General features: G+C 45.6%; 3 protein-coding genes across 5 annotated transcripts in view; all 3 read left to right on the top strand.

Moving 5' to 3' along the window:
* Positions 1–286: 286 nt before the first annotated feature.
* On the top strand, positions 287–24717 carry nectin3a (nectin cell adhesion molecule 3a). The gene is made up of 6 exons (XM_076976687.1): positions 287–450; positions 10678–11025; positions 17691–17990; positions 19636–19753; positions 19958–20109; positions 21894–24717. The coding sequence occupies exons 1-6, from the start codon at positions 360–362 to the stop codon at positions 22511–22513; spliced, it is 1629 nt and encodes a 542-aa protein (XP_076832802.1). The 5' UTR covers positions 287–359; the 3' UTR covers positions 22514–24717.
* An 18583-nt stretch (positions 24718–43300) lies between these two features.
* Positions 43301–51907, top strand: LOC143477964 (uncharacterized). 2 transcript variants are annotated; one of them, XM_076976864.1, is made up of 14 exons: positions 43301–43458; positions 45359–45679; positions 46037–46345; positions 47796–48104; positions 48291–48441; positions 48667–48836; positions 49020–49307; positions 49400–49696; positions 49888–50178; positions 50294–50456; positions 50687–50847; positions 50983–51058; positions 51402–51435; positions 51526–51907. In XM_076976864.1, the coding sequence occupies exons 1-14, from the start codon at positions 43392–43394 to the stop codon at positions 51673–51675; spliced, it is 2787 nt and encodes a 928-aa protein (XP_076832979.1). In that variant the 5' UTR covers positions 43301–43391; the 3' UTR covers positions 51676–51907. The 2 variants fall into 2 exon arrangements, with proteins under 2 accessions (XP_076832979.1, XP_076832978.1); XM_076976863.1 differs by having other exon boundaries at positions 46037–46411.
* A 385-nt stretch (positions 51908–52292) lies between these two features.
* Positions 52293–60948, top strand: part of dnhd1 (dynein heavy chain domain 1) — a 29621-nt gene continuing 20965 nt past the window's right edge. For both annotated transcript variants that reach the window (XM_076976048.1, XM_076976047.1), the window contains exons 1-20: positions 52293–52378; positions 52861–53334; positions 53421–53612; positions 53901–54104; positions 54248–54358; positions 54556–54712; positions 55169–55420; positions 56032–56172; positions 56345–56420; positions 56587–56819; positions 57078–57321; positions 57412–57569; positions 57657–57782; positions 57911–58187; positions 58274–58401; positions 58487–58685; positions 59511–59602; positions 59844–60051; positions 60663–60788; positions 60913–60948. The exon at positions 60913–60948 is cut by the window's right edge and continues 62 nt beyond it. In XM_076976048.1, the coding sequence (XP_076832163.1) occupies positions 52976–53334; positions 53421–53612; positions 53901–54104; positions 54248–54358; positions 54556–54712; positions 55169–55420; positions 56032–56172; positions 56345–56420; positions 56587–56819; positions 57078–57321; positions 57412–57569; positions 57657–57782; positions 57911–58187; positions 58274–58401; positions 58487–58685; positions 59511–59602; positions 59844–60051; positions 60663–60788; positions 60913–60948 (3319 nt within the window). In that variant the 5' untranslated portion in view covers positions 52293–52378; positions 52861–52975. The remainder of the gene's footprint in view (positions 52379–52860; positions 53335–53420; positions 53613–53900; positions 54105–54247; positions 54359–54555; positions 54713–55168; positions 55421–56031; positions 56173–56344; positions 56421–56586; positions 56820–57077; positions 57322–57411; positions 57570–57656; positions 57783–57910; positions 58188–58273; positions 58402–58486; positions 58686–59510; positions 59603–59843; positions 60052–60662; positions 60789–60912) is intronic.

The following is a 60948-nucleotide window of genomic DNA, read 5'->3' as shown; positions in this document are numbered from 1 at the left end:
TCTGAACATCTATTCTAAAGGCGCTTGTACTTTATAGCTTAGGTCCTGCAAATTTAATAAGGAAAAAGAATCAGGCTGCTTGATATCAGCCTCTTTTGCCTCCAGGATAAATGCGTCAACTAATCCGTAATAAAAAATACTCTTCTTATTTTTATGTGCTGTTTGAAGTTCCACTTTGACAAGAAATACAAATTGCACCCCTAACTTCAGCGCCCTGTCTGTGGTCCGGAGGAGAGGTACTGGTTGAGCGCAGCGCGCGAGCGCGGCACGCCCACGCGGAGAAGAAGCCTCGCGCGCTGAGAGCTCGCGCGCTGCGGCACCACACTCTGTAGATTTAATCTTAACGTCGGCGTTGGGAAATGGCGAGGGGACGAGCGTCCGTCCTGAGGGATACCTCGATATCCCCAGCACTGTCCGTGTACCCCGCTCTGCTTCTGGTCGTCTTCACCGGTAGGCTGTTCTGAGTTATTCAGTTCGATTTCTAACTTGCCTGAAGTTAGCTTTCAAGTTGGGTAACAGTAAGTTTCGGTGGTCACATAACGGACTCTGTAGCTGTGGTCCGTTAGCCGCGCTAGCAGGCTAACTGTAATTAGCTTGAAGGGCCGTGAATGATGCTCTATTAGGTCGAGCTACTTTATCACGTTTTAGCAAAATAATATCCACTATACTATACTATACTGGTAAAATCACTTTATAAAGAGCCGTCCTACCTTGCTAAATCATTAGCTTGTGTGACGATAACTTAGATAATCTATTGACAAACCTTTTAAATCTAACAGTAGCTAAATAACGATATATAACGGTATAGGTAATATCCTAGTTGAAATCGTGCATGTAGTAGCTGACAGGATAGTCCGTCTTAGTAGGCAATTATAATGAGGTGTGTAATAAAACATGGTTTCATTTGTAAGATGCCCCAGTATGAAATAAGGCTGTAAATCTGAACTTTTAACGTTTCTGTGGTAATGCCCAGATAGGAATCCAGTGAAATGAAGAGCTTGCTAGCAGCTGTCTTTATCAGGATAGCTAAAAGCCAGTGTGAACACAACAGCATCTAATCACATTGTCTGTTTTTGTTCAGTCACTTTGGCCTGGATAGCTGAAAAATGAAAACAGTGATTTGCTAGGGATTGAGCTAACGTTAGCTAGGGTAGCAGAAGTGGGGTGTACGTAGAAATGGAGTGAGGTAGGTAAAAGCAGGAGAGAAAGGGTGATGTATGGACTGGGTGGTCCAGGGGAATGCAAATTTCAGTTCAGGGAAAAGACTGCAGCAGCAGAGTCTGGAGGTATTGACCTGTTATCGGGCACTTCGCCAACTACATTTTTCTTTTCTGTTGTCTTAACAATATCTAAAATTTACTGATACACTGAGGCATTAGAAAATGCACTACAACTTCCTGTGCTCAAATAGGGAGGATTGGTGGGACAGAGCCTTGTACTGTATGATCCAGCTGCTTGAGTTAATCATTGGTTTCGGTAACACATTAATGTTGGAGAAATGTTTGGTACATTTAAGAACCTAAAGTTTGTAGGCAGCCAGTGGGCCTCAGAGATGGAGGTTAAGATCAGAAAGTGCCCTGCTGTGATTTTTGCATCATCGCATTAGTTTCACAGTTTGTTTTGCCTGTACGTTCAAGTGGCAAAGTCAGTCATCTGCTTTCTGAACAGGAGTTTTACACATCTGGTAAATCTCCACAATCTGCCTGGATCTGGTGAAGCTCAAATCAAATCAGAGTTTATTTGTCATATGCACAATGGAGCTTGTAGTCATTCTGGTAACAACCAGCAGTGAAACGCTTTGATGGCCGCTCTTACAACTGAGTAAGTAAAATGTAAAATTAATGAGAATATAATAAGATTAATTACAAAAAGAAGTCTTAAAAGGTACCATAAGTGTAATATATCTCAGTATAAGATATGTAAAGAAATAAAATAAAACATAGTCAAGAAAATAGAGAATCTATAATAAGGAATAAAGTACAGGTGTGCAGTGTTGAATACGGTGACAGGTGTGCAAAACTGTCCAGTGCAAACGGAAAAATCAGCCCGGTGGGAGAGTCCAGTGCGATCTGCCTGGTTAACGTGGTGTGCTTAGCTTACCATAAAACATTTACTAGCCATTACATCCTGTATAAGTGTGTGTGTGTGTGTGTGTGTGGGTGCGTGCGCGCGTGTGTGTGCGCGTGTGTGTGTGTGTGTGGTCCAGTGTCAGTGTGTGCCTGGTGTTGAGTGTTGGAGGCAGAGAAACAAGGATAGCCTGTCTGTTATTGTCAAGTCTGTGAGCAACTCCGTTTTTCTCTAGCCACAGTAAATAAATGTTCCTTCTTCATACTGCTACGCTCATACTTCTGAAATCTGTGATGCCGTAGTGCAGTGTGTGTAGCTGCTCAGTTCTGTCTTCCTGTCCATGTCTTTACGTTGAGATGTGTTGACCTTCCACTGCTGAATGAGGAATCAGTACAGCACTTCAGTGCTCAAGCCTGTGTGAATAGATCCACACGCAACAGTTCTGTCAGTAAAGCAAGTGGGTATTGCATCTGTGTTTCCACCGACAGGGTTTATATGTGTGATAATTCATGTAGCCTTCATAAAATACCAAGAAAAAGGCAAGAGGCTGATCCTTGGCTCATAATAGTGCCAATTACATCCGATACAGGTTCACTCTGTCAGTGTGATACAGGTTCACTCTGTCAGTCGGTGTGATACAGGTTTACTGTGTTAGTCAGCATGATGTATGTTTACTCTGGCGGTCAGTGTGATGGGGTGAACCTTTCCCCTTAGCAGACATCTCTGCCTTGTCTGAACTAAAATGCAAGTAGATCATAAATAGATGTGCCTAATTTATAAATCAAAAAGGAGTCAATCCAGCCTCGCTCTCACAACATATGTGGCATCAGTTTGTTCATCTTTGTTCTTTATTTTAATATCACTTTGCCTGTGTAGCAGGCTGGGATCTGCCAATCCCCTTAAAAGGCTCTATTGTAGAAGGGACATCAGCAGATGACTTTTTGGGCTTCATTGTGGGCCGGGGCGGCCGCACTCGGGTACAAGGCCTGACCACAGACGCGATGTACCGTGTTTGTGTCTCCTGTCTTGCACATAGACTTCCCATTAGGGAGTGGGAAGTGGTGGTCTCTGGTGCTGTAAGGCATGTGACACATGAATCTGTCTGGGCTGAAGGGACCTGGTGATGCTCCAGCACCTCAGTGGTGGTTATGACTACATCATTTTTGTAATGAAACTGGTAGGTGCTGTTGAGATGTGTTTTGCTCTTTTGAGTGAAAGTTCTGTCTTTCAAATACATTTCTTTTATATGCAAAACAGTGACATTCACTAATCTGGGGTTTGGGCTGTTTGGATTTTCTGTCATGCACATTACAGAATTAAAGATACAGACAATCCAATATTTGAAATATCAATGATTAGGTTCAACAAACAAAATAAATCTATTATACAATCTGTAATGCTGTTGTTGGTATTTTGTTATAATTGTTAGAATGGTAAAATTTAATGATAGTACAATCAACTGGACTGTAGAGCTCTGAAATGTTATGGTTGTATGAGTAGAGACTACATTACCCAGAAGCATGCATTTAAAATCCAGGAGCTCACACCAAACCTTCACCAGTAGTCTCAGATATAAAACCAGAGGTCTACCATTATGGCACTGTGGGCTGCATTAAAGTTGGTTTCCTCTCAGGCGTCTGTGGCATGTTGAAACCATCCTCACACTGTCCGTCAGCCTGTGTGTAGGTAGAGCTTTAGAACAAATAGCTTGTTTGCTTGTTTGAGTTGTGATTCAGAGTTTCTGAGCAGGAAAACAGCTCATTCGCAGCTCCGTTTAGCTTAAGAAGTTAATTTCTACTCTAAGAAACTCATCATTTAGTCTCAGTACAGTACAGTAGAGGTTGGCTGGCTTCTCCAGTGAGTGAGGTTTGTTCGTCATATTTTGGCTTCTATTTTCAACATTTTCAAATCCTGTGTGAGAGCTGACCACAAAGGTATGGCACAAGTGTTGGGTATTTTAGGTACAGGCTTGTTGACAGGTCAGCTGTGATATAGCCAAATGTTTGATTATTTTACACATCTTGTTGAGAATTCCCCGCTGAACTGTGAACTCACTACTCATTACTACTCTTGGGTTATTCACTGTTTTAAGCCACAGCTCTGAGCCAAAACATGAATAACCAGAAGAGTTTTTGTGTGCAACAACTTTACTTCTGATGAAATTGCCTTCTATGTATACTTTGTGAAATTCATTGTGAAACCCACTTCTATCCGTCTACCCAAAATCACAGCCTTGTGTGCAAAACCTTCTCTCATTAATCCTGCATTAAATAGGCTAACTAGTCCCTCTCTCTCTCTCTCTCTCTCTCTCTCTCTCTCTCTCTCTCTCTCTCTCTCTCTCTCTCTCTCTCTCTCTCTCTCTCTCTCTCTCTCTCTCTCTCTCTCTTTCAGTTTTTCAGTTTGGAGATCTTACTTTAGTGTTCCCCACACTCAGGCCTTCGGCATAAATGTCTCTGCTCTGTGGAGTAAATAAACATGTCACCAGGGCTTGGTCCGACAGACGAGTCCTTCTTCTCCACTAACAGTGTTTGTCCAGTTTGTGACTTACGCCATCAGGCTTCCCCGTGTAAACAAACCCGTGGGCAACTAAGTCCTCAAGGTGGGTGGGATTGTGTGTGTGCACTGATGAGCACACCAGTCTGCCATCGTGAGGACCAGACTGACTGAGAGACGGGGGGTGTGGCGGGAAAGTGAACGCCCTTTGACCGAGAGAATGCCTCGGTGTCCCTTGTTGACCAAACCACTGCTTTCCTCACCACTGCAGTTCAGTGGCTCTGCAAAGCCTTGTTTTCTTTGGTTTGTCCCCCTCTCCTTTGTGCCTTTGTTGGAGCGTGCAGTGTTGTGAAAGCTTTGCACGGCCTGGAGTCACACCCTACTTCAGCCTTACATTAAAACATAAAATAACATTTAAAAGGTATTGATTCGTAGTCAGTAAAGGAGTCGGTGTGTGGATATTGCATAATGCTATCACACAGTGCTTTTGAAGTGGGTCTTGATAAACAAAACAGGAGAGCATTCATCAAATATCTGAAACAGTGCACATTTTCATTGATCGTGTATTTAAATATCTGTGATCATCTTGCTTTCAGATTGAAGTGTTTCTGTTGTACTGTATACAGGAGTCAAAGTGCCAGATCCATTTCCCTTGAACAGATACACTCTTCATTCTCAATCTCAACACACTGCATTGCAAGACTTCCAAGTTTGGTTGCATATCACCTTTAAAAAAATAACATGCACTCAACATTGCAATGGCCTGCATTGCTGTAAGATGCCTCATTCATTTGTAGGATAGCCTGTGCTTTTAAATCATTTTACTTTTAAGAAACCAAGTGATTTAAGGGCAAAGGAAAATAACTATAAATCTAAGTAATGTAGTGGTAGAAAGTTTTAAAATGCTGTTAACTGCAAAGTTTTGGAACAAGCACATTACAGCAGTCACACATTATGGTTTAATGGATCCCAGTGCAAACGCAGAAGTGATCACGGTCTTGCTGCCTTTCATGACAGGGCCACTAAGTTCGTTTTTGACTTCTGATAATAAGCTCCCGGATTAGACATCGCTCATTCACACAGCACAATGAATTCCAAACCCCTGGAGAGGCGATCGCCACATACCCACACTCGTGTGCCATTACCCTGTTCTTTTCCTCTGTATTGTTTAGCCGGTAAAGTGGGGTCCCAGCAATCATGTCTGGGTGGTGTTTGCCACACTTTTTAGGCCAAGTTGTTTTTCAGACAACAGAGTTGAGTAGTTCCACTGTGGTGAGAAGGTCTTCAAACCCTATGATAGGTGCAGCAGCACGTTTGATATCTTCCTTTAAATAATGACTGTTCTGATGGATGTAAAGGGGAAACCGTAGAGGGGGAGGAAACACCACCTTAGTGAAACCATGACACACATCCTGATTTAATGGGGGGAAACAACTGGCCTGTTGGAGAAGGTCAGTGTTGAGTTTGAATGGTTCACACAGTAGTCGGAAGGAACAGGCTGGTAGGCTTTAACTGTGTGGGTGTTCTACTGAACAGTTCAGCACCGCATACCCCTGATTCAAACACAAAGCATTATACCCTAAAGAACCAGTGATCTTTACTCAGCTTTGTAGAGTAGAGATCTGTATAACACCCCCCCCCCCCCCCCCCCCCCCCGTGTTTGTTTTTCAAAAGGAAAGAGCTAAGGCAACATTGTTTCCAGCACCTGTGATCTTATGGTTTTCAAGAAAAGTCCACTGCACGTGTGATCCACAGTATGCAGACGTATCAGTCATTATTTTAAAGTTGTGTTACCAAGCGTGCATTACCAAGCATGTGCTACCAATGTTCTCCTCTGATGTTATTCTTTAGTAATTGTTTACCATTACCGTTAGCTGTGAACCATCATCACATGACCATCACCAATAAGGCATCTTTGAGCCATATTTATTCTCTTATTGCTCACACCACACAGGGATGGCAGATATGATGTCCAAGCTGTCTGCCCTGGTGGTTGGCAGTGCAGTACTATAGACTGTATATACGGCCTATGTGCAGTACAGCCTCACTGTGGTGCAACAGGACACCCAGTACAAACCCTCAGTAGGCATGAGGGCTTTACTACTAACCACCACTGAAGGAATCATTGCCTAAAGATCAGCTGATTCATTTTTAATATATCCCATTATCACAAAACCGCTCCAGTGATGGTTCCCAATAGGATGGGTTTGAGGATTAAAATCATTTGGTTTGCATTAATCAATACTGTGCATGTATTTTGTTTGTTTGTTTGTTTGTTTGTGGTTTTATTTCTTATACTGTAGATGCCGTAAGTGCTTGAAGCAACATTCTTTAGAAACAATATTAGAGTTTTTAATTCCAGCTAAGGAAGGGGCCAGTATACTGGGAGAACATGTGTTTGTTAGTATTTGAAGTGAAAGTCCAGGTCTGTGAGAAGTTCTGCCTGCTCAAGCACCCAGAGCCTTGATCTGGGTCACTCCCTGCAGGTTGGCCTGCCCTTGAGTCTGTAGCGATGGCTGTATCTGTCAGCCATCTCTGTGCGTCCTGCTTGCAAGGTTTAAGTGGACACATTCTTATTCTAATGAGTGCTTAATCACTCACTCACTCAGCCCCTGTGAGACATGCTTGGCCAGGAAATAGGCCACTGTTCAGTCTTATCAAATTAACTTATATTAATGTCCTAGTGTTTCAGTCATCACTGTGACACGCCGTGGAGAATACCACAGTGAGGACTGCTTTATGAGACAGTGGGGCATGCGCTGTAGACGCTGGTGGTCATTGTGCACTCTGATGTTTCCAGTGTAAATACGCCAACCCTGCTGCCCACAGCCCTGTGTCCATTAGGGGCCCGAATGTCGGCGGGGCAGTGTCTTGACAGGTCCTGATAACTTTCCACTTTTCAGGACTCCTGCGGACACCCCTCCCCTACAGCTGCTCATCACGCGGGGCTTTTTTTAAGGCTCCGACGGGACAGTGCAGGACTCACAGATGCAGCTGAGATGTCTGGAGGTCAAGTGCAGAGCTCAGTTCACGCTGGGCCACTTGGCGAGTGCGGAGGCCGTTGGAATGCATAATGGAGAGCTCAGATTTACAGTGGGAGCCCGTGGACAGCTTGTTGCACTTAGCCATGTCAAAAGGGAGAAAAACAAATGCAGACCCTGGATTCAATGAACCAGCATATCTCCAGCATTCATTCATTCATTCATTCATTCATTCATTCATTCGTTCATTCATGCACTTTCCTCTGGGTTCTCCTTCCGCTCACGTCATCTTTTTAAATATGTTCAGGCCTAATCCTAACCCTTCCTATCCCTATCCCTAACTCTAACCCACATATGGTCCCTGCTCCTCCCTGCTCTTCTATACAGATTGACTGGACTTGCATCAATCAGATTATACAGTACATTTTCATTGCTTATTGGTCATTTTATACTTGTCACGACTCACCAGTTAATAGGCTTCCAGGTCTAACAGTGCGCTAATAATGTTTTGTTATGTGAAAGGAACATTTTAATAGGCTCGTGCACTCATTTACTAAACAGCACAACACTTTGCGTGTTTATTTTTCATGGCAATAGGAAATGTCTTTTGTTATATATATTTTTCTTGAGTCCAGGGGGATCTGTTGCTCTCCGCGGTTAAAGCAAATGATATGTGAATGCAGATTTGCTGCTCTGGCCTGCGTTCAGGTGTCTGAGGCAGAAGCCATCTGTCCACACTGCGCTCTCCCCCTGCCTGTCGCCTGATCCGGCAGAAGGAACAGCATCCAGTTGGAATTGCACAGTCCTGCGGGCTCCCTGCCGGGGCGGGGCGGGGCGGTCGTGTGCCGCGCGGCGTACGGAGGGCGGGGGCGTGGGGTATCTTTGGCCCGGCATGCCAAGAACTTGAACAGGCAGGCGTTAATGCTGCGGGCCCCGCACCCGGTGTCGTTCCGCCTGCCGCCGTTAATCTCTGTCCTCGCTGAAGAGGAGACGTCCGTGCAGCATGTGCTGGTGAAGTGTGTGTGCGCCCGCGTGTGTGTACAAGGTCAGTGGTGGTGTGCTGTGGGCTTCAGGAGGACAGGTGGCAGCTGCTGGTACCACTCAGAGGAGAAGGAGCAGAAGGAGCTGCCGCCCTGATTCAGTCATCCTGCCTTGAGGGGGAGCAGAACTTGTTAATTGGTCACGCATTGTCTGTTGCATGCAATTATCAGGGCTGATTTCAGCACGTGTGTGTGACGTTGGTGAACTAAGTTGGCGGAGTTTTGAAAGTAAAAGCAGAAAGCGAGTGGCTGAAATGGCCGTGGTGTGTTTGGACCAATAAATACCTGTTTGCTGCTTCTCTGCAGTCGGAAGAGTTGACTTATCGCCACAAAATGAAAGGAGATTGTGCCGCTGTGTTCTCGTGGGCACGGACTGCCTTATCAAGTCATGCTGATTTATTCTCTTGTTTTCAACATGCCTTCCTGTGTCCTGGAGCCCTGCAGCAGAAGTGAGAGATATTTCTGCTCTTTCTTCAGAATAAAGGCAGGATCAAGCAGCTCCGGAGGGTCACTGTCTGCTGCTGAGCGTGTGCGCCTGTGTGTGTGTGTGTGTGTTTGTGTGTGTGTGGTGTGTGTGTGTGTGTGTTCAGACAATTCTAGAGTGGGTATGGAAGCAGTCAGGGGATCAGCGTCCATCTATCTGATATAGACCACCAGCATTGGAAGGTTGTAAAACACATGAGCTGTGAAAGTACGGCGTGAGGGTGAGCGTAGGCTGCAGGTCAGAGAGAGTCCTGTGCTAAAACACTATGTTTCATTTGTAGTGTTCAGAGTCTGCTGCTTGAATGGAAAGAAGCACAATCACACGATTTGTTCACATCTACATTTTGTAGAATGTGAATGTGGTCCTGGTGACTGTGTGTGTCTGACTTATGTCTGTTCTGCACAGTTCTGGTCCCAGAGTGACTTTTGGTTCCAGAGTGAGTTGTGCACGGCTCTCAGCCTGCAGTGTGTAATTTATCTCCTCTATTTTGGTTGTGTTTGTTCAGTGCACATGTGATCTCCTCCCCCCTTCTGTAAGAACACGATCATTTCCGGCGTGTGACTCGAGTTTTAGTTTTCCTTCTATTGTTGTTATGGAAACCTCTATCATTTAATCAGTTTTCATTGGTCACTGGAAGACGTAGCTTAAGCAATAAAAAAAAAGGCAAAAAGATTTTGGCAAACTACAACAATTCTCATTGATCACTGAAACTGATTTGTGTCGTGGTTTTCATGCCTTTAAGGCGATCTTCTGTGATCCCCCGTGTTGTCTGTTCTTCATCAGAATCCTTCACCTTTATTCAGTGTCTCGGGCCCAAACTCCAGACTCTCCAGATTATCGTGCTGACACGTTTCCCGAAATTACCTCCAGCATGCAGCAGCAAGCCGTGTGAGGCGAAGATCAGAGGCCCCTCCATTAAACGAAGGAAAAAAACATCCAGGCAGCTGCAGATCTTTAATCTCGTTCCAGAACTTTATAATGTGAGGCGCTCAGAAAGGGAGCAGTGGGGACAGTGAGCACTTCCCATGGTGTACCAGCGGGACGCGTGTGTGTGTGTGTGTGTGTGTGTGTGTGTGTATGTGTGTGTGTGTGTGTGTGTTTGTGTGTGTGTGTGTGTGTGTGTGTGTGTGTGTGTGTGTGTGTGTGTGTGTGTGTGCGCGTGTGCGCGGGTGTGTGCGCGTGTGTTCGCCTGGTACCTATGCATCCTGTGTGGGGCGTAATTACAGCAAGGGAAAGCAAAGAGCCTCATTACCTGCCTTCGCAGATCTCCCTCCGGTTAGCTTCATTTGTGACCTCCCAGATTTCCCATGAGGGACATCATGTCAGCCAAGGCCAAACCGAGCCCAGTGTTTTAGTGCAAGCGTGGACAGTTTGGTTAGATCAGTGTAGGAGGCTGTTGGGTTAGAGCTGCTTTAAAATGCATGAGGTGCAGCTCATATCGTGGTGTTGATGTAGTAGTGGGTGGCGGAAAATTTTCGAAAAACCAAGGTGTTCAACGGGTACCGTTCGAATCATCCGACGAGTATCGTTCTTCAGGGGGTATCGTAAAATATAATAAATATGTAATTTAATAATATAATCAATACCGAGTAATTTCTGGTTTGGTTTGCAGGTGTATGCAGTACCGATGTGCTGGTGCCAGAGCGTGTGGGCGTGGTGCTGGGGAGGAACGCCACCCTGAGCTGTCGCGTGGAGGTGGGCTCCAACCTCAGCCTGACCCAGAGCTCCTGGGAGCGCCTCACCCCAGCAGGCATGATCACCGTGGCCGTCTTCAACCCCCAGTTCGGCACCTCCGTGGCGGAGGAGTTCCAGCGGCGTGTCCGCTTCCTCAACCCTTCCGTGGAAGACGCCTCCATCCTGCTGGAGGGCGTGGGCTTCGCTGACGTCGGCTCCTACACCTGCAAAGTGGTCACCTTCCCACTAGGCAACACGCAGGCCTCCACCTACGTGGACGTCATGGGTAGGCCTCAGTCACTTGGCATAGCTGCTGGTTCACAGGTGTAGATATCCTCATACACATGTACAGGCTGCCCCTCGTATTCATTCCCAGTTAGGCAGGTAACTGTCCCATTAGTTGCTGGGTTAACACCTTCCTTCTGCTGAACGGCAGTGCAGACGCAGTTCTGGGTGGCTACCATCCCTCTCCTCCAGACATAGCTGGGATTTGAACCTGAATCTCTGAGGGTACTCAGCTCTGCGCTGTTTTACACAACTGAGTGCAACTGAACTTGCGAGCAGCAGAGGTGAAGGAATGAAGGAACAGTGGAAGAGCTCGGCGCGGGGCTACGGCACGCCCTTCCTGAATGGCTGATTAGTTTATGAAGCAGAAAGGAAGGAGACTGTCCGGAAGGCTCCATACTTGCCCTCTTGTCTGACTGAGAGACTCTGTAATGCCTAATGAATGATTCATTAAGGCATGTCTGACGCTGGGCTGTAATGCTTGTATTTTCTTCCCCGGGGGTTAGTCAGATTTTATCATTGTTGTTGTTGCATTTTTAAGTTTACAGTGAACTGTAAAGAAACAAAAATGTTAGTGTGTGAATGGTCTTACTTTTAAATGATGTTAATAGTTTGTATAATGGTTTATATTTGTAGAAGTTAAATGATAAATCATTTGTATTGGCATCTACCGATATAGCAACACAGGTCTGTCGAGATAAAAACTTTTCGGTTCGTACATTTAATAAGGTAAAGGGGAAAGTATAACACATGGCTTTATACCCTGGCCAGTTCACGGTGTTAAAACCAGCGTCTTGTCCCCCGTGGAGGTTTGGTGTCTGAGCTCCCATCTGTTTCGCTGCCATCTGTTAAAGACTTTGTGCTTCGATTAGTCAGCAAAGTGAGATTTCTAAGCATCATGGGTGAAATGCTGGAAGCTGGGTTCTGTTGCATGCAGACACCTTGAATGTCGCATGAGAAGCTAGGGAAGAAATCGTGGGGATTTTTATTGATTTGTTCCTTTACAACCCTTTATTGTTACTTGTTTGTTTACATGCAAAACTCCCTCAGTTACAGAAATCAGTAGCAGTTAGTCAAGAAGTATTGGAATGTGCTATTTTTGTAGATTGTAATTAGTGTACACAAGTCCACAGGGGAGACGCCCTGTACAGCACCCCTAATTAACAGAATAAAAACAGTACTGGAGTGTCGTTTCCTTGCTAACTGTTTGACATCCATGAGGGAGACTAACTGTAGTCTCCTTGTTTTATGTGGTAGGCATAAACCAAGACGAGTAAGACATAAGTTTCTTCAATAAAATATCTATATAATGATTGCACTCAAAGTTTCAGCAGCAATAAGGATGACTGACGTATGATATTTCGAGCTCTTTCAAGCGGAGAGGCGTTCAACCCGTCCGTGTGAACCACAGCAGCTGAAGTCCGTAAATTGCTTTTGCATACAGGCGTTGGTTTTGTGTGCCATTGATGACATAGAGGAGTCAGAAAGCTTTTACTGTGAAGCACATCAGATGTGGCATACGGTCAAGTTCAGTGATCACCACCATTGCTCTCCTTCCGCTCCCGTTCTCTGTGCTGTTTCTCTCAATCGGACTTCATTTAAACAGACGCTACGACATTTATGAATGAATGCAAAACCATGGCCACACTGCTGGTGTATGGTGCAGTCTTGGGGAGGAGCCCAGTTTTGCTCCCTGTTTCCACTGCTGATGGGAAATCGTTATCCATCTCCTCACCATCCAACAGCCAAAGCCTACACACACACACACACACACACACATACACACACACACACACACACACACACACACACACACACACACACACACACACACACACACACTCAAATTCAACTGCTTTCCTTTTCTTTCAGAGGCAGTGGGGGAGAGGTGGGCAAGGAAAAAAAGCATAACATCAGCACTTTAGTGGAAATGGCCATGAGGGTGGAGGTGGTGGGGTTACTGTGAGGGTGGTGATGGGTGGAGGGGCGGGGTTACTGTGAGGGTGGTAAAGGGTGGAGGGGCGGGGTTACTGTGAGGGTGGTGATGGGTGGAGGGGCGGGGTTACTGTGAGGGTGGTGATGGGTGGAGGGGCGGGGTTACTGTGAGGGTGGTGATGGGTGGAGGGGCGGGGTTACTGTGAGGGTGGTGATGGGTGGAGGGGCGGGGTTACTGTGAGGGTGGTGATGGGTGGAGGGGCGGGGTTACTGTGAGGGTGGTGATGGGTGGAGGGGCGGGGTTACTGTGAGGGTGGTGATGGGTGGAGGGGCGGGATTACTGTGAGGGTGGTGAAGGGTGGAGGGGCGGGGTTACTGTGAGGGTGGTGATGGGTGGAGGGGCGGAGTTACTGTGAGGGTGGTGATGGGTGGAGGGGCGGAGTTACTGTGAGGGTGGTGAAGGGTGGAGGGGCGGGGTTACTGTGAGGGTGGTGATGGGTGGAGGGGCGGGGTTACTGTGAGGGTGGTGATGGGTGGAGGGGCGGGGTTACTGTGAGGGTGGTGATGGGTGGAGGGGCGGAGTTACTGTGAGGGTGGTGAAGGGTGGAGGGGCGGGGTTACTGTGAGGGTGGTGATGGTTGGAGGGGCGGGGTTACTGTGAGGGTGGTGATGGGTGGAGGGGCGGAGTTACTGTGAGGGTGGTGAAGGGTGGAGGGGCGGGGTTACTGTGAGGGTGGTGATGGGTGGAGGGGCGGGGTTACTGTGAGGGTGGTGATGGGTGGAGGGGCGGGGTTACTGTGAGGGTGGTGATGGGTGGAGGGGCGGAGTTACTGTGAGGGTGGTGAAGGGTGGAGGGGCGGGGTTACTGTGAGGGTGGTGATGGTTGGAGGGGCGGGGTTACTGTGAGGGTGGTGATGGGTGGAGGGGCGGGGTTACTGTGAGGGTGGTGAAGGGTGGAGGGGCGGGGTTACTGTGAGGGTGGTGAAGGGTGGAGGGGCGGGGTTACTGTGAAGGTGGTGATGGGTGGAGGGGCGGAGTTACTGTGAAGGGTGGAGGGGCGGGGTTACTGTGAAGGTGGTGAAGGGTGGAGGGGCAGGGTTACTGTGAAGGTGGTGATGGGTGGAGGGGCGGGGTTACTGTGAAGGTGGTGAAGGGTGGAGGGGCGGGGTTACTGTGAAGGTGGTGAAGGGTGGAGGGGCGGGGTTACTGTGAAGGTGGTGATGGGTGGAGGGGCGGGGTTACTGTGAAGGTGGTGAAGGGTGGAGGGGCAGGGTTACTGTGAAGGTGGTGATGGGTGGAGGGGCGGGGTTACTGTGAAGGTGGTGAAGGGTGGAGGGGCAGGGTTACTGTGAAGGTGGTGATGGGTGGAGGGGCGGGGTTATTGTGAAGGTGGTGAAGGGTGGAGGGGCGGGGTTACTGTGAAGGTGGTGATGGGTGGAGGGGCGGAGTTACTGTGAGGGTGGTGATGGGTGGAGGGGCGGGGTTACTGTGAGGGTGGTGAAGGGTGGAGGGGCGGGGTTACTGTGAGGGTGGTGATGGGTGGAGGGGCGGGGTTACTGTGAGGGTGGTGATGGGTGGAGGGGCGGAGTTACTGTGAGGGTGGTGAAGGGTGGAGGGGCGGGGTTACTGTGAGGGTGGTGATGGGTGGAGGGGCGGGGTTACTGTGAGGGTGGTGATGGGTGGAGGGGCGGGGTTACTGTGAAGGTGGTGATGGGTGGAGGGGTGGAGTTACTGTGAAGGGTGGAGGGGCGGGGTTACTGTGAAGGTGGTGAAGGGTGGAGGGGCAGGGTTACTGTGAAGGTGGTGATGGGTGGAGGGGCGGGGTTACTGTGAAGGTGGTGAAGGGTGGAGGGGCGGGGTTACTGTGAAGGTGGTGAAGGGTGGAGGGGCGGGGTTACTGTGAAGGTGGTGATGGGTGGAGGGGCGGGGTTACTGTGAAGGTGGTGAAGGGTGGAGGGGCAGGGTTACTGTGAAGGTGGTGATGGGTGGAGGGGCGGGGTTACTGTGAAGGTGGTGAAGGGTGGAGGGGCAGGGTTACTGTGAAGGTGGTGATGGGTGGAGGGGCGGGGTTATTGTGAAGGTGGTGAAGGGTGGAGGGGCGGGGTTACTGTGAAGGTGGTGATGGGTGGAGGGGCGGAGTTACTGTGAAGGGTGGAGGGGCGGGGTTACTGTGAGGGTGGTGAAGGGTGGAGGGGCGGAGTTACTGTGAAGGGTGGAGGGGCGGGGTTACTGTGAAGGTGGTGAAGGGTGGAGGGGCAGGGTTACTGTGAGGGTGGTGAAGGGTGGAGGGGCGGAGTTACTGTGAAGGGTGGAGGGGCGGGGTTACTGTGAAGGTGGTGAAGGGTGGAGGGGCAGGGTTACTGTGAAGGTGGTGATGGGTAGAGGGGCGGGGTTACTGTGAAGGTGGTGAAGGGTGGAGGGGCGGGGTTACTGTGAAGGTGGTGAAGGGTGGAGGGGCAGGGTTACTTTGAAGGTGGTGATGGGTGGAGGGGCGGGGTTACTGTGAAGGTGGTGATGGGTGGAGAGTGGAGGGGTTACTGTGAAGGTGGTGAAGGGTGGAGCGGGCAGGTTTACAGTGAGGGGGTGGGGAAGACCACAAGGGTGGTGGTGGGGGGGGGTTGGGGTTACCACGAGGTTGGTGTTAAGGATGGAGAGTTGAAAATTGCATGTGTGGTTGTTTCTATAATTGGAGCAGAGGCCCTGGGGGCTGTGTGGGTGCAGGACAGGCAGGTGTGTAGACCAGACAACCTCGTCTGGACCTGGACAACTGTGCCACATGGCCACAAGTTACAGGAAGCAGCCCAGCGGCAGGGACTCCCAGTGGAGGAGGGAGGAGGGAGGGGGGAGGGGTAAAGGAGAGAGGAGGAGAGGTGGAGGAGGGATATGGGGTGGAGGAGGGGTGGAGGAGGGGTAAAGGAGAGAGGAGAAGGGGTGAAGGAGGGGTAAAGGAGAGAGGAGAAGGGGTGAAGGAGGGGTAAAGGAGAGAGGAGAAGGGGTGAAGGAGGGATATGGGGTGGAGGGGAGGAGGGATTGAGGCAGCTTAGCGATACGTTCGTGGATATACATGTTGTTTTGCAAGCAGCCACTAACAGGTTTTTATTGAGTGACATTTCAGGAGAAAGAGTAACGTTTATTTAACAGCATTATATTACATCACTGTAATTGTGGGTAAAGTTAGGCTGCATTATATTAGCTTTGTATTATTTCATTACATTGACCTGTGTTCATTTCAGTTCTGCATTGGTCAGCATGCGTTGATTGTTTTCATAACAAACATCAGCCACTGCTCAAACATCAAGTTTTCATCACTCTGAATCAGTGTGCACCTGATGTCAGTGTAGATACCTGTTCATCTCACAAAGACCTGTTAAATACTCTTCTTTAGCTAGTTTAAGATAAACTCCCTTTGTTAGCCTTGCGTGAGCTTGGTAAATCTCTGCTCTGAGGACAAGCAGGGCGTCTTCTGGAGTGTCATGTTCTAGCCACTAGTGCAAGAACACACAGTACAGAGAAACTGGCAGAACGTCCGACTCCTCTAATCCCACCACTGCTTTAGAGGCTTTAGCGCTTCTGTGAGCAGCATTTTGATGCTGCCCCTTTACAAACAACAGCCATTTAACAAACAGGGGGCTTTCGATTATAAAATACATTCAGTGTCGTCTTCCTCCAAAACATCCCCAATCACTGACATCATGCAGGTTTAAATGGGGATCAGGAGCCAGGCTCCTATTGACACACCCCACACCTACTGACACACCCCACACCTACTGACACACCCCACACCTACTGTCACACTCCACACCTACTGACACACCCCACACCTACTGACACACCCCACACATACTGACACACCCCACACATACTGACACACCCCACACCTACTGTCACACTCCACACCTACTGACACACCCCACACCTACTGACACACCCCACACATACTGACACACCCCACACCTACTGACACACCCCACACCTACTGACACACCCCACACATACTGACACACCCCACACATACTGACACACCCCACACCTACTGACACATTCCACACCTACTGACACACTCCACACCTGCTGTCACACCCCACACCTGCTGACACACTCCACACCTACTGACACACCCCACACCTACTGTCACACTCCACACCTACTGACACACCCCACACCTGCTGTCACACCCCACACCTGCTGTCACACCCCACACCTGCTGACACACTCCACACCTACAGACACACCCCACACCTACTGACACACCCCACACCTACTGACACACCCCACACCTACTGACACACTCCACACCTACTGTCACACTCCACACCTGCTGTCACACCCCACACCTGCTGACACACTCCACACCTACTGACACACCCCACACCTACTGTCACACTCCACACCTACTGACACACCCCACACCTTCTGTCACACCCCACACCTTCTGTCACACTCCACACCTGCTGTCACACTCCACACCTACTGACACACTCCACACCTACTGACACACCCCACACCTGCTGTCACACCCCACACCTGCCTTTGTTTTGTAATGCCTATTTATTCATGTTGTAGTACAACGGGTCAATATCAGTAACTTTAGTAATATCAGTAATTTTATAATTGATGCTTTAGAAGAATAAATAAAAAACATCCTCTCCTTGACATCCTGCAAACACTCTCAGACTTACATTCTCTCTCTGTCTCTCTCTCTCTCTTCTCTCTCTCTAACCCTCCGCTCAGTCGAGCCAAAGGTGTACGTGTCTGCGGGCTCTGCTGTGCTGGTGGACGGGGACCGAGACGTCCTCGTGGCCACGTGCACCGCCGAGAGCGCTCGCCCTCCAGCTCGGGTCTCCTGGGAGTCGGACCTGTCCGGCCGCTCGGAGGAGGTCACCCAAGAGGAGCCGGCCGGCACCACCACCACGCAGCTGCACTACGTCTGGGATCCCAGCAGAGACGCCCGTGGACACGCCCTGACCTGTTTGGTGCGCCACCCGGCCCTAGCCATGGACCTCCGCGTCCCCTACGTGCTGGACGTACAGTGTGAGTTTGCAGTAGGAGGTCTTCCCTCTCAGGAGGCGTGGCTAAGGCCTCGTGCGTTCACCACCTGTGAAGGTTTTGTGCAGCTACCCTGAATTACATTAGCTGTATCTGATTTACATTAGCCATGCCTGAACTGCATTAGCTGTGTCTTATGCAAGGCTGTGGTATAATTCCAGCTGAAATGCACTCGGAGATGATATCTTGCTGCTGCATCCTTGATTCCCTCGTATCACTACAAAGTGGTGGTCCAGGAAAGAGCTGCTTTTAAAGAAGATGATGGTACAGAGCATTCTGCCCAGAAGCTTCACTGTTGTGCTCTCTTGCCCATGAAACGGTTCCGCGGTCATTCTAATGTACCTCCACGCCTGGCGTCTGTCTGGACAGAGTGTCACTTAATGGAGGTGCTTTATGTAATATTGATCAGATCCTAGAAGGTTTAGCAGCAGGAGCGGAACCACACGAGCTTGAGGTTAACACACAGTGAAACGGCATTTAGTGCCTAGTAAATCCCTTTAGATGTATTGTGAAAAGGACACTGCTTTAACCAACGTATTAGAGTGCAATGGTAAGGTACTCATTTGCAGTGGTTGCAAATTGATGCAAACTGTTGTTGATTTTTAAGGGCCTAGGTGTGTGAGTGTGGGGGTGGCGGTGTATGTGTGGGTGGGCGTGTGTGTGCATGCATGTGTGTGTACAGTTCTGTGTGTATAAAAATGTTGAGAAAGTAACTACAAGGGTGTATACACTGGCAAATGTCTCAAGGTCAGAAGCTAATGAATGTTTATAAAGAGATGATGGTTGACTGCTATGTAGGATGGACGTCAGTGCATGCTATTCCAGAACTACACTAACACTTCCAAAACTACACTCACACTTCCAAAACTACACTCACACTTACAACACTACACTTGGAATTCCAAAACTGCACTTGCCGACCACATTATTAGCCACAACTGCCTTATCATTGGGTCTTGATGAACAGGTGTATTGGCACATTTCACAGCAGTTCCTCAGACCCTGTCGTGATGGTGGCATAGCAGTCAGCACCAGTGTGGAACACCGCAGCGCTTCTGGAGGTCTGACATGTTCCAATGTCACTGCAAGGTCGAGGGGTCCACCAGCCAAATGTGCTCAGCCCACAGCTGCCCTGTTCATGATGTGAAAATAGGAATCAGAGTGTCTTTTCACTGGAGAATCAGTTGCTCCCATATATGTTGCGCATGACGAGGCGGCGGCGTCCTTGTCTTGAAGAGGAACAGGAAGAGGATGATTGAGTTAAACGACCACGCAGTGATTTTACCAGCATCAGCAACCGGAGAAGCCCATGGGATTGAGTCTTGTAATGACATTATGTTTATAGTGTGTACATGTGTTTCACTTCCTTGGGTAGGGAAACGTTTTATATGCAAGAGAGTGACTGCTTGATAGTTTAAGCTTGTCCTGTGGGTATAACTGCATAATAGATTCTTTTTAAATCTCTGTTGCAGTATAGTCATGTGCAGCACTGTTCTTGTGGAAGACTGCAGTATGTGGTGTGTAACTAAGACTCGACGGTGAAGGGTGTATTGAAGCATTTACTTGAAAATGAATGAGTCAGTGAATCAATGAGTGAGTGAGTGATCATTCTGGACATTGTTGGTTTCAGTTGCTCCAGATGTACTGGTGACAGGCCAAGACCAGGGTTGGTATGTGGGACAAGAGAATGCAAAGCTGGACTGTAGAGCCAGTGCCAACCCTCTCCCTCACGCCTTCTTCTGGACAAGGTGACTACAGCTTCCACACACATCTGTTTGGCAGGAGCAACTTGACCGTGTGCACCTGCCAACAGACGCGTGACAGACTCAGTCATCATGTGTTTGTCCCATGCTAGAGTTTTATTTACCTCAGTGGTCTTTCCCAAGGCAAGATTTAAAACCTTTTGCAAAATTAGCTTCCTGTAAAAACCCGTAAACCTTGTGTCCTCTTAGGCTGGACGTGCAGATGCCTGCCGGCGTTGTCATAGCGAATGGAAGTCTCCTCTTCACTCGTCCTTTGCAGATGAACGATTCTGGGACCTACAGGTGTGATGTTCAGAATGCTGTGGGATCACGTTCTCAGGAAGTAGACATCTGGGTAAGAGGTGAGACGACATCTTTCTTTGCTCTCATAAATCACCAAGCAGCAGGACAACTGCCAGCATCTACGCTGGTCCAAGGATGTCTGCGTGATTCAGAGTGTCAACATTATTGATGATTAAAATTATGTTGGAATTTACTTTTCTTACACATTTCACACATGCTTTATTATTATTATACACTGGTTGAAAAGCCTATTTAAATCAACTTCAATGGCTTAGCCAAATGCAGCGTGTTTCTAAGGTCCAGTGGGCTGCACTGAGGTCCAATGTGTTGGACTGAGGTCCAGTGCCCAGAGGGGGGGCTGGTGGGCCTTTGAGAGTCAGCAGTGCAGATCCTGAAACCACGCTGAAGTAACCCAACTCTTCATTTTTCTTTTCTGTTAAGTTCCCACCAGCAGGTTTCTCTGCTTTCTCAATATCCTTTTACAAAAACTAGAAGCTTCACCAAAGCAAAGAACACTTTGAAGGTTATGTTCAGTGCCACAATGTCAGCCCAGTTTATTTTCTTTTATTTTTGTCCTCTTTTGAGACTCGTTCTACCCAGCTGTGCGTCCGGAGAGAACGAGCTTTGTCCAACTCCTTTTCTGAACCTGACACATCAGACTGGCTCATTTCTGTCAGCATGCAAGGCCAGAACTAGCTTGAGTAGACCTGACTAGTGGTTCAGGTCTTTGCAGCGTCCATGACGAGTGAGTTCTTTTCTGTTTTTCCTCTGCATGATTTCAGGAAACCCTCAACAAAGGAAAAACTGACAAAATCCTTTTGACCAGGATGGATTAATATACTGTTTGCCAGGATGGATTAATATTCTCCAGAGTCTGTCTCTAAGTGGCTTGTTTTGCTGCTGTCCTGAACATGTTCTCTAGGTATGGAACATGAGAACCTCTTTGCTTCAATTTTTTTTGTGGGGTTTTTCTTTGTCATCCTGATCCAAACAGCGCTTCAGTTATTATATGACAAACCAAGTAGTTGTCTTCAGCGTATTAAGGCAGAGTGAGAGCCAGAGTGATGTCCACGGATCAGTGGCTAGAAACACGTTTAGCACTTGTGTTGAGCACTTGTGTTGTGTATGTGAGGGATTGGGGCACTGATGCCCCCTGCTGGTCATGGCCAGTAGTTGGGTCAGTGTGTTCTTAGTCTTAAACAGTCATTGTAGAGACTTTGTAGTTTTGCTGACTGAATCTGATTGAGTTTTATTCTTCTGATCAGTAAAATAAAAAAAGTTCCCCCCAGCCCAAAGACTAATATATACTTCTATGTCAACCCTCTCAGTACTATGGTGTATACATTTAAAGGGAAGTTTCTGAATGTTGGGAGATTCATGCTCTGAAGCTCCTCCGTCTCAGTTTTGTGTTCACACCCATTCTCCCTTCCTCTGTGATGGATCCTCACAGCCCTCCTCCTCCGTCTGGGCTAGCTGTGCTTGCTCTTCTCCAAAATCACTGCATCCTCTGGAAGGGAAGCAGGTCTTCCTGTGCCAGCAGAATCCTGTAGGAACACAGCCCACGTTCTCTAGGTTCCTCTGTCTTGCAGAGCCACACTCTCCTCACCTGAATCATCAGACTCATCTTCTGCTCTCCCAAATGCAAATGTTTTATCTTTCGTTCGCTCGTTCCCACCCTGATCGCCTTCATGTACTAGCTTCATGATAAAACAAAACTCTATGAAGTCCAAACGCTGTAAGGCCTGAAAGTCTAGATTGTGCACTACAGTCTTTATGGTGTCTCCTTCTCTCTCAGTCTCTCTCTTGATTTGTAACGTTCTGCTCTGTCCGCTCTTCCCATTAGAACCTCCACCCACCACTGCCGTCCCCTCCACCCGTCAGCGCATCACCGTCGGCTCCTCCAGCACATCCCCTGCCAGGCGCCACGCCCACTTCACCTCCCCGACATTGGCCCCTCCCTCAACCAGCATTGTGGGCGGGGCTGTGGGCGGAGCTGTGGGTGGGGTCCTGCTCTTGGCTCTGCTGCTAGGATCCGGAGCGCTGTGCTACATCCGGCAGCGGCGGACGTTTCGTGGGGACTATTACACCAAACAGTACATGGGGCCCTGCGACATGCAGAAGGAGCTGGACGAACTCCAGCCCCACGAGCTTCACGACGTCTTCGCCGAAGACTCCGGCAGCGGCAGCCAGGACCTGAAACCCAAACCCGACGGGGACGTCATCTACCCCAATTATACCAAAGACGAGGGCGGATGGGGAGACAGCCTTCAGAAAACATGCTCTTATTATGCCGACGACCAGAGCTGCAACACCGTTAACCCGAGTGGGCCTCTCGTCCACGGGCCCACGCTGAACAATGGCGCCCCCTATCTTCAGGGGAGCTGCTACGACAACTGCACAGATTGTGACTATGTATCTCACACAGATGGATCTGTAATCTCTCGCAGGGAATGGTATGTGTGAGAACAGATCAGAGGAGCATCGCTTGAAGACAATAACTTAAAAGCCAATCACAAATATAGTATTACCAAACTTACAGGAAAGACTGTATGTCCTGAAGATTAAAGGCTGTGGTATTTATTAGCCATCAAATTTGAGGAACATTTAAAGGTCATCTTTAGCTGACTGCTAATCCATGTTATATGCCTGTGTTATTTTGTATTTCTAACATAAAGGGAGGGGTTCATAGTGCTCATGATCACAGGGTAGCCCATGAAATGAAAATAAGGTTGCTAAAATTAAGCTACTCTGCATGTGTATGCGTTCATGCCAGAGACCACACTGCATGTGACTTAAAGCTCTAAACCAGGTGCAGTATATTTCACGCTGGTTCCATGCTGCCACTTCAAACCTGTTTTGGTTATTTAGACTTTATATTCTTACTAAGATAGAGGAGTTTTGATGTTGCATTGAAAACTAGTTGCAAGTGTAACTATTCTTTATCCATGTAAAATATTTCACCATTTCACCTGCACTGCGGCCCTTTTGGAGAGTTGCAAGACTCGGCACAGCACACAAGTTACCTGGGGGCTGAAACATTCATTTCCACTGGACTGTAAACACAATAGGAAAGTTTCCTTTTTTTAGTGTATAATATAAGATGTTTTTTTTTTATTTATATTGTTGTTGGATGTAAAATGACATCCTGGTAATCAAGAGAAGATGCCAGATTTATTTACTGAAGTACACTTGTCAGTTACACAAATACCAACAATTATGACAATTAAGAACAATTAAGTCTTAATATTAGACCAGTCTGCAGCATGAAGTATAAACATAATACTCTAATACATATGTTCAATATCTGTTCAGTATCAGTATCTGTATCAGTACAGGCTGTTTTAAGTTCAACCTTTACCTCTGAAGGCCTTTTTTTAAAATGAGTGCTATATTTTATAAATTGAACTAAACAGTTAAAGTCTTGCTGTCAGCAGTAATAAAACTAGTTTATTGAATTGAACTCCCGCTAGCAGGACCCTTGTAGTAGCATATAAAGACCACAGCTGGCACCAGAAGGACCGGTGCTGCTGGTCACTCTCATTTGGATCCTTTCTTGGATCCCTGTTTCTCTCTTCTCCACCCTGGCTGTCTTTGTGCTGGAAGGATCTTGTTTCCCAGAACACACCACTTCTTAGATGGCTCCTCTTTCACATGTGCTATCCAGACCCTACAGAGCAGCCTTCCATTCAGAGATGCAGCTGTTAAATGAGGTCCCCCCCGCCCTGGGTCTCCCATCTCTCCCCTTCAAACAGAGTGTAACCTCAACCACGCGGGATGAGCCGGCTGCATGTTTGCCAGTTTCCATATATGTGAGTATCAACTACAGCTAGCACGATGTATCTAGCTACCCCGGGATGGGCTGGACCATTTTAACCCACCATGTCTGTGTTACAGTGTTGTCATTTTGGGGTTAATTAAATTTTCTCTATGCAGCCTTGTTTGCAAATGATATATTAAGAAGCACACCATATAGGTCATTAAAATGTTATTCCCCGTTTGAGATGAGAATTGACTTTACATTTGTAAAACAGAAATAGAAACATAGAGATGTTTTTTGCTGGACTTTCTTTTACTTAATTTAAACTGTATGCTGAAAAAACAAGTATTATTTATATTTTTCTCTTATTTGTTCATATCTGGGGGCAAAAACATATTTTCTGATTAGTGCCTTGGGTAGAGAAAAAAAATCATCACCATATATGTTATGGTGTGATTGGTTTGGGGTGTTGTGTTGTAGTTTGCTGAGAGATTGATGTCCTTGTCATACATGTTATGGTATGATTGGGTTTGGGTGTTGTGTGTAGTTTGCTGAGTGTTTGAAATGTTGAACTCTCACTGGATATTTTGTACAGCTGTACTGTGAAGTATGCGGTTGTAGTAAATATTCTTGTATGTAAATATCTTGGCTGGGATTTATGTCATTGGAATAAATTGTATTTTTCTATGAAGTCATAAAAACTTGCTGAGTTGGTGTGAGCCTTGTATTCCTCATCTTTTTTTTCATTCCTCATTTTCATCTTTTATTTCGTCTTTTTTTTTCTTTTTTTAAGTTGTATGATTTATTTTGTACATATTAGAACTGTACTAATCTCCCGGATCATTGTGAGAATGCAGGGCAGATTCACGTCAATTTAAGATGCCTTCTGTTTCTAATAAACAAGTATGTATTCTTTAAATGCGTAAACGTGTCTGTAACTTCATGGCCAAGATGCCCTGCTACTGAAACTGGGTGTAATAGCAAAGCAGAAATTTCTTACCAAATCTGCATGCTTATAGAATGTAATAAAATGCATTTTTTGTGTCATGATGGTAGTTAAATAGCAAAACTCAAATAGAAATAAAAAATAATTATATAAATAATCAAATCAAATGGCTACAAGCCACTATATACAAACTAGCCATGCCTAAATGCCACATTGTATCTCCAGCAAGAATGCAAAATATTCTTTATTATTTTTTTTATATTAGTGCTCAACAGACTAAACCATGAGAATGTTCAGATGTCCTGAGAGCAAAAATGCCTTTAATCCATGCTCTGTTCAGTCTTCGACACACACATATCACTTTTCCCTTGCTTTATAAATGTGTCATGAATAATGGTGGCTGTTTATTTGATCACAAAGCCATGTAATATCCTATAATGTTCCTTCCTAACGACCATAAAGATAAAACCAGACTGGACCAATAAGTGCTTGAGACAAGCCTGTAAAGAGTGCAACATGGACCCCAAACCAGGACACGTGTCTTTAAGGTGTGCTCAGTCTCCTGCTCTCTGCCCTACCCGCTCACGGCTGAAAGGTACAGCCGGGACACCTGCAGGCGTCCCTATCTGCTGGGACACCTCGCACCTGCAGGCGTCCCTATCTGCTGGGACACCTCACACCTGCAGGCGTCCCTATCTGCTGGGACACCTCGCACCTGCAAACGTCCCTATCTGCTGGGACACCTCGCACTTGCAAACGTCCCTATCTGCTGGGACTCCTCACACCTGTAGGCGTCTCTATCTGCTGGGACTCCTCACACCTGCAAACGTCCCTATCTGCTGGGACACCTCGCACCTGCAGGCGTCTCTATCTACCAGGTCTCCTCATACCTGTGGGCGTCCCTATCTGCTGGGACTCCTCACACCTGCAAACGTCCCTATCTGCTGGGACACCTCGCACCTGCAGGCGTCTCTATCTACCAGGTCTCCTCATACTTGTGGGCGTCCCTATCTGTTGGGACTCCTCACAACTGCAGGCGTCTCTATCCACCAGGTCTCCTCACACCTGCAGTTCTCTCTTTCTACCAGGTCTCCTCACACCTGTGGGCGTCTCTATCCACCAGGTCTCCTCACACCTGTGGGCGTCTATCTGCCAGGTCTCCTCACACCCGCATGCACTCCTGTTGTTTCGACTGCCTGCATTAGCCCCCCATTAGGCTCCAGTCAGCACCTACTCTATCACTGACTGATCCTCAGTGCTAAAGACAGATCGATCATGTCAGCACTACCCTGCTGTGAAACATGTTGCCTTTTCTTCTCTGTATTGACACTCGGCCTGCACACCACTGTCTTTCTCGAGCAGAACAGGCTAGTGAAGTCTTGAAAGCTTTCTCGCTCTTTTTTCCAAAGTGTAATGATCTTTGTGTAATGGGACCTACCGAGAAGCTTTTTGGGGTTTTTTTTTGTTTTTTTAAAGAGGTTCCTGTAGTGGTTTTAGTTACCCTACCCTACCCTGCTTTCCAACAACCAAGGATAGAAATAGGTGCATTTAAAGATTAACGTGTAAAAACATAATAAATTATTTGATTTCAATATACTGTATATTTGGTAAGACATTAAGGGAACAGTGTGCTTCGTGATGGAGGACAATAACATACAGAATGCATTTGCACACAAGACCGCTACTTTTGGGGTGAAGTCTACATTTTTTGCCAATGAGTGATGTAACCTGTGACACTGTACTGAAGATGCCACCTTTCCCACTACACAACATGCTACAAAATGAGTTAACAAACCCCATAGTTTCACGCGAGAACATCAAACCCTGCCAGTCCTACATTCCCGTCAGTTTTTTTGTTGTTTTTGATGAAAATAGATTCAGTTTTGTTTTTTCAAACCAAATATGTCAGCACGTGTGTTTAGTGACTGACTCAAGCAACTACAGGCCCTTATGTGAGGAAACTCTTGGCATGAGGGGAGGTCTCCATGAAACTCTCTGCTATATCTTCTGCAGCCGTAGTGTCTAATGGACTTTGCTTAGAAGTGTATAGTGTGATTCTTGTTTTATCTGGCCCAATATCAGGACTCCAAAGTAGTTTGTTTGACTCAAAAAGAGAAAGACTGGGTATGGTTCAGGCCACCCCAGTTTCCTGTTCTTCCAAGAAAAAAAAATTGAGACTGAAAGATCAAAACTATTGTTGGCTAATGAACAGACTGAGCAGCAGGGCTCACACATCAGAGTCTGCACTGACACGGCAGAGCCGACCAACTCATGGGTTTGGAAATAATTCAGTACTGAGAGAGTGTACGAGGGAGAGAGCAGCTCGAGTGGAGAAATGACCTCGTCATCCCCCTGGAGAGTGAACAGAGGCATGGGGGGCGGGGTGGGGGTGAGGGGGGGGGGGGTATTTGGGGGTGGGGGGCAGGTGTGGGGTTGGAGTGGTGGTGCACAACATCACGGGCTGGATAACACAGACTGACCTCTGCTCCCTGGGTTTGCAGCGTGCAAAAGGACTCCCATCATCAGATTAGTGCTTGGGTCAGTGGTCGGCGGTGTGAGCGTGGGAGCGTGTGTGGAGAGGGAGCACGAGGGCTGAGGCTGCATTAGGAGAAGCTCCTCTAACATCAGCACTCAGCACTCAGCTGTCTGCTCCTGGTGAGCTGGAGCAGAGACACTGATGAGGGCAGCAGTCACGACACCATCCACCTCCAGACGCACGCTAATAGTTACATAACAAACACTTCCAGCTTACGCTTGGCTTACACAGCACGCTGAGTTCACACTCTTCGGCTGTGTGTAACTAATTAGCTGAACAACCGAGTTGTTCACTAACACTTTACTAAAAAAAATGGCGAGCTCTTTCTACCATAAAGGTTCCTATGCACTTTCAAATGTCTTTGAAGCACTTTTTTTTTTCTCTTTATGCTTCTTTGCCAGTTCTTGCAGGTCACAGACAGTGTTGTAGGTCGTGTCCCTGTCGTCCCTGTCGTGCTGGAGGGGGTGTGAGAGTACGCCCCACTGACCCCCCTCCCCTCTGAGCTCTACAACCAAAGCCGTAAACACACACGCTTCTCAGGAGCCAGATGGTCAGTCAGACACTGGCGCGCGAGCAGTGTGGCTCGGTGGAGAAGTACTGCGGCTGAAAGGAGTGGGACACTTGGGCTGTTTTCCAGCTGAACAGTTACGTTTGAGGCAAAGAAGAGCCTTCAGTGAGAGTCCACAAAGGTTTCTTTATGATTGGACCTCCTCTGGGAGTGTGAGCACAGACAATGACACGGTCTCACCGACACGTTTCATTGTGGCTTGTTGTTATTTGTATCTTTTGGAAATTTCTCACTGGTTGTAATATCACCACCCGCCTTTCCGGGTCATTTGTTATAACAAGATGAATTAAAGCAAGCAGATATCCATTATTACTGGAGAGGGTGGTGTTTGGCACTGTATTAGCCTGTCCTGTAGCCTGTCCTGTCCTGTCTTGTGGCTTGTTCTGTAGCTTATCCTGTCTTGTCCTGTAGCCTGTTCTGTCCTGTCCTGTCCTGTCCTACTCTCCAGGTAGGCCCACCTAGCTTGCTATTCCAGTGCTCACCAGTCCAGGGTTTGGCTGTGAGGGTTTGTCCCTGAGAACAAGTGTGGTTTTAAGTCTTCCTAATTGGTGTCGTGACATATATGGCCTGTGAACAGAATGGGTGGGCTATATTTTATCTAAAACCTGACATGACCCCCAACGCCCACCCTCGCTAATGGCTGAATTGGAAAGAAATCCCAAATGAATGTAAATCCTTCTCAAGAAACCCATGGGAAAAGTTCTACTATGTTAAGGAAAGAAAGCAGGAGGAAATGTTAAGGCAGAGTGGTGGTGGAGTCTGGCCCTGCCGGTCAGTCTGGCTCCGCCCACAGTCAGCCGAAACCAGCCATTCCAACGACCATCACATGTGAGGTGTGAGGCTGTGTGCCACGTACAGAGCAGCATTGTTCTGTCCTCCTGCTGTTTGAAGGCCCTGGGGGATCTTCTGGGGTTCTTCTCTCATGTTGCCATAAGCATTTTGATGTGTTTGTTTCACCTGTTTCTCTGACAGGTGGGTGGCAGAATCACCAAAGATAGAGGAGCTGGCAAGCTCCATTTCACACTGCAAACACAAACGCTGTGTGGAGTCAAATGACAATGGTTTACTGGATTATGTGTATGTGTGTGTGTGTGTGTGTGTGTGTGTGTGTGTGTGTGTGTGTGTGTGTGTGTGTGTGTGTGTGTGTGTGTGTGTGTGTGTGTGTGTATCCTTGGTCCTGTTTGACTCCTTGACTCATGTTCTTTTATTTAATAAAATTTTGTATATGTTTTTTTTTTTTTTTCATTCAGAACAGGCCACACCTTTTCAAGTCCTCTAGTATTTCCTTCAGGAAATGCAAATCTAGGTTTTTCCGTTTCATTCAGAAATTTGCCTTCAGTATAATAATCTTTGGTTAAGATTTCACAATATAATTTATATACAACCAGTCTACTATTTGCCATGGTTGTGTATTTGAAATTTTTTTACAATTACTATAAGACAATTGGTACTCAGTGAGCAGTACACCTTTTAAAGGTTGTGGTACTTGTGTGTTTGAATTAAACAATACAGCCATAGTTTATTTTGATAAATGAATGTCATTCCTTTGCTTGCTAAATGCCTGTTGATGAGAGCAGTGATGGAGACCTCGTTGCTTTACTAATAAAACTGTTCCAGGATGAGTGAGAGGAATAAGAGAGGTACTTGAGCTGCTGCCCCGCCTAATAAACTGCATATGACTGAACTGGAGTGGAACAGACAGCCTTTTAAAGCTATTAAAAGCAGGCAGCATGAAGTCCTAATTACAGGGACTTGGGGTTGGCCTGTGCAGCATTCCCGTGGCAACGGTCAGGAACTGGGGCCTGTTCGTCCTGCTGTGTTGGAGAAGAGAGGGGAGACGGGGCCCGTCTCGGCACCGGGAGCCGGGCCGCTAACAGACGTCCCACTGAAGTCAACTGACCTTATGTACAGGGAAAAGAAAGAAATGTGAATCCAGTCTGTTGAAATACAGACTGTGTCCATTATATATAAAGACATATACAGTTGAGTGTTCTGGACACACAAGGCTGTGTGGTGCTGAGGAGTTCTGCATGCCGGGAGTGGGGACAGGCTGAGCTCACGGGTGGAGACACGGGCCTGTGTCAGTGTCCTGTCACTCACCCTCCGGGGCAGAGGTGAGAAGGTTGGGACCAGCCCTGGAATGAGGTCAGAACAAGAGTGAAGGAAGCTGGCGGCACCTCTTAACTCTTCCTGCCTTTCAAACGCCTTCCTTCCTAACAGCCGAACATCTAGTTCAACTCCCTTATCAATGCAGCATTACAAAGAACGTTAGTTCACATGCTTTGAAGAAACATTATCTTTGGGCTGTCTCACTTTAAATGTAATTATAGTCTGGGAAAATGTTCAAAAGTGAAAACAAGACGGAGTGTGTGATGTGTTTCTTGTTTGACCGTGACCTTATTTAAGGAGCAAATTCAAAATGCTTATTGCACAACACGCCACAGTTCTGGATGAGCCCTACACAGCTCTGAACATGGATATGGAAGCTGCTGGGGTCACATTCATCAGGTCTGAACAGTGGTTACTACTGTGGTCTCTTGCAGCTGTGTAGTGTGTTTTCATTCACTTATAACAGAATAAGCTTCACGTTGGTTCAGTTAGCATGTTCAGTGTGTGAATATGTGCCAGTTATCAGGAGAAAGTTTAAAGTGAACGTAACCTCCCCTTCTTTTTGTGAACAAAGAAAGGAAATAATCGTTAACCAGCATGACAGGTTATGTCTTACAACTGATACAAGGGTCCCACAGGTAGTGTTTCATTTTTGAATAACTTCAGAACTTAAATCATTGCAACAGGACTGCGACCTTTAGCTCATGGCTGTAACCCCACTGACTGTAAATCAAACACTAATATAGTGTTTTCAATTAGGTCTGTCTCTGTGTTGCTGCTGCGGAGACGACCGAACAAAGGTCTTGGGCGGCACGGTGTGTTCTGCACAGTCTGGACACTCGGCCGCGTTATTAGATTTGCAGTGCTGGCGGTGCTGCCAGGAGACAGCATGCACATTTGTGTCACTGCAGCAGCAGGGGATCGTGGGCCGGGAGGCGTGACACAGCGCGCTTTCATTTTGGCGTGCTTGTATAATAGCAGAACGCAATAAAACTGTCTGGACCCATGTCTGGCTCCAGCCACACCATTTTTATTGACCCAAAAGTCAGGCCCCTGAAGATTATTAGGACAAATGTGAAGCACAAAGCAAAATCCTGGAGCTTTTGCTGCTAGGTGAAAATGTTGGGACACCATTAAGCAGTTGCTGGACAACAGTGAGTCGCTAATTACGTAGGAGGTGAAGTTTGCAGGTTTTATCAGAAAAGCAAAACATGGAGCCACGCAAACGCCATCTCAGCTACATGCCTTGATTTTTATACTGACAATCGCTGATTGATGTCTGCTTATATGAACCTTCCATTTTGGTAATTTCATGAAGTTTATAGAGACATTTCGGTTTCCTTGCCCAGTTCCTTTGCTGGTTGCTGGGAGATCTGGGGAAGGCCTCGAGCTCCAGACGTAAGCTGGACGGCACGGGAATGCCTGGATCCACCACTGTGCCCGTCTGTCATTTGGAAAAGACTGAGGAGAGCAGATACCACAGTTCTCATTCTACAACAGGGGTTTCCTTTCACAACCTGCACCAGAATGCCAAAATTATTGTTTTTATTTTTATTTGAATTTTATTTAAATATATCCCGTTTTTGTAACAACTGTATAAGTGTGCTGGAAAAGCTTCCTCAAGAAAAGGACCTATGATGCATGAGAATGACTTACTTCGATTGACCAGCATCCATTTTGAAAATCCAAACTGTGGCCAGTTTATCTGCAACAGACCCGTAGGAAAGTAAAGATATGAGGATATGAGAGAATACAGATATGAGAGAATACAGATATGAGAGAATCATCCCCTGCAACATTTCACATGTTTCTAAGCAGTGAAGCTACACACTACTGTAGTGATGGCAAAGTGATTGTGTTCAGACCTTTGGAAATTATCTTTAAAAAGTCCAGTAACATAAATATATAATCCAGTAATATGACTCTACACTTGACTCACTTGCAAAATGTGAACTACTGTATATTCAACAATATTCATTTTCAAGTGTCCGTGAGTGTTGCAGTACGTTTTAGGCCTGATATCAGACACCTACACAGTGCACTTTTCTCCTGATATCAGACAACCACACCATGCTCTTTTCTTCTGATATTAGACACCTACACAGTGCACTTTTCTCCTGATATCAGTCAACCACACCATGCTCTTTTCTTCTGATATCAGACACCTACACAGTGCACTTTTCTCCTGATATCAGACAACTACACCATGCTCTTTTCTTCTGATATCAGACATGTACTCTGTGTTCTTTTCTCCAGATATCAGACACTTACACTGTGCTATTTTTTCCAGATATCAGACACCTACACTGTGCTCTTTTCTCCAGATATTAGACATGTACACCCTGCTCTATTCTACTGATATCAGAGTATGAGACACCTACACTGTGCAGTTTTCTCCTGATATCAGGCACCTACACCATACTCTTTTCTCCAGATATCAGACACTTACAGTCTGTCATTTTCTCCTGATATCAGATACCTGTACCATGCTCTTTTCTTCTAAAGGTGTGTATTGAGACTGAAGTAACAAAGCACTCGACTATCCTGTTGTCAATTTGAAACATGTTGATTACAGCAGCACAAAAAAATCACATAGCAATTAGTATCTTAAATCTGAGCAGGTCAAGCCTGTGAGGTCAGCCCAGCTTTACCCAAGTGGAGATCATTGCTGGTGTGCTGGTACACCTGTAAAACCTGAGGGCCCTTTCAGCGTAGCTACACAGTGACTGAAAGCCCAGACAACACCTCTCAATATGGTGCAGATCATCTAAAATTCTTCACAGAAATTCACAGAATCACCTTTTTCCGGTCATGAATATGTAAACAACACCCGCCTGCAGAATGAACAGTCCTGGGTGAACAGCAGGTCTCTTTTTGACCTTTAGGGTTGGTCTTTGATGTTATTAATCCTACATCAATAATGCAAATGATTTGACTAGCATTTGCTGTAGTGGAGATATCAGAGTGGTGCAGTCATACATAACAACACAGGCTGCCCTCCAGGATATATTACAGAGTGTATTGCAGAGTTTATTACAGACACGGTGCAATCTGTGGTTAGTTTCTGCTCCTCGTTTGAGCGTCTAGCGCCATCCCCAGGATCTGCCGCAATGTTCTCTAGTTTCTTCTTCAAAATCACTGCAGCTTGTGCATATTTATAGCTCCTCGCCCCCTAGATGGCGCTCTTATCCTAAGATTAACAAGATTTTTTTGTGTATATAGGCTATATTATAACAAAGACATTTGTGGCTTGATTTTTAGGCATGCGCCTCATTTAAAAAAAATGTCTGAAATCAGTGCAGCTTATGACACACAAGCAATAAAAACAACAGTCTGAATGTACTCACTGAAATGCACACGTTTGACTAGTGCTGACTAAGGGTTTAGACTATCCTCAGGTGCAGGACCCCCCGTCTGTCTCTCTCTCTCTCTCTCTCTCTGTGTGTGTGTGTGTGTGTGTGTGTGTGTGTGTGTGTGTGTGTGTGTGCTCATATTCATCTCCTGCTAATAGGGAATGAGTTAAAGGAATATTCAACCTCATGCTTATCAGTTCTGTGTGAATTTTCTGTGTTAGCTTCATGTAACAATAAGTCAAATGTTTAAAAAGAGAAAAGGGTATTTGGAATGAAATGCTGCATTTCAATCCGGTCAGAATGACACCCTTGAAAGGACATTATGAACATAAACCACACTGCCACACCATACACTTACATCACAACTGGCCAAGCTCAAACGCGTTTAGGATAAATGAATTAACATAATCCACATCAGTTTTACCGCACTGTCACATTGTTCACACAGCGTGTAGTTTACACGCAGGTGCGGAAGCACAGTGTGCACGCTTGTTTGCACCAGGACACGCTCACTACAACATGTCTCCTCATCAATTCAGCTGGGATACAAAACCAAACTGCATGCACACGTATTTCTGTGCACATGCACCGTGCGCTGGCGGGAGCAGTGACTCGCCACCTTGCTTGAGCTCGGTCGTGACTGCGATATCCACTCCTGGCTCATGCAAACACAGACCCCCCTATGTTAGATATCAGTGGTGACTGGCATGGTCGTGGTTTGCCAAGGTTCGGGAAAAGGTTCTGTGGCACGAGGTGGCAGAGACTTTAGGCAGTGTGTAGCGTCCTTGCTCCGTCTCCGGCTCAGACCCCCGCAAGCACTCCATCTGCAGCAGGACTGGCGTGGCGCCAACTGCTAACGACTGCGTGTCAACACCGCCTCGTCTGCTGTATGAACACATGCATGCATGTTGACCACTGACAGAATCACACCACTTTGAGGCAGAGGCTAGTGTCGCAGACAAATGCAATTGTGCACAATTCATTAGACATTGTGTATTACGGAAGAAACTCATCACATTGTGTGTTGTGTTGTTAAATCTTGATTAGGTCATTAAGGCAGATTCGCCTTTTTACACTTTGCTAAAAACCTTGATTTCTAATCTACATTAATTTCTCCTAAAATTTTATGAGGTGTGTGTAGCCAGGTGGTGAGCAGTATGCTCTCTTTTTCTTTAAAAAGAGTACTGGCCCTTTAAGACTCACCCTACCCATGAGTGTGTGCGGGGGGTTGTTACGCATGCGCTGTGAGTGTTCCGGAGAGAGAGAACACGGGTTGAGCAGGAGTGTGTACAAGTTTAAAGCAGCTGTGGTGATATTTTTGTTAATATTTGAATTTATGTGGACATTTTGGTTGGAAAACAATTGGAGATTTTGTTCATGAAGAAATTCCCATCTGTGTTAGAGATTTCTGCCACTCGGACCACTAGCCACTACCGTATTATTTTGGGCTAGTATTTGTATAAAGATTAGGTTGTGGGTTAATGCTTTTATTTTATTTTATTTATTTTTTTACCTCCTTGCCAGGAGGCAGAGCTAGGTCCTAACACCTGCAAACTTTTCATTTTGTTTATAAGTTTGTGCCAGAATAAAAAAAAACCCCCAAAACAACATTTTCAGTTGGATATTTCTATATAGCCTATATAGAAAGGCCCACACATTTTTGGTACCAGGAGTGGGGTTCTGGCAGTTAGGCTAGCTAAATCACAGTGTAGCAAACAGGAAATAATACGGTAGTGGCAAAGACAGAGCTCCCAGTTCTAGAGGACGTTGGCCTGGTGGGAGAGGTGTGCGTCTCTCGAGGCAGCAGTTGTGTTCCAGTCTGAAGGGACAGCAGCATCATCGTGGCAGCTGGCACGTCGGAGTGTGCTGATCATCTCTTCTTGACCTAAAAGACTGTTGTCAGAAATATCCTTTTCACTGTTGCAAGGACTGCAATAAGTTGAACTCTAAGTAGATAGAGGTAACTGACAACCTGACACGATGTCTCAGGTGTCTGGTGATGATGTGGCTGTTGAAATGGGTGAAGCTGAAGGTCTCGCTGATGATTGGCAAATGCAGTTACATGAGTTGAGAATGAAACAAAATGAAGCCATGGCCGCAATAGCCAATTTAAGTCAGGGACCAACAAGGTCATACGTGTATGTACCTAGGGAGCGACATATTCAACCGTTCAGCGGTGACCTAGCAAAAGATGGGAGGTCAGTAGACGAATTTATTGAGGAGGTCGAACGCATTTTGGGGGTTAGAGACAGAACTGCAGAGGATCAGGTTGATTTAGTCCTCTCTTTGTTAAGGGGCCCAGCCTTGGAAGAAGTAAGGTTACGTATGGGTGGAGAGTCTAAACAACCCACTGAACTCTTTACTTATTTAAGGGAAGGGTTTAGAGAGAAACGCAGTGCTCCCCAACTGCTGTGTATGTTCTACAGCCGTAAGCAAGCTGAGGGTGAGGATCTTCGAGACTATTCACATGCCTTATCTAAAATACTGAGTTCAGTCACTAAATGTGCACCAGACATGGTGTCAAACACCCCACTCTTGCTTCGAGATCAGTTTATAGAGGGGGTGAGAGATGATTTGCTCCGCAGGGAACTGCGAAAGTTTGTTAGAAGTAGGCCGCAATCCACTCTCATTGAAGTACGCGATGAGGCAATGACCTGGTCATTTGAAGATTGCAAGTTGAGTAGTAAAAATATACGGAGTAGGAATATAGTAAGTGAAGCTGAAGGGGAGAAGGAGGCATGGTGCTCCTCTGTAAATGCGCCCAACAAACCATCTGTGACACTGGAAGACGTACTAAAAGTAGTGGCAGAACAGGGTAGAGTGATTGGAGAGTTGACCAGCGCCGTGCGGGATCTGACCCTCAAACAGTCAAGGGGAGGAAATGAATCCAATGAGAGGCCAAGGGCACAGCGTAGGTTCACGGATGATGGACAGCCAATATGTTTCCGGTGCAGAGAAGCAGGACACATTGCTAAGAGGTGTATTCGCAGGCCCCCTGCATCAGAGGATGAGTCTGCACCAGTGGCAGCAGCAGGGAGAAACGAACCCCCTTCGGTTGCTGTGAGCCGCGAGCTGCGAGGGAACACGTTAGGCGCAGACGAAATCGGAATTGGTCGTAGCCAATTACTGCAGCGGGCAGTGGGCAAATGCCCGACCATGGAACTAAAAATTAGAGGGGTAAGAGTGTCTTGCATATTAGACACTGGAAGCCAGGTGAGCACCATTTCAGAACATTTTTTCAGGGAAAGCCTAGGGGGAGACAATCAAGACATATTGTCAACATCGGGGTGGTTGAAGATCACTGCTGCGAATGGCTTGGACATACCCTATTTGGGGTATCTGGAATTAGATGTAGAGACCATGGGCATAGATTTACCAAGCTGTGGGTTCTTGGTTGTAAAAGATCCCCAAAATTCTTGTAACCAAGTTCCAGTACTAGTTGGCATGAACATCATTAGTAGATGTAGGCAGCTGGTTCAAGCTGAGTTAGGGCCAACACTGGGTGGACAGTTGGACCAGAATGGGGGAACAGCAATACCACACCCGCACAGGAAAGACCATGTCAATGAATTAGCAGTTGCACGTGTGGTAGGAAAGGAGATTGTCCATGTGCCAGCACTGTCAGTGGCAACAGTCATGGCTAAGGGGTTAGGAGAAAAAACCATGGGGGCTCCTGATATACTACTAGAGCCTGCACATCCTTTGCCAGGTGGCCTTGTAGTAATTCCTGGTTTGGTGTCCTCACAAACTCACCTGATTCCAGTGCGTGTAATAAATTTCTCGCAGGAAGACGTATGGTTGAAACCCCGGACACGACTAGGCACCCTGTCAAGAGTCGAATGTGTCAACCCCCATAGTCCCTGTGAAGTGAAATTTCAGAGGATCTCCGCAAGTGTGGAACAGATCACAGTGGATAAAAGGGAGAAGCACACACCGGATGCCGCCTCCTTACCTCTTCTGGGTAGATTTCAATTGGGTGGTACTCCTGAACAACAGGTGAAGCTAGGAATTCTGCTGACCAAGTACTCAGACGTTTTTGCATATGGGGAGGATGACCTAGGCTACACAGAGAAAGTTCAGCATGAGATCAATCTCACTGATGACATCCCTGTAACCCAGCCTTATCGTCGAATCCCGCCTAATCAATATAACGAAGTGAGGGAGCATATCAGTCAACTCCTAAAAAAAGGGATTATACAAGAAAGTGCTAGTGCTTATGCTTCTCCAGTGGTGCTGGTTAGGAAGCCTGACGGCAGTCTACGAATGTGTGTAGACTACAGACGGTTGAACTCCAAGACCAAGCGTGATGCCTTCCCCTTACCACGAATTGATGAAAGTTTTGATGCACTGCGTGGGGCCAAATTCTTCTCCACAATTGATTTAGCCAGCGGATACCACCAGGTAGCAGTGCATGAGAGAGACCGTCATAAGACAGCCTTTACCACCCCTTTTGGGTTGTTTGAGTACTCTAGGATGCCATTTGGTGTCTGCAATGGGCCAGCAACCTTTCAGCGGCTAATGCAGGCTACCATGAGTGACCTGACGTTCCACATTATGTTAGTCTACTTGGACGACATTCTGATATTTTCAGAGACTTTTGAGGAGCATTTGACAAGGCTGGAGACTGTACTGCAACGGCTGCAGGAAACGGGGTTAAAAGTCAAGCTAGAGAAGTGTAACTTCTTGCAACAGGAAGTTCGGTTCCTTGGGCATCAGATATCTGCACAGGGCATAGGGACAGACCCAAGTAAGGTTGCAGCGGTTCGGCAGTGGGAAGTTCCTAAGTCTGTAAAGGGGTTGAGGTCATTTTTAGGCCTTTGCAGTTATTATAGGCGTTTCATCAAGGGATTTTCACAAGTAGCTGGACCTCTCCATGACCTAGTAAATCGCTGTCTTCATGAAGGTAGATCTGCCCAGAGTAGCAGTATGTTCAGCACTATGTGGACCTCTGAGTGCCAGTCCTCATTTGAACAGCTCAAGGAAAAGATGACGTCTGCACCAATTTTAGGGTTTGCTGATTTCACGCTCCCATTCATTGTAGAGACTGATGCGAGCAGTCAAGGTTTGGGAGCTATCCTGTCTCAACAGCAAGGCAATGTCAAGACAGTAATAGCCTTTGCCAGCAGAAGATTGCGAAATGCGGAGAGGAATGATCGGAATTACAGTAGCATGAAACTTGAGCTACTGGCTCTTAAGTGGGCGGTATCTGAGAAATTTCGAGGCTACTTGTTAGGGTCTAAGTTTATAGTGATCACTGACAATAATCCACTCTGTCACCTCAAAACAGCTAAACTTGGGGCAGTTGAGCAAAGGTGGGTGGCACAGCTCGCAGTGTTCGATTTTGAGGTCATTTATCGGCCTGGCCGGCATAATACTGCTGCTGACGCTCTCTCTAGGTACCCATTAGCAGGGGAGCCAGATGCTGACCTGGATGATGAAGACATACATGACTGTGTGGCCATCTGCAGCTTTGTGGATAGAGGTACAGACCTAGGGCCGGACCTGGTAGAGGCAGGTGTTAGATGTTGTAGTGTCAGAGAGGTCAGGGCAAGGGACGCTGGAGTGGATCTTGGTGTCAGGATGCATGGTAACACAGAAACCCTGCCTGGTTACACTAGAAGTGAGCTGAGTGCATTCCAGAGACAAGACCCCAGTGTGGGTGTGTTCAGCAAGTTCTGGAGGGCCAATAAGAAACCCAACAGGGCAGAACGGTCTAGTTGCCCAAAAGCAACACGCTCTCTCTTGAAACATTGGGATCAGATTCGAGAACATGAAGGAGTGCTATATCGTCTGACGGAAGATGCTAAGCAAGGTGAATGTTATCAGCTCCTCCTCCCTTCTAGTTTGAAGGAGAAAGTGCTACGCAGCATCCATGATGACATGGGTCATCAGGGCATTGAACGCACCTTAAGTTTGTTGAGGCAGAGATGCTTCTGGGTTGGGATGTATGAGGATGTGGAGAATTGGGTGAAAAAGTGCCACCGATGTATTCTGACCAAGATGCCACAGCCCAGGATTCAACCACCCAGGAAAGCTTTCATGGCTTCAAGACCCTTGGAGGTGGTGGCAGTGGATTTTACTGTCCTAGAGCCAGCGTCGGATGGGCGTGAAAATGTGTTAGTTGTAACAGATGTGTTCACAAAATTTACCCAAGCTTTCCCCACACGTGACCAGAAAGCAGATACAACTGCCAAGGTGTTGCTAAAAGAGTGGTTCATGAAATATGGAGTGCCAGAGAGACTACACTCGGACCAAGGGAGAAACTTCGAGAGTGAGGTGATTGCTGAGCTGTGCAGACTCTATGGAGTGAAAAAGACCCGCACCACACCTCATCATCCTGAAGGTAACGCTCAGTGTGAGCGATTTAACCGAACTCTTCATGACCTATTGCGCACCTTGCCCCCTGAAAAGAAAAGGAGGTGGCCAGAGCACTTACCTGAGTTAGTGTATGCTTACAACGCAACACCACATGCTACAACAGGTTACTCACCACATTATCTACTCTTTGGTGTCAATCCTCATTTACCAGTGGATGCGCTGCTGGGGCAGAAGCCTAAAGGTGATGAGACTCAAGGCTGGTTGGACCTGCATAAAAAGAGGCTGAGGGAGGCACATGAAAAGGCCAGAGAGTATACAAAACTGAAAGCAGCTGAGAGAATGTCATCTCACGAGGGTAAAGTATACTGTCCCCCTGTTAATGTTGGCCAGTTGGTGTACCTACGTCACAGGCCACCAGGTCGCAACAAGATCCAGGATGCCTGGGGATCCACAGTGTACAGAGTGATAGAAGTACAGGGTACGACTCACACAGTGGAACCTGTAGAAGGAGGACCTGTCAAACGAGTTCACAGAGTGCATCTGCGTCCATGTGAGGCACCTGTCCCAGCTCCTAGGAAGGTCCCTCTGTTAAGGAATGACTACTCCACAGCCAGTGAATTGCCAGAGCAAACAAAGCCTAAGACTTCAGAAGCGGAGTATGTGATAGTGGAAGAAGTCACTTATCCCAGAATCAGCTCAGGGTCCGATATAATGGCTGAAAGTAATTGTGGGGGTCACCAACAGTTAGATGGGATTGGGACTAGTGAAGTAGGGATCCATGAGGGAGATGCGTTACAGCCCATTGAGTTGTCCATGCCACTTGAGCATGAGGAAGTTCTCACTCTACAACCAGAGGACAGAGCTGAGATGCCTGTACCAGCACCCAGACGTACTCAGAGGGGTAATGCTGGCAAGCATTCAAATCCTTTCCATGAGCCGAGGTCTGTTAATGCGGTTTCTCTTAGTCCAGAGGCATTATCACATGTACTTACCAGCCTTGGTACTGTGTTCGTTGGGGAGGCTGTTAAAGAAGTGAAGGGAATGTATTAGGGCACCGGGGACGTTGCCTTAAGCAGGGGAGAATGTAGCCAGGTGGTGAGCAGTATGCTCTCTTTTTCTTTAAAAAGAGTACTGGCCCTTTAAGACTCACCCTACCCATGAGTGTGTGCGGGGGGTTGTTACGCATGCGCTGTGAGTGTTCCGGAGAGAGAGAACACGGGTTGAGCAGGAGTGTGTACAAGTTTAAAGCAGCTGTGGTGATATTTTTGTTAATATTTGAATTTATGTGGACATTTTGGTTGGAAAACAATTGGAGATTTTGTTCATGAAGAAATTCCCATCTGTGTTAGAGATTTCTGCCACTCGGACCACTAGCCACTACCGTATTATTTTGGGCTAGTATTTGTATAAAGATTAGGTTGTGGGTTAATGCTTTTATTTTATTTTATTTATTTTTTTACCTCCTTGCCAGGAGGCAGAGCTAGGTCCTAACACCTGCAAACTTTTCATTTTGTTTATAAGTTTGTGCCAGAATAAAAAAAAACCCCCAAAACAACATTTTCAGTTGGATATTTCTATATAGCCTATATAGAAAGGCCCACACGTGCTTCTAGCTCGTAAATATTTACAGACAACATAAACATTTAAAATAGCTTTAGAATAGCTCTAAAATATGCAATGTCTTTATGAAATGCCTTTATGAAATTTAAAACTGATAAAGACATGCAAAGGTACAAGGACAATCAATGGAGCTGCCTGTGTCAGTCAGATTTGGTCTTCACACTCCCTGACATATAAAATCAGCTGGTTACCTGCTCTTAAAGGGATGCACCTCTACATGCATTATGACACATTAAAACAGCCTATTGAAAAGGGTTTTCTAATGACTGTCAGCAGTTTGTGGTTAGTAGTCTGTGGTCAGTAGTCCATCAGGCGAATTCATCACTGCTTCTACTCTTGCTAGGACACAGACACACAGATCAGCTTGTAGAAACTGCAGACCAGCCACAGACATCCCCATGACAACAGATGACAACCACTACAGTAGGGCAGTGTTAAGTGGGCGGTGATGATGGAGGAACACTGACACAGCTCACATTCACTGAATACCACTTCCATCAGTACTGGAGCAGTTATGGGCAGATGAGACAAATGTTGAACCTTTTAATTCAGAGAACATTTACAGAATTTTGCTGATGCTTTTCTCCAAAGCAACTTACAATTATGACTGATCTGAGACTGCTATATAACCTGGGCCAGCCACCTCCTGCATAACCAATTATGGATGAAGGATCAACCCACTGCCCTGCCTAACCAGCTGTGGATGAAGGATCAATCCACTGCCCTGGCCCCTCTCACCACCCCGAATTCTCCCTTGCTATGGCTGTATCTCTGGACTATTACCGACCATCAAGAAGTCTAGGACTCTTAAGAATAAGAATTACATAGAGAACACATGTATATAAATACACAAAGATTAGAATTGTTTATCATTCCCATTACTTCTTTGTTTACACCAACTACTATAAAACATGCTATATAAATACATTTTGATTTGATTGAGATCAAAGACAATTTATCTAAAATGGTGCCATTTAAAGTGCCATATATGTATACAAGAAGATCTCAGCAAACAATCTGAGGTCAGAACATGGCTCAGGGTCTTCCTGTTTACTTCAGTAACTGTCAGACTGCGGATTGTGTGTGTGTGCGTGCATTTGTGTGTGTGTGTGCATACACACACAGACACGCATACTTTAAAATAATATTTAACAATATTTTAATCAATTATTTGTCGTATTAATGTATTTTTAACAAATAAATAAACAGTTGGACAAACAGTTTAGAATGTCTTGAGTAGACTAACATTTAAACAATGCTGTTTTTTCTGATTGTTTCATGGGCTATTATAGTTTTTATGCATGTAGGTGATATTATAGTGTTTAACCTTCAGCAACGCAATTCTGGGACAAGATGCTGTTCACTGAATCAGTCACCAAAGCACCGTGGATTCAAAAACGCTTTTGTCATTGCTGATTTGAAGAAAGAAACTGAGAAACCTCCGAACAAAGTTCCGGCCGTAGACTGAAACCTTCTCTTATTATTCATTGACAAGTTGAGATGTCGTTGGAAACCTCAGACCTTATTTCTCTGTGTGACTCAACAGTTTGTGCCTCGTTTTCCTCAGGCGTTATCGCTTATTCATCACAACTGAAAGAAACTCGTTTTGAAAATCTGAAGTGTGACATTATTGAGAAGCTGATGTTTGACTGTTGTATCAGTGCTGCTGAACTCATGCCAAACCTGCACAAACAGCAGCACGCTCTGTTCTCCGTTCCACTCAGTGTAGTACTTCATGTTTGTTCACACGTCCATGTTTCCCTGAACGGGTGAGACACTCAGTGAGTAAGAACCAAATCTCTGCTTGCCACTTTCCACCAGTGTAGTGATAATTAATTTTTATGTTCAGGCTTTTGGGTGATTTGTAACAGGGGTTTCCTTCCCAAAACACACCAACTGATAAAAACCAGCCATAAAAGATTTTTAGAAATCATGAAGTAAGAGAAACAGGTGGTTTTGTGGGTTTTACAAACTATGTTTGGAACCCACACACACACACACACACACACACACACACACACACACACCCAAGTGGTGTCTCTTATCCCTTGTCTATCACAAACCCAGACTCATACATGCTCTAACCAATTAAAGCATAGCCCTATGACATTTTTTCTCATTCAGTGACTCCACCATGGGTTTGCCAGGACTCGTGATGGTGGGGATCCTCATGAATCTCCTTCAGAGCTTACATGCTGAAGGTAAGTCAGCAGAACTTATGAAGAGATATTAAACTTATGAAGAGGTACTGAGTTTATCTTCCTTGATGAAGAGGTATTGAACTTAGCTTCTTTGATGAAGATTTATTTTATAAAATGGTTCTCATACTCTGACTTCATGTTTTAAAGAGTTTCTTATTTCTAAGTGGAACACTTCACATATAGAATTACTTTTAGACTTTTATTCTGTCAGTGGGATTTGATGTGATTCGTGTCCAATGCTTCCTCAGTGTAATTACCAGAGCAGAGTCACTTCCATGGTGTTTTCCTTAGGGTATTCATAACTGGTTTCTGTAATCCCCCTAATTAAATCACTGTATAATGAGATACTTGAAAGTGATCCTTTGACAACTGGAGTGTTAAAACAGGACCACTGTAACAAGCAGGACCATTTTGAAACTCACTGACATACAGTGTTATTGCTGGTAAAGTAATGTCAGTACTTCAGTCAGTCAAAACACCAAAAACAACAAAAAATCATATAATGTTGAACTAGTGATCATTTGAACTAGTGATCATTTATTACCTAAGCTTCATGTCATATAAGGTGATAATGAGGAGTTAATTACATAGGCTATGTGTGTGTGTGTGTGTGTGTGTGTGTGTGTGTGTGTTTGGAGATGTGTGTATGTGTGGATATTTGTGTATGTGTGTATATGTGTGGGTGACTGCATGCATATGTGTAGATATGCGTATATGTGTTGATGTGTGTATATATGTGTGGATGCACCTATATACTCATACAATACATTAATAACGCATAATCAGTATTTGCATCAATACACATGTCTATATATGGTCATAGCAATATCATTCAGTCAGTGGACCAGAACTATGTGGTTTCTGCTGCATACACCTGAGAACACCTGTGAACACCTGTGAGACTTATCTGTCTAACTGCAGCATCACTGTCTGAAGGACAAAAATTGCATCATGCATCATTTTAGAAGCAGGTTGCTTTCTCAAATGGAGAACTCATAAAGTATGTATGAGTCTGAACATATGAGAGTGATTCCTGACCTGACCGCAACAGCCACACAAGCTGTGTGTGTGTGTGTGTGTGTGTGTGTGTGTGTGTGTGTGTGTGTGTGTGTGTGTGTGTGTGTGTGTGTGTGTGTGTGTGTGTGTGTGTGTTTCTGGGCTGGGGCCTAGGGTACAGAGACCACAGAATTCTCATTTTACTACCACATTTATTGCAATACATTCACTAGCGATTTTGATTCAAGCAACAGTTATCACAATTGAATGTCTTATATTCAACACAAAATAATGACATATATTTTGCATCAGTAAATCTTACCCACCAGTACTGAGTTCTGTCTCTGTAATCAGTGCTACAAGACCTCAGTCTCCAGTGTAGCAACATTTTAATGAAAGGAGTAAATGTAATCCAGCTAAAGTACATTACAATACAACAAAGCCAGATGTATATCCATGGATGTGCAATGTCTCTATAGGTCTATCTGTAGCCCTGTGAACCTTCAAACCCTTCACAAAATAGCTGCTTGTGACCTCTCTTAGGGGCAAGCGACCACTCTCAGTGGTGTGTGACCTTTTACAGGGGTATGTGTCCTCTCTCAGGGGTATATGACCTTTCTCTCAAGGGCATGTGACTTCTGTCACCTATCTCTCAGGAGTGTGTGACCTCTCTCAAGGGTGTGTAACATCTCCCAGGGGTGTGTGACCTCTCTCAGGGGAATGCAACCTCTCTCAGGGGTGCATGACCTCTCTCAGGTGTGTGTGACCTTTCTCAGGGGCATGCAACCTCTCTCAGAGGTGTGTGACCACTGTTGGGTGAGCATGACCTCTCAAAGGTGATTCCCTCTCTCATGGGTGTGTGACCTCTTATAGGGATGCATGACCTTTCTTATTCTTTTAACAGATACGAGTGACGTGCTGCATGAGACGCACGTGACGGGTGTCCTGGGTGGGGAGGTGTACCTGGGCTGCCTCTACACAGGCAAACACAACATCACTGTTTCATCGTGGAATCGCATGGACTCCTTGAGGAGTTCAACAAAGATGGCAGGGTTCAGATACGACGGCTCTCCATTACAAAAGGGGAGCTTCTCCATCCCTGCCTCCATCACCAACCTGACAGTAAAGGTGAGCGTCGACAGCCTGGACCTGGAGGGGGAGTACATGTGCATCTTCAGCTCAGATGACTTCGATAGGAAGGAGAGCTTGTTCCTCACAGTGATTGGTGAGTACTGATGGACAAGGGTCTGCAATAAGACAGGGTCAAAGGGCATTAGAGAGGGTGGTGGATATGGGGACCTGTCTTAACACCCCATGATGATTCTTCTGATTCTTCTTTTGTATATGTTGATGTGTGTTTGCAAAAGGATGAGTTAAATGCTGTTGAACAAAGAGTCAAATGCTGTTGACTGATGAGTCAAATGCTGTTGACTGATGAGTCAAATGCTGTTGACTGATGAGTCAAATGCCGTTGAACAATGAGTCAAATGCTGTTGACTGATGAGGCAAATGCTGTTGAACAATGAGTCAAATGCTGTTGAACAATTAGTCAAATGCTGTTGGGTACAATTTCATTTTGAAGCCCAGCCTGATGTGAGCATCCATGTGAATGAAGAGGTTGTGGATGGGACGCAGTACCAAAACGTCATCTGCACTGCGGCCCATGGCAAACCACTGGCCCTGATAAGCTGGGAGATGCGGGGCAGTGCTCCCACCACGGACATCTTCTCCATCACCACCACCAACTCCACCCATTCCGATGGAACAGGCAGCATCACCAGCCTGCTCCGCTTCCCTGTCGCCCTAAACAGTGAGAGCAGCGTCAGCTGTGTGATCCAGCACCCAGCCTGGAGTGAACCCAACGCAGTGCACGTAGAGCTACACACCTTCGGTATGTTTGTCCCTCCTCTGGACCCATACGCTACATATGAACATCACCCTGAACATCGCTACAGATGTTGGTACACAAAAGCGTCTTTTTCTCTTCCTAACTCTCCTGGTGACTGTGTGTATGCGTGTGCTTATATGTATGTGCTTTTGTGCTTTTATGTGTGTGTGTGTGTGTGTGTGTGTGTGTGTGTGTGTGTGTGTGTGTGTTGCTTTTGCGTTCTGTCACTTTGCTGTCTGCACCTGACCACACACTGCCATGCTCTGTGAGTTCTCTTTGCTTGTCTAACATGTGTTTCCTGTGTAATTCTAAACATTCACACCACCTGTCATTCCACAAATATCACTGCCTCTCAAACTGCTGTTCAACACCAAATGTGTAAGATATTAATTCAACATGAATCAACATCTGTTTGGGAAACCAATAATTAATACTGTACATGTGAAGTTTATGAATACAAATTTAATGAATACAAAACCAAACTTGCTAGTGCATCTTCATACAGTCTGGTGAAGTAGTATAGTTTAGTGAAGGAGTATAGTCTGGTAAAGGAGTACGGTCTGGTGAAGGAGTACAGTCTGGTAATGGAGTATAGTCTAGTGAAGGAGTACAGTCTGGTGAAGGAGTACAGTCTGGTAATGGAGTATAGTCTAGTGAAGGAGTACAGTCTGGTGAAGGAGTATAGTCTAGTGAAAGAGTATAGTTTAGTGAAGGAGTATAGTCTAGTAAAGGAGTACAGTCTGGTGAAGGAGTACAGTCTAGTGAAGGAGTATAGTCTAGTGAAGGAGTATAGTTTAGTGAAGGAGTATAGTCTGTTGAAGGAGTAAAGTCTAGTGAAGGAGTATAGTCTAGTGAAGGAGTATAGTTTAGTGAAGGAGTATAGTCTAGTGAAGGAGTATAGTATGGTGAAGGAGTACAGTCTGGTTAAGGAGTATAGTCTAGTCAAGGAGTACAGTCTAGTGAAGGATTATAGTCTGGTGAAAGAGTACAGTCTGGAGAAAGAGTACAGTCTTGTGAATGAGTACAGTCCTTTGAAGGTGTATAATCTGGTGAAGGAATATAGTCTAGTGAAGGAGTATAGTTTAGTGAAGGAGTACAGTCTGGTGAAGAAGTACAGTCTAGTGAAGAAGTACAGTCTGGTGAAGGAGTATAGTTTGGTGAAGGAGTATAGTCTAATGAAGGAGTATAGTTTAGTGAAGGAGTATAGTCTAGTGAAGGAGTGTAGTCTAGTAAAGGAGTACAGTCTAGTGAAGGAGTATAGTCTAGTGAAGGAGTACAGTCTGTTGAAGGAATAAAGTCTAGTGAAGGAGTATAGTCTAGTGACGGAGTACAGTCTGGTGAAGGAGTACAGTCTTGTGAATGAGTACAGTCCTTTGAAGGTGTACAGGAGTACAGTCAAGGGCTGTACAACATCTCTCAAAACAGTTTTTCTATCTTTTCTGTCTTGATACAGTGTCTCCCCTCGTAACTATGGAAATGCAGCTCACCAAGAAAGGAGGTAACGATGTGGTGGAGGCTGAGTGCCGAGCGACAGGAGGGAGGCCCCACCCACATATCACATGGGTGCTGCCCAATTCTGCTGATGCTCCGCCCAACTCTGCTGATGCTCCGCCCCCTCACAGCTGTGGCGAGGGACTGCAGTCAGTGGGAAGCTGCCGCTGGTTTCCCCCATATCTCTTTGAAGGAGAAAATATCACGTGTGTCTTTGGCTACTCAATTCTGCCTGCTGCACAGACAAGAACGGTTACTCTCCCAACCCTCTGTGAGTAACAAAATGATGATCTACATTGATTAGGCCATATACAGTATATACTCACAAAGAGACACATAACACACATACACACACACACACACACACACACACACACACAAATTGACTCTCACTCACACACACACACACACACAAACATAAACAAATGTACACGCCACCTCTTATTGTGTCCTATAGACATCACGGCTCTGCAGCTGAAACATCCCAGTGTTGAGATGAACAATGAAAACTCTTCCAGTGTGCTGACACTAGAAGAAGGGGACGGAGACGTCATCATCACCATCGAAGTACTGGGCAATGTACCAAGCTATGAAATAAGCTGCAGCAAGTGAGAGCCCTCAGTGTTTCTGGTCCACTCTGTCAGTGCACAATTTCACCAGCGAGTGATGACCAGCAATCTTATTAATGATCATCAAACGTATTAACTGACCTACTTGTCTAAGGTTGACATCTGAGGTCTGCTCCATGCTTTGAATACTCAGATCATGAGTTTCCATAGATGATGAAACACTGCGTGATAAACGGGCTTCTCGGGTTGTCTCCTCGCTCTCAGGGACGGTGGTCCTCTCCCGGAAAACGTGTCTGTGTCGGCCAGCGAGCTGTCCATCAGAGGCCCCACAGACCGCAGCCTGGATGGCCACTACCACTGCCACGCCTCCTACCACAAACACACAGCCTCCTTACAGCTTCAGATTCAAGTCAATCCCAGGATGCTCCTGCCAGGTACCAGGCAGCCTTCACATTCACCTCAAAAGTGGTCATTTGGATTCAGAGTGCTTCGGTCTGGTGCTGTGGATTGTTGTCATACTGTAACAAACAGTTAGAAATTGCATTTCCTTAGCTGTCCATTATTCCGTTATTATGTATATGAGCTTGTTTTGTTTTTGTCGTTATTGTTCTTCTCAGTGTCTTCCCCCCCAAACATAAGTCTGACTCTCAGGGAAGAGGGAGACAGCATTGATGTTGAGTGTTTGGCCTTGGACGCCTTCCCTGCCGCCAACGTGTCCTGGCTCCTGCCACAAGACCTGAACTCCACAGTGAAGTCTGACATCACTTCCTATAACAGCTCGCACTCTGTCAGAAGTGTCCTAACTCTGCCTGCCTGCTGGCCCCATGATCTTATAGTCCAGTGCGTGGTCGAGCATCCAGACATAGCAGGCGTGGAGAGTCGTGAAGTGGTCTTTCCTTCATGCGGTACGTGAGAACACCAAAGGACAGTGTGGTCAGCAACACGCAAGCTGCCCTCGAAGCCTCGCTCAGTGTCCCGTGTGTTTGATTCCTCGCAGTGCGTGCTAGTGTCATGATGAGGTCACGCGGCGAGTGGGAGAACGGCATGGCGTACGAGGTGGTGGAGTGCCAGGCGGACGGTGTGACTCCTGAAGCAACCATCACCTGGAGTGCTGACTGCACGAGCGGTCTTGCCGCCCTGGGAGCTTCTGGGCCACAGCAGGGGAACGGAGCACAGGTCCGGAGCTCGACTCGCCTCTCCATCCTCTCCTATGCTGGATGTACTGTCATCTGTGTGCTGGACCAGGATGGACAAGAGGAACAGATGCGAAGAAGCATCAATATCCCCTTAAAAGGTACACTTCAATATCTAACTCACTAAACTGGATAGTGGATGTATAGTTTGTTCTGTCGTCTGCAGTCTATACTATTCACTAGTAACTCAATAACTTTTACTACAGGTCCATAAAGACACATGAACTAGTGAAATAAACAACAGAGATGTTATGATGTGTTACTATGTAAGTTATTGACTGCATCCTTTTAGGACCCTCTGAGGTTCATGTGAGTGTTGGTCCACAGAGGGATCCCCCACTGTGGGCTGCTGTGTGCAAGTACAGAGGTGATGCAGTCATACCTAACATCTCCTGGGTCCTTTCAAATCACAACACCACCATCGTTCATCCAAGGATCCACATCCAGTATGAGAACATTACAGTTCTGGTCACCTCGACCTATGAGTTTCAACTGCACCAGCACGAGGGTCAAGACCTGACGTGTGTGATTGCGAACGACTACGAGGAAGCCCTGAAGAAAACCATACATGTCCCAGCGTTCTGTAAGCACACTGTATTTTCATAATACGCAGCAAGCATAAACTGAACAGACATTTCTGATCTTGTGAGTGGGCCTGTGTGTTTTAAGTCTATGAACAAAACCTGCTTCGTCCACAGTTATTTCATCCATTGTGCTTTTGAACAATACGATGGCCCTGCACAGAAGTCGTGGGCAACAGACTGCCTTACAGAGGGTGATCCTGCAGGAGACTCTCTCCCATCAAAGGGTCGTCTTCAAAGTTAATGGAAATGCACCAGAATATAAATTTGCATGTTCCAGGTACACTCGGTCCGGGTTACTAAAGAACTCACGTGTTCTTTACAATTCAGTGTTCTAGATCACGTAATAAGCAACATGAAAGTGTAGTGTCAGGCACCCTGTTTGTTATATATTCACTCAGAACATTAACTTATTACTTCAATAAGCATTTTCAGACAGTATCATATACAGTATCAACTGTATCATTGCTTTGAGATTTAATACTCCACTCTGCACACATCTGACCTCAGAGCTGATGGGTCACCTGTGGAAACTGTCGGCACAGTGCTGTTTTTTGCCGAGCCCGTGTCTGAGCGTGATGCTGGCCTGTACAGGTGTCACGCCACCTGGAACCACCACAAGGCCTCAGTCTTCATTCAAGTGGATGTCGCCAGCCAGGAAACCCCAATCTGTGAGTACTGCAACATGACTTATGGCTGTAAACACTGCATTGCATGTAGTACCTGTGGGTTCTGACCCTGCCCAATCCCCCCTGAGACACACCCATCAAACCATGTTCTGTTCCAAATGTTTTTTCTCTGCACAGTGAAGTTCATCATCATCTGTTTCTGCTCTGCTATTGCCATCATCCTCATCATGATCATCTCACTCTGCGTGTTCTGGTGAGTTTTTGCATGTTTAACATTTGCACAGGCACCTATAAATGATCGGTTTTAAAACAACAGGTAGGCAGCAAAAACAGGAAGTGAGATAGCTCACCTAGACCGATAATGTGCCACACTATTCATAAACAGGATATGCAGCGGTTTGTGTCGACAGCGCGTGCCACCTCACGTTAACCACGAGTACACCACTTAGTCAGAAAAACAGATGCTTGTGTTAGATACTTGTGATCTTGTACATACTGCACCCCATTTAAATATCTGCATTGTTGTTATTGAGGAGTGGACCTGCCTAGTTTTATGTTCTTCACATAAATGTCCTTTGTTTTCCTGTCAAATGCAGCAAAGGAGGTGCAGGGAGAAACCCCTCGGTCAAGGTATTCGTAGCCGCAAATTTTTCATGGTTGTAACTTTAAAAATGCTTAAACAGGCTCGTTTTAATGAGTGGAAACATATCGTCTATAAAGGACAGGAAGAATCGCGAGTCTCTGGCCGCCCTGATGCAGGACCCGCGTTACCCCGAACTCAAGAAATCAGCGCTTGCCGGAGGGAAAGCGGAGGAGTACGCCGAGCTCGTGCGCTACTCCATAGTGATCGACGTGAAAAGCACTGTATAATCCTTCACAAGTGATGATGCTTCGCATGGGATTTATATAACAAAAATAGTTTACAAGTTTTTCTTATTTTTTCATGAACGTGCACAAAAATGAAATATGAAAAAAAGTATTGTCATTGTTTAAAATTTTGTGATAATACCATATATTATAATTGCTGTGTTTTTGTATGTTTGTGTATGTATGTATGTATGTATGATATATGCATTAATTCATTAAAAGCAATAAATAATGATCCTCTATGTATGTTTTTAATCTATGAAACATTGGACCCCAACCATCACTTTGTACACGGACACACGTGCACGCGCATACGCTTATCATTTACCAAATAAGGTTACTAAGAAATAACGAACGTGCCTCATCTCGCTCACGAACATACTCGTGTTGTGATGACCGAGCGCCCTCTGGTGGCTATTTTCAGCACTTAAAAAGTTAGTTTTAAAAATCATTTTGAACGTCTCCATCGATATAGTATTTGTATTTATTTGTCTGTTTGTCTGTCTGTCTGTCTGTCTGTTTGTTTGTTTGTTTGTTTGTTTGTTGTAGCACATCCCACCTACTTTATCACCTCCAAAAATATACATATAAAGATTCTGCACTGGTGGCAGTGTGTGTAACTTAGTTACCATGGGAAAGAGGAAACCCACACATTACAACAAATACATTTCACAAACGTAGCTGACTGCAGGGATTTGTGGCCCAGGTGACAGAAGTAAACCAGTGTTACAGGGGTTTTTATTTATTTATTTAATCGTGTTTTAGTTTTAGCGGAGACGTTACTATTTAGCCGTAAAACAATGTGGTCCGTAGGTTAGTTTGCTGGTTCTGTTAAGTTGGGGTTTTTGTAGTTAGCTAGTAAAGCACATGAGCTAACTTACTAGCGAGCTCACCCTTTGTTAAATAAGCGTGCTTATTTGTTTAAAAGTTAACGGGTAGCAAGTTAATTCAACAATTTAGATAGCTAAGATACCTTAACTGACGTTATTCCCTCGATACTAACTTCATATTGCTCATCAACTTCATCTCCAGTGGCTTTACGATACAGGCATACATTTAATGTAGGCCTACTTGGTTTTGGTGATATATTCATCAGTTATGAAATCAGAATATATGTGGGTTATTTTATTATTTTATATAACTTGTGTCTAATTACTGTCCTTTATTTTTATGTCCTTTGCTTGGCAGCATGCTCTGTGTGGTATTATGAACAAAATGGACTTGGAAGTAGAGAAATACCCAACATTTCGATAAACATTATAAAAATCTCCCTGTTTTGAATGGATTAACTGTAACTACACCCATGTCTGCGTCTAAGAGAGACCGCACCAAGGTGCGAGCAGAGTGTTGTCCAGAAGGTCCAGCTATCAGGAGAAACAACCACGACACTGTGACACTGCGTACTCCTGCCACTCCTTCTTTACCTCCTCTGAAGTCCCTGTCGCCTGCATTTACTGAAGAATATCTGCCTGGTCTCAACAAGACATGGTCATCATCGCACCCTGCTAACATGTCTGTTGTCGAGCTTCCTCAGTTAGTTGCAGAAGTGGGTCCATCAATAGCCATAGGTGAATCCGTGTGGATGGAGGGACCGTGTTTTATGGCTTCAGCTCTAGGCACCGATGTTCCTTTCACAGTCAATAAACACCCACAGGAAGTAAGGTATAAGTGAGTATTTTAGTCTACAGTCTTTCGCTACATTTCCTTTTTACATTTCCAATAATTTGGTAAATTTGTATTTCTTCAAGTGCTGCAAATGAGGATGTCCCTAAAGAGAAACACACAGATGGAACAAAATCTGGGAAAGTGAAGAGGGTGGTAAAAACTAAAACGTGTGGCCCTGTTACTGCAACTGAAGTGTTTGAGATTTTTGCCAAGAAACGACATTTGGGCGAGCTACAGTTTTATCACCTGAAGGCTTGTGAAGATGGTCCTTTCAGGTACCATATCTTTGAGTACTCCCTTTTTTGGACTCGAACAATGGACATTTTCTTCCATTACCAACACAGAGAATCATACTATAAGATCTGAACAATATTTGAAGAAAGATTACAAAATAGCAACGGCATAAAACAGATCATAGAAATCAAGGCATTGTTGCTTTCAAAGTGAATATCAGAAGCTTCTTTCTTCAATATTGCACACAATAATTTAAAATAGATAAATACACAATACTCTACAAGATAAATTGGTGGTTTTCTTTCTGTTGTTTTTGTTTTTTACATCAGGCCTTATGAGCTGCGTGTGGTTCCACCAAGCAGAGCAGGCCCAGACCACTACATCTTCTCCCCCACCTCAGTGGTTCAGGTTCAGGATGGTCACACTGTTGGGGTGTTGTCTCTGTCTGATTGGCATCGGGAGGCAGTACTATGGAAAGCCTTGAGAGATATTCCATTTTTCCGATCTTATCTACTACGCAAGGGCTTCACACGGTGAGCTATTTATTAAATGTGTGTGTGTGTGTGTGTGTGTGTGTGTGTGGGGGGGGGGGGGGGGGGGGGGAATGATATATGCTGATATCTAAATATCTAAGTGCAGCTTATGCAGACTGTGTGTAACTGTCTCCTTTTTTCAGATGGCACAGAAACGTGCGTCAGATTGTATACCGACGCACGCGGACCCTCCTTCACACCCAGCTACTGACAGCTGTGCCCCATATCAGGGATGCACTGCTTCACTTCACCAGGTGTTTGAACCCTGAGACTTGGATCAAAAATACAATGTGCTGCCTAAAATGAGGTGTAGTTAGTTGGGTATTAATTGTGCATGAGTGTTATGTATTAGGTTTGTATTGGTGTTAATGTATTAGTTGGGTATTAGTGTTAATGTATTGGCTTAGTTTATTATAGTGAGTTTATTAAGACCTTGTGTGCCTGTTCTCAGACTCCTTGAAGAGCTCAGCGGAGTGTCCTGGCTCCCCCAGGACCGCTCAAGGACATATACTCTTCATGAATTCCAAACCAAGCTCTTGAAAATTAGTCAGGAATCTCAAGATTTTTTAGAGCGGTTCCTACATTACCGCTCTGTCATTCTCACTACGGTAATTTTCTGTTATTACTGTAGGTACTCCTTATTTGAACTTATTTACAATAATAATTTAATTACAAAGGTTTAACATGTTAACTATGTGTCTGTGTTTTCAGTTTCAAGGTTTATCATGTTGACTATGTGTGTGAGTGTTTTCAGTTTCAGGGTTTAACATGTTAACTATGTGTGTGAGTGTGTTTTCAGTTTCAGAACTAGACTCTTCAGTAGGAACATTGTTCTTTCCATTTGTTTGTCATGTGTTTGTCTTGCATGTTTGTCTTGCATGGTTTTCTATAAACACATATACAGTAAAGCATCACTTCCCTTGGTCGCTTTATTCATCATTTCATCTAGCCTTTTTTGGGATGGTCCACAGTTTTGTAGTCATTTAAACTTGTTTTGTAAGGAGCAAAGAGAAGAGTGTAAAACAATTATGAAGTCCTCACACTGCAAGCCTTTCCACTGTTAGGTGTGGGATTTCAGTCACAGTGCACATCAGGATCTCCAGCAGCAGGTGGCGCTGTCGGAGCAGGTTCAGAGAGGCCTGGCCCAGTACAGCCAGCAGGCCTCCACCCAGCGCCTGCGCAGAGAGTTGGAGCGGGCCGGCCGTGTCCTGCACAAGCTGGGCGCATTTACAGCTCTTGTGGACCACATGATCATTCAAGGTCTTGTTACGATCACTCGCCGTGAGATCAATGCCTTCCACACGACGGTTGTGAAGGTACAGCAAGACATGTTCTTGTATTCTTGACCTACTATGTGTGGAGTAACTGTGTAGATGAAGCTTTGCTTTTCTTTATTAATCAGTGTAGATTTTCAAAAGTAATAAATAGATGAATGTTGTCATTTAGCTGTATGGAACCACACACTGATGTCACGTCAGTTCCTCTATTGTTTCCCACACCATGCCTTGTCCATAATGCATTTCTCTGGTCCACTGGTGGTGAGGCACCTTGCTATTGAAATACATGTATAAATATACATATGAATACTGTAATCTTAAATATTTATGTTATATACACTATATTGCCAAAAGTATTCATTCATCTTCCTTGACTTATATGAGTTTACAGTATCATAGTGCAGTCATGGTCTGGAACTGGTCTTGTGACCGGAGGGTTGTGGGTTCGATTCCCAGACCATGACTGAAGTGCCCTTGAGCATGGCATTTAACCCCAACTGATCCCCGGATGCCAGGCTAGGGCTGCCCACCGCTCTGGGCACGTGTGTGTTTTCACTGCACAGATGAGTGAGAGTGGAGGACTCATTTCAATTGGGGTGCAGATCACAGTTGACAACTAAATTTGCCCATCTGCCTGTGAACCCTGATAGAGAGAAGAGGAAGCAGGTGGTCTTCTCCAGGTGGAGCTAATGTTTGGAGCAGACGGTCAGCTTGCCGTCTGTCCACCCCTACACCTGCTCCAGGACGCACTGCTTGGAGCACTGTGCTCTGTGCATAACTCTGTTCTGCAGGTGGGCAGAGAACCTATCTCACTTTGTTTCTGTGTCACCTGTATACCTGTTCCTGTCCTGTTGCTATGTGCAATTGTATTGCTGTACTTAGATATGATTGTGCAACTGACTGCTCTGATCTGTGATTATGTGATTTATGTGATATTATGTGATAAAGATTATGTGATTACAGGTGGTTGACTCCTGCAGTAATACATTAGACACTAAAGAGCCCAGCCTGGTATGTATTACAGGTGCTCTGAGCAGAGGTGATTATCTCCCATTACATATTTTCTATGTAATTCTTATCAAAGGTAGAAGCACACAGAATACATACTAGTGTTCTTACATTTCAATAATACATCATAAAACATGTACTTGTCAGATTCATTATATTAACTGTATAAAGATCATGATTATCTGTGTCTTTTCTAGTATCTGAAGAAGGAGAAGCTGTCCTAACAAAAGATGGAAGCTGTTCCTCTATGAAGAGGCCTTGTGTTGCATCAGTCCCAAAACTGGCACTCCTCAAACGGCCCTCTCTACAAGTGCAGGGCCAGAGACTGCGCATACAGTGCTGCGCCCTCTCCAGGACACAGCTGGAATGGCACCTGCAGCTCCATGCTGGGACACAGGAAGTAGAAAAAGAGCAAGCCACAATCTTGCAGGTAATGTTTGCACCAGTGGAACTAGACATCACTGTTTCTCACTGGTATTATGAATACAGGTATCATTTTTAAGGCTTTGCCTTTTTGACACTTGCTACTGAAGTGGCTTATTAACATAAAAATGTTAATAATTAATGTAAATGTTTGAGGAGTGTTATTTCTTCCTGCAGGTCTGAATGCATCACCTGTATCACTGCTGTGTCTGTGTCACTGTCCATATCGGTGTCATGTCTGACTTCCTCATTTAACCCCATCTAGGAGGCCCTCCATGAGATCCATCAGCTGTGTGAAAGGCATTCTTGGTTGGTCAACACCTATTTGTTTACCAGCCAGTGGAAGCCAGCTTCACTAGAGAGCATGCGGGGGTGGCCTGCGATTAAATACGAGGAGCAAGTGCAGAAGGTTCAGTCCTGGACGGAGCGAGTACGCTCTCTGCCTGCCATGTTCACCACATCCAATAATCTTCTGTCAGTGAACTGCTCTCATATCCACGAGACCCTAGGTGTGTATGTGAATGGGTGTGTCCCTCATAGATCATATCTACAGATATTCCATAGCAAACCTTCAAAGGGTTGTCTGTTTGTTGACAAAGAGCCCATACTGAACACCATTGAGGGGGACATTTTGAGGTTGCTGTCTGAGGAGCTGCAGTTACGTTCAGAAAATTTGATGTCGGAGCTGAAGAAAGCTGTCGAGATCCTGAAGTCTGAACCCACTGACTTTGCTGGATGGACACACTATGTTCACATGGTACGCATTGAGACCAGGCTGTATTCACTTCACAGTTACACTTGACATGCTCCTGGGAGTTAAGAAAACGTTCGCCTTCATTTTCAGGTGAAACGCTACAAGGAGATGTCAGCTGATATGCAGCCACAGCTAGAGTACATCTGTTCACTTCAGAAGGTTACGCAGCTCATCTGCAGAAGCATAGCTCTAGGCCAGGGGCTCCTGGTGCAGCAGGTAGGCAGTCTCCACAAATATAGATGACCATTGGGAGGTCGCGAGCAAATGTGTTTGTGATGTTGCTTTCTCTGATTTAAGCAACAGATTTTGTAGTTTGGTTGGATGTTTCTTTATTTTTTTTGCAGACACTGTCCCTGTGGAACCAGTTTGTCCCTCAGCTGGAGCGAGCTGTAGAGACAGTGGAAAAGCAGACGCCATCCCTGACAGACTCTCTGGACAGCACGTTTTCCTCGCTCACCGAGGAACTACGCGACCTGGTCAGCAAGGCCACAGGTGGAGCGCAACCTCACGGGACCCAGAGTGCAGCGCTAATGAACACTAACCTCAGACGCATGTGCAGACAACTTGAGTCAATATCTACACGTCTCAGTCATCTGAGCAGGACCAGGCAGAGGCTGAAAGGTAGCAAGGGTTCCTAAACCTGGAGCTCAATAGCACAGCTTAAGTCCTCATATACTGAATGTCCTATTGTTTTATATCTCTCTAAGGACACCCGTTAGATCTCACGTTTGTGACAGCAGCGAAGCAGGTTGTTGAAGCACATAAGGGCCTTTGGGAGCTGTTGAGTGTGTCCAGTGCGCAGATTCAGGAATGGAAAGACCTTCTGTTCAGCAAGGTGTGCTTCATACATTATCTACTGCTACAAACTATACTGGTTTAGTGCCAGTTTAGTAGCATTTCCTCTTCTTGTCCCTTTGCAGTTTGTGGTGTCCAGGGCCCAGGAGAAGGTTCAGAAATGGCTCGAGCAGGCTGACTCACTGTCGAAGGTCATCCCCTCCCAAAATGCAGTGTTTCAAGAAACCTTGCACATTCTTGAAAGTTTCAACCAGGAGCTGTCTGTGTTAGCCAAACTCAGCAACTCTTCAGTGAAACAGAAACACTGGAGAAACATTTTTAGGGGTAAGGCTACATGCGGGTAAGGCTACAACTGAATTCGACTGAAGTTATATGTAAACATTTTTACTTTCCATATATAAGTGAAATATAAGAAATGACAAATACGAGATAAGAGAAATCTATAAAAATGCCAAACTAGGTTTAGAGGTCTAATTGTGAAGAGAATGAGTGATTCCACAGTAAACATTCATGGGTCCAAAAACAATCATAAAAGCAATCATATATCTATTCTACCAGATATTCTACCAGGCTTAAATATGGCAGAAAGCAATAATCAGGTGAACGGAGAATGGAGCAAATTTATCACAGTCCCTGACTCCTCCCTCTGGCATCTGTGTGTGTGTTTATGTTGGTCTGTTTCCACGTGTGTGTCACATTGAGTATGTTCATCCTTGTTATGCATATCACCTGTCGCTTGTCTTGTTAATGTTATGTGTGGCACATATGTCTTGTTTGTGTTCCCAATATTTAAGTGTGCATGTTGGTCTGTGTCTTTATCAGTTTTATTGTTTTGATCCTATCATTTTGAGAAGGTCTGTGTGGTAAAGCAGCAATATAGCCAACTCTCATCTCAGCGTCCTGCCTCCCATGTGACTTTACCATACAGTGTTTTTCATTTCTTTAGATTTATACTTTAGGTTTTATTAGCTTTTAGTGGGTTTTTATATGATTATTGAACATATGTATCCTTCATGTTATTTTATGTTCAATTTTTAATTTCCTTTCTTTTTCTCAGTTTTGATTTGGTCATGTGAAAATGCAGATGCAAATAACTGCAGTAGAAGTCCAGTTGTTATTACTGTTTTTAATTTTCTATTTTGTTTCTAGGAATGGGTTTGGTGTATGTCCCAGAACAGAATTTAACTGTAGCTGATCTAACAGCAAAGGGATTATGGGAGCATCACAGTAAAATCACCAAGGTGACAACACAGCCACATCTGTAGTATCCCCACAATTTGAAGCAACCTTTAGCATGTGTGTGTGTGCGCGTCTGTGTGTATGTGTGTGTGCGTGTGTGTGTGTGTGTGCGCGTATGTGCATGTGTGTGTGTGTGTGTGTGTGTTTGTGTGTGTGTGCGCGTGCGTGCGTGCGTGTGTGCGTGTGTGTGTGTGTGTGTGTGTGTGAGTGTGTGTGTGTGTGCGTGTTTGTGTGTGTGTGTAGGTCTGTGATGAGGCCCAGGCGGAGACACAAATGCAGCAGGAGTTCAGTACACTCCAGCACCACTGGGGCGGCGCCACATTCAGGCTTGCCAAGTTGATCTTGAGCGTGTGGCAGGATGGAGCCCAGCTGAAGGCGTCTCAGAGGAAGAACCCAAATCAGAGTGGCCCAGTACAGCACTCCTACGACAGTGGAACATTCACCATTATAGGTGCACAAGAGAAAACACTACATTCACCATTATAGGTACACAAGAGAAAACACTACATACACCATTATAGGTACACAAGAGAAAACACCACATTCACCATTATAGGTACACAAGAGAAAACACTACATTCACCATTATAGATGCACAAGAGAAAACACTACATTCACCATCATAGCTACTGTGACACAAGGTATCTGTCAGGATGCCAAGGTGAGCATATACTTCAAACAGCGCTTTATTTTACACAAACAGCAGGGCATCTATCGCTTAGCAGAAACACGTCATACACGTAGCGAGACTCAGAGACAATTGAGACTCAACAAAGACAAGCACAGATAAGTACACAATAGAAAATATTACATTCACTATTATAAGTACACAAGAGAAAACATTCCTGCTCATGAACTGCATATATAGTTTATTGTTTATATTGTTTATTGTTTATATATATATATGAATTGCATATATTGTTGGATTGGATCTTGTTGGACTGCAGTGTGAATTTCATGCAACTCCTACTGCTTAGTACCACCACATATGTTTGTGTGTGTATATATCAGATGATATGGCTACAGAATGAGGATTCGGTAAGCACTTGTTTGTGTGTTCAGAGCTAGATGTTCTACTGGAGCAGACTGAAGACAGTGTTATGACTCTGTCCAGCATGCTGTCTTCCCCACACGCCGCTGAGTTCAGACAGGAGGCAGAGCACTGGGTGCAGGTGCTGCAGGAGCTTGGTATGTGTCCACATTTTGAGACGTCTTCTCTGATGAAGATGAAGACTCTGATGTAGGCTGAACTCACTGTAGGATGCTATTTATTGATCATCACTTAGTTTAATATTTATCTCATTTATAATAGAGGAGCTACTAGACTTTTGCGAAAGATACCAGAAGA

This window comes from Brachyhypopomus gauderio, chromosome 16 (genome assembly GCF_052324685.1).
Source record: "Brachyhypopomus gauderio isolate BG-103 chromosome 16, BGAUD_0.2, whole genome shotgun sequence".
Lineage (NCBI taxonomy): Eukaryota > Metazoa > Chordata > Actinopteri > Gymnotiformes > Hypopomidae > Brachyhypopomus > Brachyhypopomus gauderio.
Note: the sequence above shows the minus strand (reverse complement) of the source record. Positions and strands in the feature narration are given on the sequence as shown.

Bases quoted from the DNA above. Each gene is read 5' to 3' on its own strand.
- LOC143477964 (XM_076976863.1), top strand. From the start codon at position 43,392: ATGGGTTTGCCAGGACTCGTGATGGTGGGGATCCTCATGAATCTCCTT. The intron at 49,697-49,887 runs GTACACTTCAAT...GCATCCTTTTAG, and splicing joins CATCAATATCCCCTTAAAAG to GACCCTCTGAGGTTCATGTG. The intron at 50,457-50,686 runs GTACACTCGGTC...ATCTGACCTCAG, and splicing joins TATAAATTTGCATGTTCCAG to AGCTGATGGGTCACCTGTGG.
- nectin3a (XM_076976687.1), top strand. From the start codon at position 360: ATGGCGAGGGGACGAGCGTCCGTCCTGAGGGATACCTCGATATCCCCA. The intron at 17,991-19,635 runs GTGAGTTTGCAG...TGTTGGTTTCAG, and splicing joins CTACGTGCTGGACGTACAGT to TTGCTCCAGATGTACTGGTG. The intron at 20,110-21,893 runs GTGAGACGACAT...TCTTCCCATTAG, and splicing joins AGTAGACATCTGGGTAAGAG to AACCTCCACCCACCACTGCC.